The 58,825-nt window shown below is 39.8% G+C and overlaps 8 protein-coding genes, 1 long non-coding RNA gene and 3 pseudogenes across 11 annotated transcripts; 9 read left to right on the forward strand and 3 right to left on the reverse strand.

Moving 5' to 3' along the window:
* Nucleotides 1-6,898: 6,898 nt before the first annotated feature.
* On the reverse strand, nt 6,899-8,004 carry LOC141848589 (AP2/ERF and B3 domain-containing transcription repressor RAV2-like; annotated as a pseudogene).
* A 10,092-nt stretch (nt 8,005-18,096) lies between these two features.
* On the reverse strand, nt 18,097-19,875 carry LOC141848224 (uncharacterized). 3 transcript variants are annotated; one of them, XR_012603504.1, is made up of 5 exons: nt 19,701-19,875; nt 19,554-19,627; nt 19,385-19,450; nt 19,224-19,298; nt 18,097-18,451 (listed from the first exon to the last, which is right to left on the reverse strand). It is a non-coding gene; the product is annotated as an uncharacterized LOC141848224 (long non-coding RNA). The 3 variants fall into 3 exon arrangements; XR_012603505.1 differs by having other exon boundaries at nt 18,097-18,480; XR_012603503.1 differs by lacking the exon at nt 18,097-18,451 and having other exon boundaries at nt 19,073-19,298.
* A 1,814-nt stretch (nt 19,876-21,689) lies between these two features.
* On the forward strand, nt 21,690-24,066 carry LOC141848747 (protein DETOXIFICATION 18-like). The gene is made up of 7 exons (XM_074736803.1): nt 21,690-22,129; nt 22,281-22,825; nt 22,921-23,007; nt 23,081-23,137; nt 23,210-23,448; nt 23,524-23,642; nt 23,718-24,066. The coding sequence occupies exons 1-7, from the start codon at nt 21,818-21,820 to the stop codon at nt 23,844-23,846; spliced, it is 1,488 nt and encodes a 495-aa protein (XP_074592904.1). The 5' UTR covers nt 21,690-21,817; the 3' UTR covers nt 23,847-24,066.
* Nucleotides 24,067-24,297: 231 nt separating this feature from the next.
* LOC141811756 (zinc finger CCCH domain-containing protein 36-like) lies at nt 24,298-32,589 on the forward strand. The gene is made up of 5 exons (XM_074699807.1): nt 24,298-24,488; nt 29,843-30,026; nt 30,510-30,682; nt 30,831-32,203; nt 32,284-32,589. Exons 1-5 carry the CDS (start codon nt 24,308-24,310, stop codon nt 32,311-32,313), a joined length of 1,941 nt encoding a protein of 646 aa, XP_074555908.1. The 5' UTR covers nt 24,298-24,307; the 3' UTR covers nt 32,314-32,589.
* A 399-nt stretch (nt 32,590-32,988) lies between these two features.
* On the forward strand, nt 32,989-33,903 carry LOC141848382 (uncharacterized). Its single transcript, XM_074736403.1, has one exon. It carries the CDS (start codon nt 32,989-32,991, stop codon nt 33,901-33,903), a length of 915 nt encoding a protein of 304 aa, XP_074592504.1.
* A 943-nt stretch (nt 33,904-34,846) lies between these two features.
* On the reverse strand, nt 34,847-36,029 carry LOC141811561 (peroxidase 7). Its single transcript, XM_074699582.1, has 3 exons — nt 35,776-36,029; nt 35,341-35,686; nt 34,847-35,259 (listed from the first exon to the last, which is right to left on the reverse strand). The coding sequence occupies exons 1-3, from the start codon at nt 36,007-36,009 to the stop codon at nt 34,847-34,849; spliced, it is 993 nt and encodes a 330-aa protein (XP_074555683.1). The 5' UTR covers nt 36,010-36,029.
* Nucleotides 36,030-39,703: 3,674 nt separating this feature from the next.
* Nucleotides 39,704-41,003, forward strand: LOC141811820 (remorin 4.1-like). The gene is made up of 2 exons (XM_074699878.1): nt 39,704-40,475; nt 40,642-41,003. The coding sequence occupies exons 1-2, from the start codon at nt 39,885-39,887 to the stop codon at nt 40,831-40,833; spliced, it is 783 nt and encodes a 260-aa protein (XP_074555979.1). The 5' UTR covers nt 39,704-39,884; the 3' UTR covers nt 40,834-41,003.
* A 2,856-nt stretch (nt 41,004-43,859) lies between these two features.
* LOC141811562 (uncharacterized) lies at nt 43,860-45,158 on the forward strand (annotated as a pseudogene).
* Nucleotides 45,159-46,286: 1,128 nt separating this feature from the next.
* LOC141811976 (inositol-phosphate phosphatase-like) lies at nt 46,287-50,175 on the forward strand. The gene is made up of 12 exons (XM_074700058.1): nt 46,287-46,358; nt 46,434-46,495; nt 46,580-46,630; nt 47,667-47,747; nt 47,843-47,946; nt 48,070-48,154; nt 48,716-48,770; nt 48,929-48,972; nt 49,391-49,459; nt 49,536-49,636; nt 49,737-49,793; nt 49,878-50,175. The coding sequence occupies exons 1-12, from the start codon at nt 46,352-46,354 to the stop codon at nt 49,972-49,974; spliced, it is 813 nt and encodes a 270-aa protein (XP_074556159.1). The 5' UTR covers nt 46,287-46,351; the 3' UTR covers nt 49,975-50,175.
* A 179-nt stretch (nt 50,176-50,354) lies between these two features.
* Nucleotides 50,355-50,990, forward strand: LOC141811978 (uncharacterized; annotated as a pseudogene).
* A 2,910-nt stretch (nt 50,991-53,900) lies between these two features.
* On the forward strand, nt 53,901-56,521 carry LOC141811979 (uncharacterized). The gene is made up of 2 exons (XM_074700060.1): nt 53,901-54,326; nt 56,134-56,521. Exons 1-2 carry the CDS (start codon nt 54,132-54,134, stop codon nt 56,320-56,322), a joined length of 384 nt encoding a protein of 127 aa, XP_074556161.1. The 5' UTR covers nt 53,901-54,131; the 3' UTR covers nt 56,323-56,521.
* A 769-nt stretch (nt 56,522-57,290) lies between these two features.
* On the forward strand, nt 57,291-58,552 carry LOC141811977 (nuclear transcription factor Y subunit B-3-like). The gene has a single exon (XM_074700059.1). It carries the CDS (start codon nt 57,689-57,691, stop codon nt 58,346-58,348), a length of 660 nt encoding a protein of 219 aa, XP_074556160.1. The 5' UTR covers nt 57,291-57,688; the 3' UTR covers nt 58,349-58,552.
* Nucleotides 58,553-58,825: the final 273 nt, after the last annotated feature.

The following is a 58,825-nucleotide window of genomic DNA, read 5'->3' on the forward strand; positions in this document are numbered from 1 at the left end:
CTCCCACTTCAATTGAGGGTACAGATCAAAGCAGAAGATGATTCGATAGAGAAAAGAATCACGTGAAACACTTTTTTGCCACTTGAGAAAGCTTTCTTTGACAACCAATTCATTCTGTAATGTTCATTAATTAGGATCGACCTTGGTCAACTTTTACCAATCATTTTGGTTGATGCTGATGATTTATGGTGGCCTGGGATCGAGTTCAGCTGTTCATTAATTGCATCTAAAGATGCCAATAAAAGAATATTGTTTTGTACTATCTTTTTCTCTTTAATTCTCATCCAATCTTGTCTCTAATGTATACATGTCAATATTTGTACCATTTTCTCATATAAGAACATAATTTGCTCAAATGAGATTGCACAAATTTCTTTTCATTATAGACAAAAAATTGTTGTAGATCTTGATCGAGAATTTCTATGATTATGGTGGGTTAAGTATCGAAAATTGACTCCTAAGTACCGAAAATGATCTTGTAAGTACCGAAAATGTCTGATTACCCACCTTGATGGGTTGAGTACCGAAATTGATCCTTTAAGTACCGAAAATGAGTCCTGAAGTACCGAAAATGGTGGGTGAAGTACCGGAAATGAGATGCTAAGTACCAAAATTGGATGGAAAAGTACCGAAAAGGGTTGATTACCCACCTTGATGGGTTGAGTACTGAAATTGGTCCTTTAAGTATCGAAAATGAGCCCTGAAGTACCGAAAATGGTGGGTGAAGTACCGAAAATGGGGTGCTAAGTACCAAAATTGGGTGGAAAAGTACCGAAAAGGGCTGATTACCCACCGTGATGCGTTGAGTACCGAAATTGGTCCTTTAAGTACCGAAAATGGGCCCTGAAGTACCTAAAATGGTGGGTGAAGTACCGAAAATGGGGTGCTAAGTACCAAAATTGGGTGGAAAAGTATCGAAAAGGGTTGATTACCCACCTTGATGCGTTGAGTACCAAAATTGATCCTTTAAGTACCGAAAATGAGCCCTGAAGTACCGAAAATGGTGGGTGAAGTACCAGAAATGGGGTGCTAAGTACCAAAATTGGTCCTTTAAGTACCGAAAAGGGCTGATTACCCACCTTGATGCGTTGAGTACCGAAATTGATCCTTTAAGTACCGAAAATGGGCTCTGAAGTACCGAAAATGGTGGGTGAAGTATCGGAAATGGGGTGCTAAGTATCCCATTTTGGCTGAGTATCGAAAAGGGCTGATTACCCACCTTGATGGGTTGAGTACCGAAATTGATCCTTTAAGTACCGAAAATGGGCCCTGAAGTACCGAAAATGGTGGGTGAAATACCGGAAATGGGGTGTTAAGTACCAAAATTGGGTGAAAAAGTACCGAAAAGAGCTAATTACCCACCTTGATGGGTTGAGTACCGAAATTGGTCCTTTAAATGGGCCCTGAAGTACCGAAAATGGTGGGTGAAGTACCGGAAATGGGGTGCTAAGTACCAAAATTAGATGAAAAAGTATCGAAAAGGATATAACAATATAACAAAACCATTCATTGCAATATAACAAAACCATTCATTGCAAAGAATAATTTATCTGCTATTATCCATGTCTCCTATTTAAGTGTGAGGCCCATCAAGCTATAGCCTCCTATTTAAGTTATCTGCTATTATCCATGTCTTCTATCTGTTTAGTCGAATACAATACCACTAAGGATTTCTATCAGGGACAAGTTGGCCAAGGCAATGTCGTTGTGACACTTTTTGCAGATCTTTTTGACAACAATGACCAGAGGTTTTTAAAGACACCTTTTTGCATATTCAATACAACTCTTAATTATTAAAAATCTATGGAAGAACAATTGCTAGTTGCTACACTTAATCATACATAATTTTCAGATGAAGTTTAGAAACCAATTACAGAAGGCTCTGTATTAAGATTGCATGACAAAGCTGCTATGATAAGTAGCACAGCAATCTTAATTTTGACTCTTACTGTACAAAATGACTCTTTTAACCAAAACAAAAATAAGAAAGATCAAACTTTGCTGTATAAAAGGGGGAAAGTGTCCTTTTCCAATAAAAAATTGCAGCTTCAAAATAAGAAAGTCTCGCAGATGGAGTTGCAAAAATTGCAGCTTCAAAATAAGGAAGTGTCCATTTCCAGCTTCAAAATTGCAGCTTGAAAATAAAAAAGTCTCGCAGATGGGGGAAAGTGTCCATTTCCCACCTCATGCTGATCCTTGGTTGTTCCTCTCGAGTAGATGTCTCCTCCAAGCTACAACTTCCAGATACTCTACTAAAATCATCTCCTTCGTTCCATACTAATTTTAGCGCTTGAACCACTTCGCCCATGAACGGTCGCTGGTCCACATTAGGCTGCATGCACATTAATATGCTTTTATCAAACAATAATATGCTTTTATCACTAAAGGCTAAAAATGTTTGTAAAATATGACCAAAAAAACAAACAAACAAAAAAAAAACTGACATTAGAGCCCCTTCTCCTTTTATGCTGATATCTTTGGTCCATTGCTTATGATCAAGGAAAGGATGACAATTGAATTACCAGTAAACTTTAGCTACTTACAAATTTTAACACCATATTTACTAGAATAAAATGAACTATCTTTCAGAAGATGTCCAACACTAAAACATCCTATCAGACTGTCTAGAACCACATGATCAACACTGAAATTGTTTTTACCTGCTTCCTTTGTGAGTGAGTTTCTCAAGCCTTGAGGAGCATGTGAAAGACGAGACCTAGTTCTATATTTAAATAGCAAAATCCATACAACTCCAATGCATAAAATGGAAGTAATAGCTGAAAGAACCAGAATAGCTACTATGCTGTGATTTTGTTTTCCTTCTCGCTTTCCCACATCAACTGCAAATGGGTGTCAAGTCCTAGAACTACTGTCACCACCAGATGATCCATGGTTATCTATGCTTCCGGGTGCCATAGGTGGTGAAGGAAGACCTGCAAAAATATACAAATTATTTATGAAATTTAATTTATGAAAAACTCCAAAATTATGGTAATAAATTGCATACAAAATGACAACTACGATCGGTGATGCTTGATCGTTAAATAAGCAATCTCAAAGATGGAGGATTACCATGTCAAGTGGGAACATGACATCCCAAACTACTTGAAACTACATTTGCTGGATTGAGCAAAGCAGTTGCATCATTGAGGAACCTTTACAAACTCTATCATGGATTATGTGGTGTCTGAAATTCGTGTTATCATGTCATAATCATATTGAGTCATTTTATGCCAATATAAAATTTTGATAATGATCATAAACTAGTTAAGTTTTCCCAAAAAGCGAATTTATAAAATGCAAATCAATTAAGCTTTTTAAAAGTTAGTTTATATGACATAAAGGTTGTTTAACTTACTGATAAACATGACGATGCTTATCATCAGGTTGTGCCTAATTTTGCAGCCAAAATAAACAGAACAAATTCACTTGATAATGAAATCAAACAGGCCAGATTTTTCTTATTTCACCAGTTTTTATTTCTTTTCTTTAGTATTCAAGTCTTCAAGTTATCAAAAAGTTAATACTCAGCAAGTAGCCTATATTTTATAGATCTAGCAAACCATACAAAACTGACACACTGAAGCAAACCACAAGAACTGCTCCCACGAGAATATGCTTCTACAGGTCCTACGTTGCAGACTAAATACAACGAAGAAAAATTCATGAGTATGATTACGCGACAATGTAAAAAATAAAATAAAAAGGCTTAACCATTACAACACCTACAGACATGATGCACAAAATTTTACAGTTTGCAGACATACTGAGCTCAATTACACAGTTCTAATTACATATAACCTACCAAATTACTCTATCGCGAGGAAGGGGAGCAAAACAGGAGAAAGAGACCGACTGACCTCTGTTAAAGCACTGGGCGAAGACGGCGACTACCGCGAGGAAGAAAAAACAGAGCCTGGCGCGCTCGACGATCCCGCCCATCTTCCTCTCCTCCTCCCTCTCACTCTCCCCTGTATCGAAAGCGGGTGCGATTCGAGTGTGTATCAACAGGCAAAATCGAGGTCAGCAGAAGGGTTCCGCCCCTTTAGCTTCGGTCGCGATGGGTTTAGGGTTTACGGAGAGGAGAGGCGCGATGGGTTTAAGGCCGAACGCAGCAACGCGAGGATTTAGGGCGCGTTGCGAGGTAGGATTTTCTTCTGCTCCGCGTCGCGACGATTGCCGGCGGCGTGGAGCGGATGACGGCGATTTTGGGATCACAAATCGGCGTGGAGCAGATGACGGCGAGGCGAGGGAAGCTGGGATTTATGATTCGGCCGCGGGCGATTTTGGGAGATGGCGGGCTTGTCGCTTGATTTTTGTTTCGCGGTAGAGATTTAGGGTTTTATTCTCGCTGTTTCGGTCAGTTTGCCACGGCGGATGCGACGCGGAGAGGATTTCTCAGCCACGTAGGCAGTCGCGGACAAGTAGCGGACGAAGCGACGCGCAGCAGAGAAAAACCTATATATATATATATATATATATATTCCCATCCGTACTCGTGCGCACCGTCCCGCTCCCGTCGTCGTCGCCGTCTCGTCCGACCACCGCCGGCCGCAGGACCGGGCACGTTCGACGCGCCAGTCGTCGGCACACCATCCGACGTCAGATTCCAGTCGGATAGTGTCCGAAATTCGACGAATTCGATCAGAAACCGTTGAATTCCGTTGGCAGCCATTGTTGGCCGCGATTCGGTCGGTTTTCGGCTAAATCACGGCCGAGGAAGGACCGCCCGCGCCGGAAGGACCGCCCCGCGCGGGCGGTCCTTCCTCGGCCGGTCTTCGGCTGTGATTTGGCCGGAAATCGGCCGAATCGCGGCCAACAGTGGCTGCCAGCGGGATTAAGCGGTTTCTGACCGAATTCGTCGGATTCTGACCACTATCCGGTCGGAATCCGGTGCCGAGATGTGCGCCGGCGAACTGCGCGTCTATTGGGCGTGATGCGGCGGTCGGACGGCGAAGCGGCAGTGACGATGGGTCGGATGGGAGCGCATGAGGAGCGCGGAGTAAAGACCGCAGAGTAGCAGAACTGTATATATATATATATATATATATATATATATATATATATATATATATATATATATATATATATATATATATATATATATTCTTCAATATATCTTTTTTATTAAAAGTTAGGTAGCTACTACGCCCGCGTGATAAAGTATCAGGCGATTTGGCTCAGCAGTTGAGTAGCCACACAGTCACACGACCAAGTCGAGCGATAACGACCGCGCGGTCTGTTGGCTGCGCGGCTATCTAGCAGCCCGTTCGTGACTGCCTAGCCAACATCTAGCTTTGGTCGGCGAATCGTCGGGGAAATTTTTTTAATAAAAAAGTTAATTTTTTATTTAAAAAAAAACGCCTTCAAATATCAAAGTATGATGTGTTTTATGCGAAATTTTAAAAATCTACATGCCCCTTAAAAAAATACGCAATCAAATTTTGGGACGACGTGCAATGTATACATACACGTTTCTACTATTCCTCCTCTCTTTTTTTTTTTTAAATTCCTTTTTTGTGTGTCAGATATAGACCACAGCATGCGTGATTCAGATTCCAAATTCAAGTGCAGAAAGCAGTCTGCTCTGCTCTGCTCTGCTCTGAAGCTGCCAAAATTGTCGGTTTTAATTGCCCTTATTACAAGCCCACTCCACTTCCACTTGCACATTAATTAAACATGGCGGCTTGCTTCATGCGTCTGGTGAGCGATTCAGAAGTTGCCGGGCTCATGCAAATGCTCTGCGCAGGCGCCACGCAGCAATATCCGTCAGGTTGGCGATTCATGTGTACGGTTGACCTCGTAAACTATTTTATTTCCTTTCTGCCACATGTTTCACGTTTGATACCTCTCAAAACTAAACTGCATTTCTTTAAAATAAAGGTCAAAAAAAATAAGGGAGGACTAAAATGGTCTCCGGTCTACTCATGTGACAAGAATGATGTATGAGAAATGCTATGCTGTGCGACGGGTATTTACGCGACTTGTGCATGATAGCCCCGACCCCCAACCACTTTCGTCGTCATCGCCACGTCGTCCGGCCACCAGAGACCGTCGGACCAGGCCCGATCGACGGTTCACTCGCCGACGTACCGATCGACGTCGGATTCCAGTCGGATTGTGATCAGAATCCGGTCGAATTCGATCGGAAACCATCGAACCAGCGCACGAGCCACTATGAGCTAAATCGCGGCCGATTTCCGATCAAATCGCGGTCGGAGACCGGCCGAGGAAGGACCGCCGGCCACAGGCGATCCTTCCTCAGCCGGTCTCCAACCATAATTTGGTTGGAAACCGGCCGCGATTTGGCCCACAGTGGTCGGGTCTGCGATTCGGCGGTTTCCAGCTAAATTCGATCGGATTCCGACCACAATCCGGTGCCGGTCGGCGCGCAGGCGAGTGGCGCGTCGATCGGGCCCGGTCCGGCGGCCGGCGGTGGTCGGACGGCGAAGCGGCAGCGATGGGTCGGGCGCTCACGGCACTGTGCAATCCCACTTTTGAACGGTCCGATCTTCGTGTTCACGCGTGATGGACGGTGATCCCGCTATCGCGCGTATAAAACCGGCGCGCAGCATAACATTTTCTATATATATATATTCTTTTCTTTTGATTTAGGATTTGAATAGTTCAACACATCAATTATTCTTCCAAATGCAAAATACTCTTTAATCTTTGGACTATTATTACTCCCTTCTTATCCAACTATTGAATTATTGCTCAGCAGGGTCAATGTTTAGTTCATGTACAAAACTGAAAAACCTTGTATCTTTATTTCAATATTCTTTTTTTTTTTGTATACATTTAAGATTAATGAGGCGGGCGGCTCAATTGAGGGGTTTCTTGACAATGGATAACAAATCTCAATTTAGTGGTTTCTTTTTTCTTTTTCGAGAGGAAATTGAAGGAATTGTCAATTTGAGAAGTTGAAGGTGATGGATCATCCAAACACTACAAGACCTCTATGAATTGCTTCTTCAACAACTGGCAGCCACCCGCCGGCAGTTCCGTTATGTTGACACCGAACAACCTCACCGCCGGAGGCATGGCTTGACGGGCTCTCTCGGCGGCTCTGCTCCTCCAGTCGATGTAGAGCTGCTTCTCTGGCCCCGTGGATCGCCAGAAGCTGACGGCGTCCCCTGCCTTGAGCTGCTTCTCCTTCACGAACCGGCTCCACCCCTTGGTCAGCACGTAGCTCTGGCTGCTGTTCCAGTACGAGTACTTGAAGCGCCACTTCTTCCCGTCGCCGTCCTCCTCCAGGTGGAGCAACACGCCCTTGCCTGTGCCGGTGCCGCCGCCGGCAGGGAGACTTAGCGGGAAGTGCTTCACCGCGTGCTGCTTGGGAATCACCAGCCGGTTCAGCTTCCCCACGTCGCTCGGCGTCACGGCCTTCTCGAACAGCATCTCCCTGGGCGAAGGCGATGGCTTCCGGTAGCCGCCGGCGGGGATCTTCCTCTTCCCGAGCGCGCCGCCCCGCTTGCACTGCTCCAGCTCGTCACGGTAGGTGTGCTTGCGTAGCATGTCCACGATCTCGGCCTTGGAGTGCGCGTCGAGGAAGGACAGCTCCGCCGCATCCTCCTCGTCGGACTCCGCCAGCTGCCGGAAGTTGGTGGCGGCGTCGCGGCCGCGGAAGCGCTGCGCGGCGGCATCGTACGCGCGCGCAGCCTCTATCTCCTCGGCGAACGTGCCGAGCCACACGCGCTGGTGCCTCTCGTAGATCTGCGCGCCCCACCGGCCGTTAGGCTGCGGGACCACGCCTTTGTACTCGGACGACGGCAGCTTCCTCGACTCCACCTCCATCCCCCCGCCGCCGCCGCCGCTCCTCCTCCTCCTTTCGGAAGAGGGTCGAACACCACGCTGAGGCCACTGCCCATTCTGCGAAGAGCGCTGTGGACGACATCATATCGCAGAGAGTCGGTTGATGCCTCTTCAACGCAGCTCCCATCCATGGCTGACTTTGAGAATCGAAGAAGAGAAAAAGAAAGAGAAAGGTGGGGTTGAATTCTGTACGAGTTGCGTTGCGCTGCGCCAAGAGTTTATATAGAGAGCTCGAGGCACATTTCTATTTTAGAGGGAAGATTCAAGGCAGCTGCTTCCACCTCACTTTGATTCATACACATCTTAATTTTATTATTATTATTTTGGGATCCTATTAAAGTCCTGATGGATCAAACTCACTGACCTGATCCAAATCACTTGAGTCGATTGGGTTCAGGTCAGTGAATGCGATGGGACAAGAGACAAGTTGGATTGAGTGGGGTGTTCATGATTTGGACCACGAGGCCAAATGCATCCCCCTTCAGCTTTGTTCTGATTAGGCTGATTATGACCTTTCTACTTACCTTTCTTTGTAATTAATCTTCTTCTTTTTTTTTTTCTATTCCACTAATAGCTAGCAACAAATTCGATCATCATTATTGTTATGTACAATCTACTAACTTCTCGTTAGCCAGTAATATATATCGAGAAATCCAATCACATGGGTTGAGTTGAGTTGGCTTAGCCCTCGGGTATGGTTTAGTTAGTTACTGCGAAACAAGTTTATTGAAGTGGGCAAAGTTTGAATCTCGATGAAGCTGAGACAATGCATTCCCCCGTAGTGGTCAATTGTAACTTCTCGATTTTACCTTCTCACAGATGGTCATAGGGCCAATAGTATAGGGTCGTTGGATGGCGGATTCCTTTTTCAATTCATCTCTGGAGTTGAATACCCGATTCAAGAATTTTTTTTTATCAAACCCGTAGGAATCAATAAAAAAGGCAAATCTCTTATGATATACCAGATCCGGCTTGGTTATTGATAGAATGAATAGATCTGTCATTTCTTTAAATCGATCTCTCTTTTGATTCAAAATCGTGGTGTAACGTGTATCCCCTTTTGTTCCGATCATGGAATAAATGAAATAAATAAAAAAAATTAGACTTTTATTAAAAAATGAAATAGGATGAATTGAGACGGTATTTATAAATACGTAATTATCTTGACCTCTCAATAGGATTCGAACCCAGATGAAGTTCTGACCATCTGTCAGAGAAAAAAGAACGAATTGATCTTGTAGGATTCCCAAGAAATTCTTCGATTTCTTCCGGAAGCAGATGATTATTCATCTGCTTCTCACGTTCCGTGAATAGCCGGGACATTGAGGAAGATCCAAAAAGGCATTTCGGGAATTGATCTGATTCTATCTCTGTTCGTTCCGTTTGAAGAAAGGAAGGATCCCAAAGAATCGATCTTTCTTTTAGTTGCTGAATCTCTGTTTGATCGATCAATGTGGGATATTCTGAATCCTCATTTCTAATGGAATCGAAATGATCTATGGATTGATCAGAAGATCCTTTCAATTGGCTAGAATCCCTTACTTATATTTGACATCCACCTTTTTGAAGAGTTGAGTTGGCTTAATTTGTCCAAATTAGTCAGACCATGGTGAACTTGGTTTGATCCAGCCATGGTGGACACAAGCTAATCTAGTAAGATTTGAGTGACATAGTTGATGCTCAACTAAAACTACGAATCAGCAATTGTTATCAACATCAATCACAAATTCTGTCTCCCTCTTGTTCTTCCTGCAGGAATTATAAACTGTCATAGTTTGACTACGTACGCACTTCAACTTGCATGAAATGAGCGAGCGTTTACTTTTCAAAGCACGTTGAGGGTTTCTGTTATTATCCATCCACTTGCAGTTGGACTTGGTATATATCGAATGTATTTTTTGTTCAAAGCAATGAGAAATTTAATGACAAGAAATTAAGTAATCAGGAACTTTTCGTATGGAAATACTTCAATCTTTAATGTTCAACATTCAATTTTCAAGAAAAATAGAACCCCAGAAGGTCACTTGATTCTTGAATCTGCATATGATAACCGAGTCAAGGTGATTAGGGTCAGTTAGTCTCTGCTGCATGCTTAAACAAAATTCAACTGTGGGTTTGAAACTCTATAAGAGAACAATGCCTCGAGTGGAATTTGGAGGTTTGAAACTTCAAGTCAGACAGATATTATTAGTTTTCAAAGATCAACAAGAATATTCAATTCAGATGATAATGATCTTTTCTTCTCACTCGCAGATTTGTCAAAGTCTATCAGTTTAGAAATGATAAGATTAAAAAAATTATGTTTTCAGAAAATGCAAAGGTATGGGTAAGAGAATGACAAGAGAATAACCCATGAATTCATCCGGGCCTAGTTAAGGTCGTGATGTGCATCCTATTGTTCCATATAGTACTTCCAAAGGTCTCCATTCCCACTCTCTGATCATTTTTGAAAGCTACAAGTTCATCCTTTTGCTCATTTTAATAAACTGTAGATATACATTTTGCAGATTTACATATTCAGCAACATATGCCTAAAAGCTTGCTGCAGAAATCTGAAACATGCATGTCTGATGCTCTGTTTACTTATTTCCAAAGTGTTTGCACCAACTAGTTGCAAACATGGCTGGCTGGCAAGATATCTTGCAGATTGGCAGTATCTCCAAGAGAGAGAGAAGTCGACCTTTCCCTTTTTCAGCTACCAATTTGTTCGATATTTGCAGTTTTGTTTTGTTTTGTTTGTATGTGTTTCAAATTACTACGACTTCAAGCTCGAGCATGCCCAAGGGGAGAGCACGGCTCTCCCCTTATCTCGAATAAGAAAAGTAAGGAAAGTTTTACTTTTTTCATGTCATGTATGTATTTCAGCCAATACATGGTAGATGATCAAGTCATGGGTTCACGAATTGTTAATGTGCACGCTCCCTGAAAATAACTGTCGAGAAAGACGAAGAAACCTAAAAAGCATTAAAAAAAAGAGAGTTAGAATAACATTGGAGGTAAGTCTCAGCAAGTCACTCGCATGCTCAAGTTAGGATTTTTTGTGAGGAAGGAATTCAATAACTTGAAAAAATTAAGATGGATACATGTATCCTGTGCCCATGAGTATGAACAACCTTTTTATAGTAGTTGATATTCGAAATATTAGCAACTATTTAGGAAACATTTTGAGATATTTATTTTAGTTTAGAAAGATTCTATCAATTCTTATCCTTTAGGGATATTTTTTTTTATTTTTTTTGAAAGAGAGAGTCTTGGGCTCTCCTGATTATGTGGACTGACCATCTTTTGAGATTAAGCAAATGCTAAAGTTAAGGTTCTGTACGTGACGTTGAGGAAGTGCCAATAATGTTGAGACCCAAGCAGAGGTCAGCATGAGATGTCAAGGCATGTTGAGACCAGAGCTTGAGATCAGACTCGAGGCCGAAGAAGTCGACACGAGATGTCGGAGCCATGCCAAGATCAGAGCTTGAGGTCGGACTCGAGGCCGAGCGAGATCAAAGCTTGAAGTCGAAATCGAGGTCGAAGAGAGGTTGGCACGAGATGTCAGAGTTATGCTAAGATAAGAGCTTGAGGTCAAACTCAAGACCGAGCAGAGCTCGACATGAAATGTCAATGGCATGTCGAGACCAGAGCTCGAGGTCGAACAGAGGTCCGCACGAGATGTCGGAGGCATGCTGAGACTAGAACTCAAGGTCAGACTCGAGGTCGAGCAGAGATCGACACAAGATGTCGAAGGTATACCAAGACCAGAGCTCGAGGTCGGACTTGAACCTGAGCAAAGGTCGGCATGAGATGCCAAAACTAGAGTTCGAGATGAGGCTCAAGTCCAAGAAAAAGTTGATATGTGCTGTTGAGTTTGGGGGTTGAAACTTAAAGTCAGGAACCTGTGAGATAATAAGATTCATTTTCATTCTGTAATAAAAATCAAGATTGTTATATTTATCTGACTATCCTCTCTATGTTTCTCTAAACCTATCCTTCTTTATTTTGAGGTCACGTAGCAATCCAGGACTATCGCGTGACGAGCACGGTGATCACTTAGAGATTCCACCAGTATCAATATGTTTGATTTATCGAACAAATTTTAAGTTTTTTCAATTACTGTAACCATTGGTTAATGTCCACTGAACTCTGATATTGTTTGTTTGTGCTTAACAAAAACTTGAGCATTATACTTTCAGAAAGGATGCAAGCTGAAGCTTGCTCGTATCAAAGAGAAGAACCATCGTTTCTTTATCCCAGTTCCTGCAGATTACAATTACTCTTTCAAATTTCTGGAAAACTGGAAACAAGCAACTAGATTGATGTTACAAAGGGTTGGAGAAGTAATAAATCTATTCGTATTTGGGTGAATAAACAAAAATTAGGCCATAATCTTGATTTTGTTCTGTTGTGGTAATTAATATTCATTTTAATTTGTTGATTGAAAATACCTCAAGATAATTGATGTTAATTAAAGTGTCATATATAAACGGAGAATTAAATGAAGATTAGCAATTCATAATCATAATCATGTAGGAGATAATTGGTTTATTAAGGGGGAAAAAAAACTCAATGGACCACTAAAAAAGGCTCCTTCATCAACAACAGTGTCTATGGCTTTAATTAATCGATCCACAAGAAGATCTGATTCAGTGCTGGAGGAGATAACACCTCGCGTGATCCCATTCAATGCTCCCCTCCTGCACCAGTAAGCAATCACTCCACTCAGCCTTCTCTCGCACTTCAGTGCCTTGTTCTTCACTGAAAATTCTCGCAATGTTTGCCCCAGTGGAATGGCAGCATCCAACTGGTAGAGTTATTTTGCTCCTGCACATTAACTGGCCACCATGTTAGCTACTACATGCCCTGCAGTTTAGCCAACAGGAACTTTGTTGGAGAAGAGAAATTTAATTTGTCGACTGTCACTTTCTTGATGGTTGAGTTTGCATTCATTCCATTGGCACAGAGAAGTCATCTACCAATCACGTACGCTACATGTTTCTCCTCGTATAAATATATATACATCAAACAGACTAAATCTGCGTCGAGTTGTAATCTTTGTTTTCCACTTGTTGTGAATTGACCTAAAAGAAAGAACATGAGTGGAGAGCTAGGCCATACCTGGAACAGAAGTTAATAAATTTGGGGCATCAGGGTGAGGCAGTAGCAGAAGGTGGTGGTGAGAACTGAATGCTATTAAATATGGAGGCATATGCTCTGTGCCTGTGACTGTGAGTCTGTGAGGTGATGGTCCCTTCTCCCTTGCAAGTTAATGCAACCCAACCACCACATCTACTAAGTCCCTTTCTGACTCCATCCATAATCAATTCACACATCCTCCTTCCTACCCATTTGTTACTGCAGCTCGATGTCCTTTTTTCTCTTTATTTCTTTTCCTTTTCCAAAAACAAACAACTCACTTTCATCGAACAAAGAAGAAAACCCCAGAAGGCAGGAATAATTGATACAGAAGATAAAAACAATCAGCCACTTTAAAGTCTAAAAGTTACAGAGTTTTATGCATTCCGGGTTATTCCACCGAGAGCAAAAGCTCTGGTCACTTCATTAAAAACAGTCATTAAATTCGGATCTCCACAGCTTTGAATACGTGTGTCCTTTCCCTCGAATTATTGTTTTTGAATTTTGGAGAAACTCGAGTTTACAAAGATAAAAGGAGAAAGTTAAGAACTTGCTTTCACTCAAAAGTTACAGCATGTGGTCAAAGCATTATAGGGGAACAAGTTAGGCGTGCAAGGTTAAATCTGAACATGGCTCAGCGTGTTAGAGTTGTATCATTACTTGTACAGAACAAACTATTTACTTCACAACATAAGCACAGTTTGGATCAAACAAAACCTTTAAAGACATGGATAATACACCTGGTTTTGCTAGTAATCATGCATGTTCCAATGGGCCCATCAATCCTTCCCTGTTTCACTTTACCCAGCATCCGGAGGCAGTGTCAAGAAAATTTAACTGAAGAGAAGAAGATGCTCCTCATAAAAGCTGGAGAAGAATTAAGATTCGTTTAACTTTTATTTTGTTGACAGAGCTGCTCTTTCCATTATATATATAGCCTCTTCTTTCTTTCTTGCTCCATTGCCTCTTCCATAAACTCTCTCTCTCTCTCTCTCTCTCTCTCTCTCTCTCTCTCTCTCTCTCCATGGGAACAGCTTGCTGAAGATCTGGAATCCACCTTAATTGGGGTTGCAAAAGGTAGGAAGCTAAGATCAGAGGTGGAGACATTCCATAGAAGTGTGAGTGCTTGTGATATATTAGAATAAGAGGTATTGGCGTGTCTCAATCTGAAACCATGGTTGCATGCTGGAATAACCATGTTATTTGGATTGAGCCGCGTCAATATCTCTCCTTTACTGCAATCACTCCTTCCCAGGTATTTAGTTTTTTCTTTATCTTCTCAGACAAATTACTGTTTAAAATTTCTTGTTGGCCTGCAACCTTACTTTCAGATTTTTTATGCTTAACTGCACTTTTTCTTCATCAACATGCATATATGTATTCAGGTTCCCGCGCATGGCAGTAAAAGGAAGGACCAAAAGAAACTTGTGTCATGAAATAACACTGTTTTAGCTTACAGTTCTTGTTCTTCCATTCAGTTTGGCCATCTAGACCCAAATGACTTTCTATCAGGCTAATTCTACACTATTTTTTACTAAGTTAGGCTTCGCTTCTAGTTGATTACTGATGGTAATAAACTGCAGATCGAGTTACTGTGCATGTTTAGATTTATGATCTATTTCACTTTTGTTTGGCTTCCCTCGAGGAGCAGTTGATGTGGGCAAGCTGGTAGATGTGATTCCATGATCGAATTGAAGAATATCTTGCAAGAAGGTATGATTTTCATGACTCTTCATGGCAGATAACTTTCTATCTTTCAAATTTAACAATTAGCTAAATTTGATGAGTATCCATTTGATACATCTCTCTTTTTCCTTGTCTTCCCACTAAGAAATAACAGGCAGACAATCAATTTTCTCACTAGGAAGTGTGAAGCTTAATTCCTTTGTCTTTGAGTCAAATCCAACAGTGTATCAATTAAATTAAATTATCACATACATTTTTCAATATGTATGCCATCTAAATAGTGATCCAATATGGAAGACTAAAAGTGCTTCACTTTGGTACATCAGTATTTCTTTGTTCTTGGCTATCTTAAATATATGACTGCTACTTTTTGGCCATACTGTTGGATCTTTCCCATCAATATAGTTCGATGAAACACTTCACCTTTTTTCAATTGCACCATTGAAGGTATTGTTTACTGAATTCTGATGATAAGGATGATAAATAGGTAAACAGTAATGGTGACTCATATGAGTGAAGTTCCTTGTGTCAATCAACGAGATTGTGTGAATTCTTCACAAGATAGACTAGCATAAGTTACAAAGTTCTTAATAATCCACATAAAAATAAAAATAAAAAACTTCAATGATCATCATATGCAGGCACACCATCTCATACCATGTTTAACTCAGAACTTAATAGTTGCAAATAAACAAAAGGGACAATGATCTTTTCATATATGCCTAAGGTTCTATATTATATGATACTATTGCAGTAAAAAGGTGATTATATTCACCTTAGATGCCCCTCATAATCCGTCCCCAGGTCTGTTTATAATCGATCGCTAAGTGGTTAGAGGGCGGGAGGAGTTTTTTTCTCTGAAGACATGTGCCCGCGGGTCGGGAATTTATCCCTTGCTCTATTGTATATATTATATATGATACTAGTACCATGGCCAAGTGTTGTATATTGTGTTCATCATTCAAAATGAATTGCAACCATTTTAGGATATATATATTTTTAATGTTAGGTATTCAACTTATACTAATTAATTCTGAGATGGACAGTTCGATTCCACATTCAACCCACTAAGTAAATTTAGAAAGACTTTTGACACGTTACCTCAGCATCACTAATTGTTCAAACGTTGCATACATGCACTGTGTGAGTTTTGAACTTTGATTGAAAATATCTCATATCTTAATACTTTACTTCAGCAAAAGGTGGAATCTACCACCTTAGCGACCTCATACGATTGACCCTACGACCATTTGTGATGAGATAAATCAGGAAGCTACAGTTGACCACGATGGAGGAGGGCATTACCTCGGCTTCGCCGAGATTCGACCCTTGCCCACTTCAACAACTCTGTTTCGTCGTAATCAACTCAACTATACTCCGGAAGCTCTCATCTCTTAACACTACATCATGCCTCGAGGGGCGATCATTTTAGGATGTTGATCTAAATGCAACGAGCATAACCTTTTAAGATATATATCTATCTACAAGGAACGCTTTAAATTTTAAATATGAATCAATTGAGCAGGCATGCTATTTCCGAAGTAACTATTGGAGAATAACTTGGAATAAAGAGACATGTCTTCCTTTATACATGCATCGGTACAAGCTAGTGCAAGTTTTCATGGCTACAAAGGGCATTCTAACACCAGTACAAAGAATGAATAAAGTATTTGTTATAGAAACTTTATTCCTTTTCCCCTAATTTAAAGAGAAGCTATATATCTATCTATCTTAAAACTTTTGATCGCAAGGAATTTATCTTAAATTTCCTGAATCATTCTTAGACTCCCATAATTAAAGCACATATTTGAGAAGAGAGAAAAAAAGAGAAAAGGTTCTACATTTACTACGGTGTCATTGCTCAAACTGTACAAATTGATCGTCGAGAGCCATTGCTGAAACTGAAGTTTTCTAGCGTGGGACGCCGGCAGCAGTCCTGTTCCAATCACACAAGCTGGAGAAGGCCGATCAGATGCCCTCCACCTTTCGATAGTCCTCGAAGCTAAATCCCGAAAACGGCAGCGTCGGTGGCTGCAGGCTCATTTGGTCAGCGTTCGGGTCCGATGGCAGTGGCAGGAGCGACGCCGTGACAGGGAGCGGAGGAGGGGCTGTCACCGGCACAGGATAAACGGCTACTAGTGTTTGCGGCATCTGAGAGACAACGAGGGGGTAATTAAGATATTCTAGAGGAAGCATAGAAGGCAGCGGCGGCGGTAATGGAAAAGTCTGCCGGCCCTTGTGCCTTTTGTCTTGTTGTTTCTGGTGGAGTTCAGGTTCAGCGGCGGCGGTGGCTTGCTCCTCCGGAGGGTAGACATTGATAGAAGTCCTCGAAGTCAAATCCCTCTGCGGTTTCAAACGGCGCTGCTGCGCCGGCGGCTGTGGTTGCAGGTTTCTCTGGTCAATGTTCGGGTCCGATGACAGGGGCAAGAGCGACGCCAAGAATTGGCCGTTGTGCGACGGGAGAGGAGCAGAAACGACCGTCACCGGCGCAGGATAAACGGCTACGTGTGGTGTGGTTGCGTCATCTGAGAGGCGCCGGCGACGATGGGGTAATTAAGATATTCCAGAGGAAGGATAGAAGGCAGCGGCGGCCGTAATGGAGAAGTCTGGCCCTTGCCCCTTTTGTGTTGCGGCTGGTGGAGGTCAGATTCTCCGCCGGCGGCTTGCACCTCGGGAGGGTAGACGTTGACACCAGCGTACTGGCATCGCTTGATGTAAGCTTTCCAGTAATTCATGCATTCGTTCTCCGATCTCCCGGCCATCTGCGCCATATCAATTACCAGAAAAATAATTAAAAGAGGGAGAAAATAAAACAGAGGGATCAGAGGGATTGTTGAGGAGCTACGCACTTGGGCAGCGATGCGAGCCCATTTGTTACCGAGCGCGGCATGGAGACAGCAGAGGTGGAGCTCCTCGTCGCTGGAGAAGGAAGAACCGTCCTTGTTGAGGCAGGGGCCGAGGGTGTTGAGCCACCGAGAGCGGCAGCACTGGCCAGTGCGCGCCAGCCCAGTGCTCTTGGCACTAATGCGTATGTGATACGTGATGTGGCCGTCTCCAATTGTCAATAGTCAAACGAAGAGCAAGACTCGTATCTTTCTATCACCGCAAGTTAATAAGTCCCGCGGAAAATGATTCCACCGAGGTAAAGCTGGGGTGAGTAGAGTTATAGAAGAGGACAAGGATTCGAATCCTGATGAAGTCAGACAATACCTTCCTGCATCGTGATCAATTGTAGTTTTTTGATTTACCTCCTCATAAATAGTCGTAGGGTCGATTGTGTGGAGCCGCTAAGGTGGCGGATTCCACCTTTTTTTGCAGAAGAAAAGGATGAGATCAGCTGTCATCTCAATTTTAGACTTTATTTCAAAAATGCAACGACAAACTCAGAAAAACGGATCGTAAAGACATGCTCTGATACCACTAAATTGTCACGCCCCGAAAAGGCCGTCCGAAAAATTTCGACAACATCTCCCCAGTAACTATGACAATTCCCCTAATACAGACATGTATACACAGCCACAGACGGCTGGAGAAAAAGGACTACACGTCCATGTATACCACAACACACATCATAAATGTCACATAAGGCCTACACAGCCACACTACTATCACATGCACAACATAGCAAATATGCGACTACAGAAATACGTATGAAACCGAAACATCGAAAATCCGAGTCAACATCCGACAAAACAAACAACCACAAACACATTTCCAACATAGCTACAGTCCATGAAATACAAAATTCATACTCAACCACTACATAACCCACTGAAGTAAGATAGCACCAGCCAGCTGAATCTCCAAGCTCCAAGTACCTATCTGCTACCTGAGGAGAAAACATAACAACCCCAAGGTCTGGGTAGTGTGCATTAGATACTCAGTGGGTACAGGAAGAAGTGCATGTCAAGATACATAGCAGGAATAAAATAAAGAACAACTAGAACAACTGGTATACACTGAGTAGGAAATAACAAGTAACAGGAAACAACATGAATCATGGTAGTAATTATGGTATATCAATAGAACAGAATATGAATAATCCTACCATACAATAGGTATAGAATAATCAACAGGTATCATGAATCAGAGGTGTATCATGGTATATGAATCATGTAAAATCATGCAATGCATGTCATGACATACAATGCAACAGTCATAGATCATACAAGTGCAACAGTCATATATCATACAAGTACAACAATCACACAAAGATACTGTAAACAACAATGCATTATAATATACAACAAACATACTAGCACCCACACAGGCAGTGCAATAATAGCTGCACCCACACAGACAGTGCGTAGCACCCACACAAGCAATAGTATAATAGTCGCACTCACACAGGCAGTGCTATAATGTTCGCACCCACACAGGCAGTACGATAATAATCGCACCCACACAGGCAGTGCATAGCACCCACACAGGCAGTGCTATAATGATCTCACCCTAAATAGATCAAACCATAAACAATCTCTAACTCTGCTAGGATTAAAACCACACATGCAGAACACACCCTAGATCACAAACAATAACCAAGATTCAACCTTAATTGACAACTAATCAAGATCCAAACCAAATGATATTCTAGATCTTACCTTAGAAATCAACTAATGCTGCTCTAGAAATACAAGCTTAGCCTGATCAAGCCACCCTGATCCAAGCTTCCTTCTCTGTCCGAAATCCAAGAATACCGATCAACCCACGAAACTTGTTGCTAAACAAGAAAACCTAACCAGACGCAAGATAGGGAACTCACCTCCAATTCATGCCCTAGGACAAGCTCCGGTTAAATCCTTTTGCTGTCGAAATCCTACCGATCGCTCTGTTAATCGATGTGAGAACCCAATCTAACTTCAGAAATCTGAAGAACTTACAAATCCAAGAAATCCTAACGAAATCGGGAATCCATCTAGAAATCAACTTACCGATCCCAATTGATTCGAGCTCCTCCGTCGCTCCACATCGATCGCCGCCGTCCTCACCGACCAGATCCAACCATCTGCGACTGACGCCATTTAGAAATCTCAAGAGTCCTCACAATAAAATCATACGAAACCAGAAATCGAGCTTACCTCACTTCTTTCCCTTGGATCCGAGCTCCCTTGTTTCCTATCGCACTGATCGCCGCCGCCACTGACCTGCTTCCAGCCCAGCCTCGGCGAGACCAAACCCCCGGCGATCAAGGTCCCTAGTCGCTGGCGATTCCCCTTGGCGTCGGCACAATCGCGAAGGAGCGCCATCGGAAGCGGAGACGAGAAGAAGAAGAGGTAAGAGTCGCGGTCGGCTTGAGGAAGGAATCGCGATCTAAGGGATTTCTTAACAGATTTCGGGTTTAACCCGACCCGCATCAAATAAACCTTTAACCCTATATCCTAAATGGGCTTACTTACAAATAAGCCCTAAAGTTTCGGTATTTTACACTCCATACTCTCATATCCATTACATATCCCAAGTATGAGTCCCTAAATTTTTATCCTTCGTGGGCCCATGGACAGGACTATGAATATTTTAGAGACACGCGACAATACAAGAATAAAAGGACGGTTATAAAATTATTAGATCTGATCCCCTCAGATATCTTTCTTTCTGTACATAATGTTAAAAAGAAACGAAATCAATCAACGGTTGTCAGATTTGATCTCTTCGTACGCTCCCATAATGATGTCACTCTAGTCTATGTATGAGGTGCCCCGACTGCTATATAAACTCTAAAAAAGACTTATTCCAGGTCCTTCCATCTCTTTCATGTTTCTTTTTTTTTTTTGAAAATCATCTCCTCTTCTGCATAATCTAATTTGAGCATTGGAGTAGCCTGCTGAAATTCTCCGACACCGATAACCACTCATTGAAAGTGTATTTCAAATTCTCTTCATCTTCCTTCAGTAGGATCTTTTCGGAGATCACACACGTCAGATTGTTCGTTATTTAATGACTTAATTAATCATTCACAGTATTTATCCAGCACAGACACCTTATCTCAATTCCCTGTGCTCTGAACTCAAATGTGCTCCACTAGCACTGCGTCGTCGTCTTCCTGTTGGCACGTAAACTTATTCCAAAAGTCAAAGACAAGTTAACTTTTTTAATCATATACAAAAGTAGTCAAAATAAGTTTGATTTCATGTGGCCCATAGCAATTAGGTAAAAAGTTCACTTATCGTATTAAATTCAATGAAATTCTTTATGACAAATATTTAAATTCATTTGTCTTATATTTAATGATGTGATGTATTAATTATAGAAGGATGTAAAAGCATGAGTTTAAGACTGTGTATAAATAAGGATTTTGTATGATGTTCAAATGTACAATAAAAAAAAATCTCTCTCTCATTCTCTCTTTGTACTCTCACACAAAAAGGTTTTCTTACATTTTTACTTTTCCAATCCTAGGTCCACCAAATTTTAACACTTCCGCCGTCCACGTACGTCTTTCTCTTCCTAATTTGCGACGCCCATTCTCCGCTTCCTTCAGCCGGCGACACCTCCGTCCACGTTCTCCTTCCCCTCCCCTCCATCGAGAATCTTATTTGTATTCGCTCGAGACGTACGATGATTAAAGTAAAGAATCTCTCGATTCGTTCGTTAATTCTCAAGTGACGAATATAGAACAAATGCAACTCATTTGGAAATTTTATACAAGAACAAAAACAGTATAAAAGGTATTTAAATTAATATCACGTCGTTGAGAAATATTAGACAAGATTTCAGCGATTTAACTCGTTTGGAACAAGAGTTTAGGTTTAATTAATCTGATTTATTTACTTGACTTGAATTAATACAAAAAATCATTTTCCTTTCAAAATATAAAAACATTTTCTGCATGATCTCGACCTGACACTCGCCCAAATTTTATATTGGATATTATTTTGATTTTTTTAAGGTATATTTTTGAGAATAATTAGGGCATCCTTTTAATTTTAATCCTTAGTATTTTACAAGCGGCTTCTCCACGTGCAGCGCGCGTTGCATGATGGTTGACGGAGACGAGTTGCAAGAGTTGGAGGAGAGTCGTGGCAACTCCTCTTCCTTCTTTGTCCACTCGAAGATCAGTGGATTGGATTTACATCGATTTCGTTTTGAAAAAGGAGAAATTGTTAGTCAACTGTGCATTAATTGCACCAACGTGAGTGTGTCGATCTCCTCCTCCAGCAATTTTGTGTATCCGTCTTCTTGGAGTTGATTTGGAAGTATGGCAGCTTCCTCTCCCTTGCTGCAGCCGAAAGAGCACGGCGTGGCCGCTTCCTCCGGCGGCGGCAGATTAGAGATCAAGGCAGAGACGAAGGGAGGAGGAGCGCGGTGGAGGCGGGCGGTGGCGGCGCTGATAGATGAGGAGGAGGCCACCACGCAGCTCTTCTTCGCCTTCCCCATGATCTTGACCAACGTCTCCTACTACGCCATCACCCTCGTCTCCGTCATGTTCGCCGGCCATCTCGGCGACCTCCAGCTCGCCGGCGCCACCCTCGCCAACTCCTGGGGCACCGTCACCGGATTCGCTCTCATGGTGCCTCTTGTCTATTCCGAAATAGTGCCAACTGCTAAGAGATCATGAGAAATCTTGAAACTAAACTATCAAATAGATCGCAAAAAGATTTCTTTTTCTTTCTATTTAATCTTTAGGTAACAGAGATTAACATCATCTCCATATGTTCCAGACTGGTTTGAGCGGGGCTCTTGAGACGCTATGCGGCCAAGCCTATGGCGCAAAGCTCTACAGAATGCTGGGAGTATACCTCCAATCCTCAATCATCATCTCCATCTTCTTCTCCATCTTCGTCTCCGTCTCATGGTACTTCTCAGAGCCCATACTCATCTGGCTTCACCAGGAGCCCCAAGTGGCAACCATGGCCGCCCTCTATCTCCAGTACCTGATCCCAGGCCTCTACGCCTATGCACTCGTGCAGTGCACGCTGAGGTTTCTGCAGACCCAAACAGTGGTGATCCCATTGGTGGTCTGCTCAGTGGTTCCACTGCTTTTCCATGTAGGCTTGACTTATGCGACTGTTCATGTCTTTGGCCTTGGGTTTAAGGGCGCTGCACTCTCTGCCTCTGTTTCAATGTGGATATCCTTCATAATGCTGGCGATCTACGTGAAGTACTCCGACAAGTTTAGGTACACTTGGAAGGGCTTCACTGCAGAGGCATCGCACCATGTTATCCCTTGCATGAAGTTGGCTGTTCCCTCCGCTGTCATGGTTTGGTTAGCAGCTTCCTCTCTTTTTCCACACCTTAAAAGAGGAAAATTAGGTTTGGAATTTTATTCTTAGCAATCTGTGTTTCTTCGTTGTGCTTCAGTTTCGAGTACTGGGCTTTTGAAATGTTGGTTTTGCTTGCGGGGCTCTTGCCGAACTCAGAATCGAATACTTCACTCATTGCCATGTGGTGTGTTTTCTCTGACCTCTTCAGTTTTGTTCTTAAACACACTGTTCATGAATGAAACCTTCCATTTTGCCAGTGTCAACACAGAGGCAATCGCCTATATGGTTACATATGGCTTCAGTGCAACAGTGAGGTGATTCAACTTCTTAGCTGGTTAGAATTACTTCAGTGTGTAAACTGATCAGTAAATCTCATCTCATTGCAGCACGCGGGTGTCGAACGAGATAGGAGCAGGGAACTTGGAGAAGGCTAAGAATGCAATCAGTGTGACACTGAAGCTCGCAGTGTTTCTCGGGGTCACGATCGTTCTTCTTCTGGCCTTTGGCCATGATTTTTGGGCGAAGTCGTTCAGTGAGAGCGACGATATCATAAGGGCATTTGCTTCAATGACTCCTCTGCTCACAGTGTCTATAGTCCTAGACTCTGCTCAAGGAGTATTGTCAGGTACACTATCAAGATGATAAATATCTGAAAACATTCTCAAAGATTTTCAGATTTAGTAGACAAATGAAACTGCAGGAGTATCAAGAGGCTGCGGTTGGCAGCACCTGGCTGCATGGACAAATTTAGTGGCCTTTTATGTGATCGGAATGCAACTGGCAGTTCTGTTCAGCTTCAAACTGGGCTTCCAAGCCAAGGTGAAACACTTGCTCTGCTGCTCCTGCAAAACATTCCTTACAATTCTACTGAAGTTTGTGTGATTGACGTTGCAGGGGCTGTGGACGGGCTTGATCTGTGGCCTCTTCTGTCAGTCTTGCACACTCTTATTGATCACCCTTCGCACAAACTGGACAAGAATGCAGATTTCTGATAGCCATGGAAGAAGCGATGCACTTGTTTAGAATGAAGCCTCAGTCTCAAGTTCAGGGATGGAAGGTTTCGAATTTGTCAAAAGTGCAAGGATTTAGTTACAATTGTTGTAAGGGAATACAAAAGGCCGTAGATGAAATTATTGTAATTAGGAGGTGCTAGAGTGTAACTTTTGCAATATCTTGAATATCTGTTTTGGAAATAGACTCGAATGGAAGCGATTAAAAAATAAATAAATACTTTATATAAAAGGATACAGTGAAAAGATCGTGTGGAGTCCCTCTTATTTCATTTTTTCCAATTTCAGGTTGGAGTTTGCTCTTTTATTGTGATATGAAGGACGTGACTGAAAGTTTTGTAGTGAGAAGGGGCTAGAATGTAATTTTTTTTACCATAAAAGGCCATTTTTGTCTGAGGACACGGCGGACATCGTTTAAAGGCGCCGTGGTTTTTCATCGCAGTTTGCCTTGGCACCCTTCGCCGCCGCCGAAAGATGCCGGAACCCTGGCCGAAGTCGGACCGCGCTGCTCCCTCACTTCCATTGCAGGTTGCCGATTCCCTGGCCGACGATTGCGTGCCCCCGGGAGAGGATCGAAGGGAGATCGGCGAAGAGGGCGAGAGAGTGGCGGACGAGGAACGAGACGAGGGGCGGCGATGCGGTGAAGAGGTCAATGGTGTGCACTACTTTTTATCCATCCGTTTCTCTTCTATGCTTTAGAATCCTTTGGACCCATTTCATATTCTTGGTTCCTGGTTTCCTTCCTTTCCCGCATTGGATTTTGATGTTTCTGCAGGAGATGGTACTTTGTAGTCGTTCTAATGCATCCACTTGGCATATTGAAGTTGAGAAGCAACGATTTCTCTCATTTTTTATGTACAGGACGATTTAGAATTCTTGGAGGGCTTATGCCCTTTTGCCACGCCTATTGATGATGTACTCATAGTTTTATGTCTTAACTATTTTTGCTTAGATGTTGTCATCCTATGGCATGGATGTCTCTAGTGTAGGGCCTTATTGCGTTCTTTAGCAATTTCACCTGTCCTGATGAAGATCTACACTACTCCACCCTGATTGGGTTTGCGTAGTAACGTAGATGGCTTGCGGATGGATGAAAAAGTTAACTTTTTTGTGGGGTGGCAATGGTGTATGATTTTTACATCCCGCCTACGTTGCTTTTCCATCGCTTGCTCCTCATAAAATTTAATATGACATATTTATATATTAAATCCCCCCTTCATGAACCCACACTACATAAGAAGAGACATGTAGCATGAATGGTTACCCCATAACGTGCTCGCCTTGGCCTTCCCTGATTCTTATGTAGGGTGGAGATGAGGGGTTAATCCACGTGCATCCCTAGTAAGCACATAAGTGGCTCATATTTTTTAAAGGTAAATTAATTATATTTGTAACAACTAGGTCTAATGAGGAAGGGAAGTTGGGAAGTGACCGTGGGGGTTGCGAGTTCAAACAAGGTGTGACTCTTGGTAAGCTTCTAAGGCATTTGGGTAGGAAAATCTACAAACATATATCAAAGCTGAGAAAATGTGACTAGCAATGGGGGATTAAATATGTATTCCCATAATAATTTTGTTTTTGCTAGAATTGACTGATTTCTCTGTAAGGACTCTTTAGTTAAGCTATAAGTGGGCTTGGCGTGGAGTAATTCTAGGATGTGTAACCATTTGGAAACCTTCTCACTTTGGTTTTGAATTCCACAATGAGATAAAACCATGAAGTTGATAATGTATGATACAAACTATGGGGGCAATGTCTGAATGTTACTAAGTACATCGCGTGTTACATACTAGTATCAGAGAGGGACCCTTCTAATAGGATGTATGGTTTGAGGATGAACCAACAGAAGATGGTGGGGTTGTAATGCTCTAGTTTGTTGAGGGTAGGGAGTGATCGACAAGCAGAGAGCAACGAGGTATGACTCTTGATAGGCTTCAAGGTGCAAGGAAAAAGAATGTGTAGGAACACACATTGAAACAGGGAAAAATGTAACTAGACCATGAGTGAATCTTACCTTAAATGGATTTCTCAATGGTGAAATGCCTTTTTGTAATATTTGTTGATATCTCTTTAAAAACTCCCGTAGTTAAGCGTGCAACACGTGAAGCAATTCCAAAATGAGTAATCATTAGGAAAAACTACAAGAATAATATGTGACATCGGCCAAAGCAGGCAACACTTCAATGTTGCTAAGAAATGGTGTGTTACAATATTGGCAGTAATATATAACATGATGTGCTAAAAAATGTAAATTTATATTTACCATACAATATTTTAAACTATGGTTTTAAATGAACTATATAATATATTAAATTAATCAACTTAAACAATAAAAATAAAATTTACATCTATTGCTAAGCTGTAAATTATACATCCTTAATAATCAATAATTCCAAATAAACATTTTGCATATGAATCTTAGCAATAAATAATGCAAAACACAACGTAAAAAATGCATATTAACCAACTTATATAATTCATATATTAATGATATATTATATGTTGCTCTAAGCAACACAACTAATGTTTCTTATTTGTTAATTCCATACAACTATTTGATTATTTAGATATTAATTTGGACATAACTTTGATGTGACTTGGACTTTAAAACCCTAGGGAGGGTTTTAGCCTATATAAACATTGTACGACTTTCAGTGGATTCGATTTAGACCCTTACTCCAAAATGCATATGGTCCCTTAAGTGGTTTATGTGGAAGTTTTTTTCTAAATAACGAGCCTTGATAGAAAGAAATAATTAACTATAACTTGATACTCATTATTAGAAGTTAGAACTAAGAGGATGCATATGAACTTAATGAAGATTTGTCGTAACTTTCGACTAAATAAATTTTGATAGCATTGTGCATAACTATTAATTCCATAGTTATTAGAATTGTACATATAGGTTTGGATTGTAGAATCAGAGCATAGAATCATAGGATCCTGTAATTTTATTAAATATTTTATAATTTTAACATTTACAATTATCATACATAATAACTTTCATTTTAATATTAACTTTGTATAATGCATCATTCCATTCTCATGAATCATAAATAAAATTAAATACGCTAAGTTCTTGCTTATTGTTCTTTCTTCATTAGGTAAGTAGTAACTTCATATCTACGAAGATAAATGATAATTATAAAATTGATGATAGTGATAATATTTAAAAGAGATTCTTCTATTTAGGACTTAATAAGAATCTTATATGATTAAGAACTTGCTCAAACAAATGTTGGCGCGAAAAAATATTTGTTATATTAAATGTTAATTTTTAGGATGTTTAATTGGACCTAAATATGTCCTATAATAGTCGAGCTTGTTGGGACCTAAATCTTACATAAAGTAGACCATAGTTATTAAGGATGCTCGTCTGGCTGCGCTTACACGCAAGACACAGCCAGGTGAGCCTCTTGCGCCTAGTCACCTTAAGCGAGCGCCTTGTGAGAGATCGGTCTTGAGTTCAACTATACAAATCTAAAACATTTAGTGATGATGATAATGATATGATCGAGGAAGATAATGAAGATTTTGATGATTTAGATATTTAATTTTTTTTTAAATTTAAATTATGCATATAATGTATTTTTTTGCTAATGAATTTTATATTTACATTATTATTTAATATTTTATAATTATAATTTTGTTAGTGAAATATTTTGGTAGAAATTCCTTATATATATTTGAATTGTAAAAATTTATACCTAGAGTGCCTTACTTCGGTAAGGTATGCGTCTCATCTTGCATCATACTCCTTAGGCCCCATAGCACCTATGCATGTTTGGACGCCTCACACCTTAAATAATTATGAAGTAGACATAGAATCGGATTGTAGATTTTTAACTTCTTGTATGAATTCAAATCCTATTTGAGCTCTAGAATGTTTAGGTCAGTTTACAGTAAAACTGAAATATCCCAAGGTTTGGGCTTCTATCTTAACTATATGATAATAGCTAATCTGAATTTGACAATAACCAATGTTTGAGAAGAATAAAGCTTGTTGATGGATACATAGAATGAGAATGAGAGAACTTAATAGTGGCTTAGACATCATGATACATCTAAGTTGTCTACCATTTTAGCACAATGAATTTTCTATATTGAACGAATTGATGAGGAAATTTCTTATTGCCCATTTCTTTTCAATTCTTAATGGGTGAAGTAAAAAATATTTTGTACATTTTGGAAGATACAAATCTATATTTTTTATGAATCAACGTCAACTTACTCCAACTATTCTATTATGCTATTGAAAATATGATATTATGTTACAACATTTTAGATACCAAAACTGGATAAAGTAAAATTATTTTTAATGTATTTTGTAATTTCTATGCAAATATTTACTATTCACAATTTAATATGATTTAGGATTCGAAGGTTCACCAAAATAATTCATAAGATGAACCTAAAAGACAACCTTATGAGTTGTTGGTCATTTGGTTTTAAGTGCTACTTTTTATTACCTCACTCTGATCTAATTCACCTTTTTTTGTTTAATTATATAAGTATTTTTAGATATATTTGCTAATAAAGACTCTATATGCATCCCATGCCAATATAATATACTATTGGCCCTATGTATTGGTATGATCATTGACTATCTATATATACTTTAAAAACCATGGTTGCCTCCCATATGCATCATATTGTTTTTATTATCGAGTCAGACTTCTCTATCTTTAATTATATTCAGCTAAGCACGTAGGTGACTTGTCTTAAGAAACCAATAGCTCTACCGCTACTATTGATCCTCATGGCTCCATTATAGTAACTATAGTTGTCAAGATTGGCTAACATTGATACAAATCGCCTATAATTTACCTAGAAATGAGTTCCATGGAAAATATATCAAAATGATTGAAATTTGGCTAAATCAAGAGTGAAAGGTATGAGATCTATTCAAATTTAGTTGACATAAGTTGAGTTGGAAACTCAGCGATTTAACAAACTTCTTGCTTGTCTCGACTCGGTTCCTAGCAAATGTACACAAGAGGATGAGAGACTTTTCTTTGCCCTCTTGAATTCCAATTTAAATTTCTTAGCATTGTCACCACTCCAGATTTTCACAAGATCGATAGCTCGACCTTGCTACTGCTTATAAACAACCACAAGTTAGATTAAGTGCCTCATTTTTTGGGTTCAAATCTCGGCGAAGCCGAGACAATACCCTCTTCCGTCGTGGCCAACTGTAGTTTCTCGATTTACCTCCTCACAGATGGTCGTGGGGCCGACCGTGTGGAGCCGCTAGGGTGGCTGATTTCACCTTTTTGCAGAAAAAAAGTGCCTCATTTTTTTTTCTCAAAACGGAATTAAGAGAAACTAGTGCTAATTGACAGAAATACTATAAAAAAGATTGGTGTGATTCAAGTCTCAATTAACTTTCCTAATATAATGAATTTTATTAAATTAATATTATAATCTTATTCAATTTTATAGTGATTGATAGAATTTTAACATTTACTGTTATAGAATTTGATTTTATTATTTGTTATAATATATTTGTGTTATTTATTGCTTTCATATTAGTAGATAAGACATATATTTATTGATGATCTAGTATATATGTATTTTATGATCTATTAATAGTTCTAAAATATAATTTTATTATATAATAATAATAATAATATGATTGTACTAATTTGATAATGATAATTACATGTCATTATTAATATTGTGATAATAATGGTAAGAAAGTTATATGTTGTTAATTATATGATATTTGATGAAACATAATGTACAATCTTATTATGAGTGAACACAATTTGTTATTTTATATATGAACCTTTCTTTTATTTTTTGCCCTTAATGTTTCATAATCACTAGCCCCACTAATTGGTTACAAGTGATATTAATGGATTTTTTACCATCCAAACTTTATACCAATACCAATTTTGACAACCATCTTAGTTACATTGGAAATTTCTATTTTTGAATTAGTGTCCTTTTTTTCAGCCATTTCCTTAAAGATGTTTGACTATCTTTGTGGTTGTCCTTTTAATGTAGATACAAGCGAAAAACAGGAAGGCTGTTGCAAGAATCCAAAGTCAATTTCTTCCAATTCTGAGAGATCTTTTGTCAATTCATCAAATTCTTATGTCCAGTATTTTAGGGATGGCGATCTTGGCAATGGTTCTCCATCTAAGTTACATTACAAAAAGACATCTGAAAACAAAAATGAAGAGCTCTGGTAAGGTTCTGGGCAACACGTAGTTGTTAACTCGAAAATAGTTTCTAAAACCAACTTTGCCACATATTTACTAAGATTAGATGATGATGATAATTTGGAGCTGATTGCAGTGACTGGTCCCTTTATTAGTTAATAGAAGAGCATTTTTAGCAAATACTATGATGGTTGTATGGAAAGGAAAAATTAGATTGTCCTACCAAAAAAGATACAATTCCATATTCTGATACATCACAGCTAAACGTTATGCTATTTATAATAGTGAACTCCTTCCACATAAATTGGAACTCATATTTCACAACGTGATTATTGAAGGACTTTATGCACTATATTTGGAAGTTATGCTAGATTACTAATTACAATATTCAACACCACACAGATAACTGAAACTCATACCGACAGTAATCTTCTGTTTATCTATTTATGTTGCTTTCTCCCTTTTATATCAATGCTTAGACAGTTAATGGTAGTCTGTGTCTTTCTCAGTCAACCTAACAAAAGGCCATGGAGTTCTCCTTTTATTCAGCATGAGCGCAAAAATAAAAATCCTGCAATTGTTTGCGATTTTTTTGCTCAAGGTTGGTGCATCAAGGGAAGTTCTTGTAGATTTCTTCACAAAAAAGAGGGAGTTGGCAACTCTAGTCTGGAGGCACAGGAAGGTAAGAGTACTGCTGACAATTCCATTGATTGTCAATGCATGAGTAAATGATGGATCTAGAATTTTATCCCGCAGACCACTTGAAGGAAAACTTATTGATTTACCATGTTTTAAATGCTTGACAAATGAAATTTTACTTGATTCAATAGGCACATCGGACATGGCAATTTCAGAATATTCAACAAAACCAGATTTGCATTTACAAAGGGCCCTTGTCCGGACATACGGCAAGGACATGCGTGGATTGTCTCCGTTCAAGGACGATGATATTCTTCATGCATCAAAGAACTTTTCTGATGAGCATTTCCAATTGGGCAGTGGTAGGACATCTGCTCTCCTATGTGATGAATTAAGGCAGAAATCAATGTTCCAAAGAAAAAACACAATAACAGAAGGACTAATACCTATGGTTGATTTTACTGCTGATAGATACTCAACTAGTGGAGAGATTTCATCAAGACATTTTTCAAATGAAAGAATGATGTACAAGGAAATGCCAATAGGAGATCATAGAAATGATGCATCTTCTTTGACAGAAAACCCATTAATTTCAGAATCTGTTTTGTTCTCTGGTGGATCATCTACACCAATCAATGCCCACAGAGATAGCAACGACGCCTATTCTTTTGGAGAAAAGCCAGATGACCTTTCTGGACAATATCAAGGGAGCTGCTTCACAATTCATCCAAATTTTGGCAACTCTACATATTCAATTCGGGGATCTCCTGCAACTGAGACACTTCATTCATTTGCTCAAACAGGCACAAGATTTATTCATGGACCTCCAGTAAGTGATGAACGCGGAGATGTTTGTACAATGTTAAACCACAGCAGCAATTTTACTACTTATGGACATCCTAATGTTGCTGGGGATTCATCATCTTGGCTGCAACAAAATCTTGAAGACAACACTTGGGAAAACTCTATACCTTTTCAACCCTCATTTGCCTGTGCTTCTTTTATTGAATCCTGTTCCGATAGCCAATTTGATCCCCTTGGCAGCAACATTGGTCATCCAAAAGAAGTCACAACTCCTGTACTAGCTGGAGATTTTAAACCAGAATATGATACCAACAAATCTGCAAATTCTTTTACTTCTGCTAGTGAAGGCATACTATGTATAAAAGGAGCAGCGCACAAATATTTAAGTGACACAACTACTGTGGCTCCTGGTCTCACTACAAATGACGAGAATGGGAACATCCCACGTATGACTGATCCTGCTCCTATTAATGATGCAAAAGTTGGCAATAACATGAGAGATGTAAACAAGGTAGATGATAATATTATGGAATCAAAGTCAATGAAGATCGTTTATGCAGCTTTGGTGGACTTCGTAAAGGAATTGCTAAAGCCATGGTGGAAGGAGGGTCGCTTGAGTAGGGATACTCATAAATTGATAGTTAAGAAGACGACTGAGAAAGTCTTAGGGGCATTGCAACCCCATCAAGTCCCTAATAGCCCGGTGTCACTACAACAATATTTATCCTCGTCCAGGCCAAAGCTTTTGAAACTAATGGAGGTCTACTCTCTACCTTGGCAATCATAGCCTTAAGTGTTATCCTTTTTATATAAAAAAAATTCAATGTTTTTTTTTTGCAGGCCTATGTGGATAAATATACTAAATCCTGAGATGACTGCTCTTCTCGTGGATCTGATCTCTTCTTTTGGTGGGTATTCTAAACGTACATTCATGCTTGGCTGTTTATGGTAAGCATGCAAACCTTTTTCCCTGCATTTCGATTCAGTTTTTCCTGGATTATGTATACTTTTAAATTGTCAAAGTCATAGCGAGAAATGTAACATTAATTTTGGAGTTGAGGAATGGCCAAAGGCCATGGATAATCAAGGATGTTTTGTGTTAAATGGATGCTCATACTGAAGAAAGTTGGTTTGTGTTATTGAAGGTTTGTGGGCATTGCGAAAGTATTTAGATCTTCTACACTTCTACTCGATGTTTTATGGATTCAAGTAAGTGATTTCAAATGTTAAATTAGAAGGTAAAAAGTGATTTGACCCGAAAAGAAATAGAAAAAGGTCAAAAAATGATATGGTGTATTTAATTAAGAGGTTTTGTATATTCTTGTTGATTGTCAACTCTACCTAGAATTGACCTTCGAGCGGCTGATTACACCGACGTTCGGGAGCAGGAAGATCGTTTCAAGAACATGGACAGCACTATGTCAACGTGCTTGCAATATCCAACCAAAGTCAACCCTCTCGTTTTCAATTTCTTGAACTCGTACCCGGCTCCGCTCACGGCCAAGAGGAAGAGCAGGCGACTTCTCCTTGAAGCTCATGTTCCCGATGTCCATGGGGGGCGAGAGGAAGATCTCGGTGGACCCCCTCTCGTTGAAGCTTGTCGCCAACGACGGAGGAGCTCCTCCGGCCGTCGACTCGCCCCTGTTCTTGCTTCCGCCGCTCGCGCAGCCCAATTTCTTCAGCGGCAGCCTCCAAGGAGGCTCCTTTAAATCGACCAACTTGGCGCAGCACCACCACCACCGCGCGGCCGTCACCGGCCTCGGTCGGCAGCATTCCTTCGCTCTCTCCCGCTTCGCCGCCGAGCAGAGAGCGGCGCTTTGCCGGAGCAAGTCGTGCGGCGAGGGGCGGTCCTCCGTGCCTTCTGATGGCTTCATCGACATTTTGTCGAGCAGGGAGAGCCACTCTGTGGGCTCAGGGGAGCCACGAGCGGAGCAGCGGGTGAAATGTGGGTGCTTGTTCTTGCCCGGTTTGTCCCACAAGAAGAAGCAAGTGAGCCTCCGGAAGCGAAGTCAAATGGAAGAAGGAGAAGACGAAGAGGAGGAAGAAGAAGTAGAAGTCATGGACGCGAGCCACGTGTCGAGGACGGTCTCCCTGGAGAAATTCGAGAACGCGTCGTGGAATTCGTCGTCGCCGGTTTCAGCTGGAAGTCCCAGAGGCCCCTTATTCCACTTTCCGACGGAGTTGGTGCTGAGCGGCCGCAGCGAAACGAATTCGCCGGTGAGGGCGGCGTTCGTGTTCGACGGCGGCGCCGGGAACGCGAAGGGCGTCCTGAAGCGGAGCTTGTCAAGGTTGGGGTCGACCAAGTCGCAAGGGACGCCGCCGTCGAACCTCCACGTGAGGTTCACGGCGACGGCAGCGCCCTTTTCAGAGCCGGCGTCGCCGTCGTCTGCTCCCATAACGCCGCGGTTACAGAAGGCAAGAGAGGAATTTGATGCGTATTTAGAGGCACAATGCGCATAGGATACACATCTTTGAAGATACGTATTTACATTTTCTCCATTTTATATCCAAATCTGTGACAAATTTTGCAAAAAAAAAAAATGTATATATTTTGTGGGTTCTCAATGATTATTTTCTTCAGTAAAATGCATAAAAGAACTTCATAAAGAGTTTCCATATTTATGACATATATCATCTTCTCCTTGGTTAAGCCATAAGCCCGCAATAAAATGCATAAAAGAACAGTGATGAATATGAACAAGCTCAAGAAGTGATGTTATCACATTAGTAGAGATTGATCCTTTGATTTTAGAAACTATTTTGATTTTGGGTAGTTTTATCCATAGTTTGTGAGTATAATCAATGGAGTAATTGCACCTCCTAAGACAGAATATTTTCTGAAATTAAAACTCCCTAGTGGTTATAAATACTCCAATATTAAACTTTTCTTCTGCAAAAAATGTGGAAACCGCTTAGCGGCTCCAGAAACAGTCGACCCTACGACTATCTGTCATCCTAAATTATTTTGACTGCAGTATAGCTTGTGAAGCAGGAGGGTAACTGTTTGTTTCACCCACATTCGAATATATTCTGAAATTGCAAACTCCCTAGTGGTTATAAATACTCCAATATTAAATTTGTTCATGCTACGGGAAGTGCTGATCAAATAGTTAGTTGAATATAGTTACTTAAAATATAGTAATTAGAGAAAATATAAATTAATGAACTTAAATCTTTATAATATTAAATTCTTGTATAATTGGTAAAATAGGTTTGTATACAGAGTCTAATTTTGTATAGGATATTGCAACCTGCGCTTTATCGACAACGTAATCGAATAAACGAAGTACAACACTATTGCAATGTCGAAGTCACTTCATACACAAACTGAATCGATGAAGAAGCCAAATTACATTCACAATGTCTCAAAACTCCATGAACACGTCGATCGAACGACGATCGATCAGTACTTCTTCTTGTTTACAAGGTTGCAGTTGATCCTGACCTCCCCCTCGTCGCCCTCCAGCATCAGCGTCTCCGCCAGCTTCTTCATCGACTTGGCGAACTGGTGCTTGAACACGCCTTCCTGCGACGCCAGCCCCTCCACGAGGGACTCCGTGCGCGAGTCGGAGGCCAGCAGCTGGTCCGTGGCCAGCAGCCCCATGTGGCGCTTCAGGTTCCGGTAGTACTCGTTGTCGAACTTGGTCGGCGTCGTGGGGTCGAAATCCACCTCCGTCGACGCCCGCCGGCACTTCCTCTTCAGGTAGTTCACGTAGCGCGAGTCGATCGACGGGTCCGACTTCCCAGCAACGCCGCCGTAGTTGTACAGCCGGTGCTGGATCGCGCCGCACGTCGCTTTCCCGATGGTGTGCGCGCTTGATCCAATTCACAGATGATCCGTACGTCACGATCGATTTCAAAAAATGTAATCGCCGGCGTGATAAAAATTGGTCGGACCTGAGAGGACGACGAGGTCGAGGATGTCGAGGTCCAGCGAGTCGAAGAAGTCGATCAGCTCGGTGATGCTTTCGCGGCCGGTACTGGGGACGGCTTCCGCCTCCTTGGATATGGAGATCCGCCCGTCCTTCCTGCCGTACACGTTGTCCCAGTACGGCCCGCCGGCCTTCCGAGTGGCTTCCCGGGCGGCGGCCACGAGGATGTCGGCGCAGGACACCGTCTCGGGGCACGTCTTCTCCAGCTCCGCCTTGATGTCGTCGATCACGTGGAAACCTCTCAGAGACGCCGCCGCCGGAGATCTCCTTTCGCCGCCGGTGTTGTTCAACAAGATCGACGCATCGCATCCCTGCACGCAATGCCCGTCGTCGACATTAACAACAGTTAACAAGAGGCCTGAGCAAATATGATCACGTATGGTCTGATCTCTCTGTGTACCCTGACGGCGCAATCGAAGAAGAGAAGGTGGATGAGGCTGGGGCTGAGGGAGGAGTCAAGAGAATGCCAGTAGTCAATCTTACGGCCGACGGTCTCCTCAAACCTGGGGCAGCTCCGTGAGTAGTAGTTTTGGGTCAGATCATTATCGTCCGCTGGAGGACCGGCGAGGGCGGCCGTGAGCAAGTAAGGGAGGAGGAGGAGGAAGAAGAGGATGTGAAGAGGAGATGACGTCATTTTCCGGTAGCAAGGATAGATTCGTGTTCTTGACTTTCGTGAGGATTAATTAGTTCGTGAGATATATATATATATAGATCGCGCGGAGAAGAGGAAAGAAGAGAATCCGTTCGTGCATGCACGAACTGGAAGTCAAATTTAGTTGAAGAGGGGAGGGAGTACGTGATGTGCAGTAATATTGCTCTGGGAAGAAGTTTTTTTTTGTCTGTTTGTTTGTTTATTATAAATCCACTGGAAGATGACAACGTTACAATAGAATTCCTCACTTGGATGGTTCCATATGATCGATTTTATCACTATCTATAAAAATATAAATTAAAAAGTTGTAATTGACTATTACGAGGATGACATTATCTTAATTTCATCGAATTTCTTTTGTAAAAAAATAGAATCTACCACCTTAGAACTTCATCGAATTTCAATCCTTATCCATGTAATAAATCTGTCCCTTAATAACCAATTCAATTATGTCATTGATATACATATATGTATTGTTAAATGATTGACTTTTAGAGTCTAAATGAGGTTCTCGTTTCATTTGATTAATTGGATTAAGTATCTCGATATCAAATAAGTTTATATTGGTCCAGTTAATTTATTGTTAATTAAATAGGAAAATAAAACCCTTACTCTATCTAAAACACTCTTTTGGGTCAACTACAATTGCATTATCTTCATAGCACCTGTTACAATCAAGTTCCAACCAATTGATTTCGAGTATCATAACCATACGGTTCCAAGGAACGGTTATTATTGAATATATATTATTATAATGAATAAGAATTAAATCTCAACGAAATTAGAAAAAATATATCATCAACTATAATATTTTATTTTATATATGATTGTGAGATGAATCGTATAATATATACTGTTGAAAAATCTACTACAATTGTGTAGAAGAAGAATCACATGCCCACCGTTTTTACGCGCAAATGCAAATGGAATCAAACATATTCTAATTTTACACAACAGAGGTGGTCCCCACGAGTAATTAAGCAATATAAGTAAGTAATATGCTTTTGCTTTATCAAAAGATAATTTTTGGTGATGGTGTCTATACGATATATTCCGTGAAGACGGCGACTGATGGTGACGGCAACGTCGGCAAGGGGGACAGCTAGCGAGGCGTTCCATCATCTTACTTAGCTTTCACAAAGTCGATGCGATGCGTTTGCGTTTGCGTTTGCCTTTTGTCCGAATGAACAGCGCCGTGAACAAACTCGATACCTCCAGTGCATGACCATCTCCATCTGTAGCTATAGCTAGCTACTCAGTGCAGCGACTGATCAATTCAACTCTATTTTACAAAATTTAAATTAAGAATTAATAAAAACTTGAAATTAGTAATATCTATCTATCGTCCCAGCGAGATGTAACTCACTTTATCTACTGTGCCCAATAAAAATAAAATGGAGGTCCATTATTTTTAATATTTGAGTTATAAATTTTACACTTTACATTTTAATATTGTCATCAAAATGCCTAATACAAATTAAATTAATGACACACATGTCTCTTCTTATTTTGTAAACTTAATGCCTATTCAACTTCCCAATTAGACGGTGACCATTTCGCATATAAAAATTTTACATGAAATTCTATTTTATGCCATTTATTTCTTAATTGGTATATTTATTTACTTATTCACTTATTATTATTTTCTAATTTCTTCTTTCACCGAAAGCAGTAGCTTATTGAACTATAAAACTTAATCAAGAATCCTTTCTTTTTCAATATATCTAAAAAATTCTAACCGTCGGTGATCTTGTAATTTTTTCCTCTCATCAGTGCTCTGCGCCATGTTTCTGCCACGATGATATTCTCAAAGGACGTTCTTCTCCTTCCTTGTCTCTAATATTTCTTTCTTTTTTTCTTCTTCTTCTTCCTTCTAAGAACATAAATTAGAGATTTTTTATCCATACAATGCAAAGTAGAAATGTAGAATGCTATTAATTTTTTTTTTTTTTTTTAAAAAATTTTATTATGATGATAATTGATAAATATTTTATATTTACTCGTCAGGAAGCAGGATCGGGAACTATGATTTTAATTAATCATGGTTTCTTATTTACTAATTTAGCATGATCCATAGTAAAATTTGATACTTTAATGTTTGAGAATTGGATGGTTCTTTAATGTTTGAGAATATGCTTGACACATCCAGCTTGCATGATTTGTTCTTATTCCAAATGGGGAACGCAATCAAAGGATATTGGGTATCTGGATTGGCCGCCATATGCGCTTCCCGATTTACCCTGGTGGTCGGTGGGAAACTTCCGTGGGACCGGACCGGCCACCCCCAGGGATTGAGTCCATGAGACTGACTGAGATTTATTATTTTTTTTAATGTTTGAGAATAGTCCTCGGGGCCATGGTACCGCAGTAGGACATCCAGGTCGTCACCCAGGCACTCGCGGTTCGATCCCCAACTACGATGTATTTGCAAAAATTTTCCTCCAAATGGGGATCGCAATCAAAGGATGTTGGGCATCTGGGTTGGCCGCTGCGTGTGCTTCCCGATTTATCCTGGTGGTCGATGGAAAACTTCCGTGGGACCAGGTCGGTCACTCCAGGGATAGTCAATACGACTGATTGAGATTATCAATTTTTTTTAATGTTTGAGAATAACCTAACCTCTTATATAGATTTTTTTTTATAATTTGTGTGCATACCTACTGTTGCATACTATTTGATAGATTATGCACTTAAATTAATATATCTAGATAAAAATTAATATTTATTTATTATTATATTTGTGCAGGTAATAGTCAAATTTTGCAATATCATTAAATTGAAATAACACAGCATATAGATCAGGTTTTATTATTCGTTTAATTTTAAGTAATTTTATTTTGATAAAATAATAGAGACTTATATTTACTTTTTATTATTATTTGAATATAAATATGTTACTAATATTAAAAAAACAACTTAAAAATAATAAAATTTAAAATTTAAATACAAAATTAATTAAATTTTTACTAAAAAAAATGATAAATCCCAATCAGTCTGGACTTAATAATATCTTAATAAAAATTAAATAATTTAATAATTATATCAATGAAAAAATTATTATCAAAACTTGAATATAAATATTTAATTAATAATTTTTTATTTTAAAAAGTAAAAAAATTAAATTTTATATAAAAATTTATTTTTTTTAATTAATATTTTAATGTTTTTTTAAAATTTTTTAAAATTTATTATTGTCGATTTTAAATTTCAACGGAAAAGGATGAGAAATTTTTTTTAAAAAATATTAAAAACTTTTTAAAAAAAATTTTATCTAGGACTTCAGGGAATTTTGAGACGGCCCTGATGCCATGTGTCCGTCCTGCGGCGCGGCCCCCACTCAACCAGTTGAGACAAAGCGAGGAGACCGACCGACACAGCGCTGGTCAATCCCGACGCGTGGGGCGATGACTCGGTCGTCAGGCCGCGCGTAGTGGAGCATCGCGCTGGGTGTCCCGCCCCATGGCCCACGACGTTGAACGCCCATTCACCACTCTGCTCCTGTCTGCGCCCGACACGGCGTCGCCGCCTAGCTGAATCAGACAGGCAGTGGACGTCTCCTTCCACGCGCATTGAGCGATGCTTGGCGCGACTCCACGCGTCCCCAGTCAACTAATTATGGATTAGTGCGAAGAATATTTTGTTTAATAGATCTCACCTCATTGGTTGGTCCTGCGCACCCATCAATCCCCCACATTACGTTATGGCACGCATCACCTCATTAACTATTCCATAGCGATGCCCGGACAAAAAGCGAAGTTTCCCCTCACCTCACCGCACTGAAATGGTCACACCGCCGGCCACCACCACCACCACCTTCTTATACCAGGCTCCTCCCCCCGCGGCCTCCTCATCTGGACATGTGGAATGATCGAAGCGTGACAAGAGCAGAGCATGGAGAAGGCGAAGACATCCCCGAGCTGCGCGACATCCACCCACTGACCCCCCGCTCCCTCGCCAGCCGCGGCCGCCGGAGGGACCCCTGGGACGGCGCCGGAAGCCTCTCGGTGAGGACGAACGCCAGCTTGATCGACTCGACGACTATGACCAGGGAGCTCAGCGCCATGGTCGTCTCCGGCTCCAACGCGCAGCAGGTCAACGGAAGCGGTCATTATGGCAACGAGAGCAACGACAGAGGCGAAGATGTAGTAGGAGAGGAGGCGGCGGAGGTGTCGACGGAGACGAACCCGCTTGCCATCGTGCCCACCGACCCCATCGCGTCGCCGGGGCTTACGTCACCGCCCGGTGCGGGGGACGACGAGGGAGCGGGGGAGGTAGGGCTGCCGCCGGTGCACGTGGTGAGGAGGGAAGAGGTGGAGTCGAAGGTGGCGGCGTGGCAGACGGCGGAGGTGGCCAAGGTCAACAACAGGTACAAGCGCGAGGAGGTGATCATCAACGGGTGGGAGAGCGAGCAGGTGGAGAAAGCCACTGCTTGGCTGAAGAGAGTCGAGGTAATTTATAGTAATCCTAATCAAATCATAGATTCGCCATGGATTTTTAATCACTTGAGAGTTATAGAGATATAACAAATCGAAGGCATCATCAATCAAATCGTATCTGAATCAAAATGAATTACTCAATTTCCGTACTCATGTTCTCGGCGACAATTATGAACAGAGGAAGCTGGAAAAGCAGAGGGCGAAGGCGATGGAGAAGATGCAAAACGACATTGCGAAAGCACAGCAGAAGGCGGCGGAGAAGAAGGCGTCGGCGGAGGCGAAGAGGGGGACGAAGGTGGCGAGGGTGTTGGAACTGGCCAACTTCATGAGAGCCGTGGGCAGAGCTCCCTCCAAGCGCTCCTTCTTCTAGTTCCGATTATTCCAACAGCTGAAGTCTCCTCTTGTTTGGTAAAGGATTGAAACTTCACATGTACACACGTAGGTCAACTGGTGTAGTTATGAGCTTGTTTGCAGTGTTGTAATATAAATCCCATCGATATCTGTTTTGTCTGTGTGATTTGAATAAATTTGTTGCCTTCATCTTTGAGAAACTTGGATCAAACTTCTCGATTCGCTGTGATATCTTGCAACGAATTGTAACCGAAGAGAAACTGCCTTGCTAGCTAGTACTTTAGAACAACAAAGATTTTTTATTGCGACTATTACTGATGATGATCTCATCGGCAAACAATAATGCAATCTGAATTGGCTGCTTTAGAGGCCAACAATACATGGTCTCTCACACCTCTTCCACACCTGGAAAACAAGCTATCGGTTGTGGTTGGGTATACAAAATCAAACGTAAATCGAATGATTCCCGTGAACGCTATAAAGCACGGCTGCTAGCAAAAGGTTACATACAATTTGAAGGTGTCGATATCATGACACTTTTTCACCTACTGCTAAAATGGTTACAGTACAGTGTTATTAGATTTGGCAACTGTTCAAAATTGATGTCAGTCTTTCTCAGCTTGATGTCCATGATGCATTTCTTTGTAGCGATTTTTCATAAGTTTTTGGAGCATAATTGAATGGATTATGATAGGACAGATTTATTGAAATAGGTAAGAATCGAATCTTAACGAAACCAAAGCAATGTCCTCCTCCGTCGTGATCAATTGCAGCTTCTCGATTTAACTCTTCGCAAATGATCGTGAGATCGATCGGGTGAGACTACTAGAATGGTGTATTTCATTTTTTGTTGAAATAGTGACCTTTTAGAAGAACGACAAAGGAAGAACCTTATGTATCGCCTCAATAAGTCCTTAGGACATCTCCAATAGGAGTATTTGATGGGGATATTTAAAGAAATATCCCCATGTATCACATATCCCCTATTGGAGGGGATATTTGAGAGGTGATTAGAAATCACCGGGCAAAAAGTTTTGCTTAGTGATTTCAATTATTTTATTATAAAAAAATATATATAATAATTAAAATTAAATAAAAGAAAGATATTAGGCTAGGGAGGTTAGGGTAATATTTGTTATTGATTTATTATTATTATTATATTTTAAAAAAATTAATTAATTAATGGTTTAATTATTTACGTTGCCAACGTTCAATAAATTGAACGTTGCCAAATTGAGCGTTGCCAACGTTCAATTTTTGAAATGTTGGGCAACGTTCATTTTTCTTACTATATATATACTATATTTTTTTATCAATCTTTCATCACAAAAAATTCACTGCATACCAAAAATTTAAAGAGCGATGGATAAAAATTCTAGTCATTATTTTAAGGATTTGTTGGATTCTCCAAATGTCAACGAAAATTCAAGTGAAAAAAATTCTCGAGTTCGTCCTAATCTCCTCAATCCTCAATTTTCATTTCCCTCACAACACCCATATAATTTCCAACTTTTTCTATATCCACCACCATATTATCAAAATTTCTAAAGTTATTCAAAATTTTCAAGTAGCGACCATCGAGCTCCGTTTTATACATACCCCCGGAATATTGGCACAGTAGCCAATATTCTATGCAACCTCCATCTCATGGAATTAATCCGCTTCAATCACCGGGGATTCAATCAAATGAATCAAGAAGGGCTAGTGTTGATGCAAGTGACAGTGATAAAGGGATAAAAACGCCTCATGCAGTCTCTCATTTACAATTTCTTTCATTCTCAACAGAAATAGGGCTTGATAATATTATTCTCAATCAAACAACTGAGACGGGCAACGAATCGGATCGATGGAGACCATAGCAAGCGAACAATGTGGACAATAGCAAATGATAAACTCCTTGCAGCAGCCTACACAATTATGAGCGAAGATCCAGTAGTTGGTAATGGTCAGAAGAATGATTCTTTTTGAAAACGGGTGGTGACATACTACAATACCAATCGAGAGAAGAGAGCTAAAAAGAGAACTACGGATAAAGAAAAATCATATTGGGTTGCAGTGAAAAAGATCGTGAATAGATATAATGGAATCTACAATAAATGGTACAATGATCGACCAAGCGGATGGAGTGACAAAGATTTGATGTTGCGAGCACATGAAGAATACAAGAGTACTTTTAAATCTACTTTCCAATATGAACATATGTGGAGGATTGTGAAAGATAGTCCAGTGTACGCTCCTCAATCTTCAGGGCAACGGGCTACAAAGAAAGCAAGGACATCAGAATCATCAGGTGCACATACTGACTCTTCTAATCATAATACAACTATTGATGCAAATGATAGAGAAGTTCGATCTTGTCCGATGGGACAGAAGCTAGCAAAGAGGAAAGACAAAGAAAGAATGAGTCTAATTGATGAATTGAGTCAGGCTGTTTAACAATCAGTAGCACATTTGGAAGAATATAATAACAGTAAGAAAGTAGACCAACTCATCCAAGCACATCAACTCCTCGTAATGGACACACGAGGTATGACAGATGAACAACTTCATAACCATCTAACAATATGTGAGCAGTTGAAGAAAAGATTGAATATGTAGTAGTTTTGTTTATTTTAGTAACTTAATGTGATTTGTTATATCTATGTTTTATTAAGTTAATGTGATTTGTAATTAATATTTTCATGTCATGTGTTTTAGTAGTTATGTAATCCACTTTTCAATTATTAATATTATATATAAATTAGTTGTTATTAACTAGTCGTTAAAAATTAACTGTTGTAAACTAGTCATTACAAACTAACCATTACAAATTGGTCATTGCAAACTAGTCGTTACAAACTAATCACTACAAATTAGTCGTTATAAACTAGCCATTGCGAACTAGTCGTTACAAACTAACCATTATCAATTAACTGTTACAAATTAGCCATTACAAAATTGGTATAAAAGTAAGAGATGAAGCATTCACAATTATCCACACCATATCTATTCTCCTCTTTCTCCCACTAAAATCTTCCTCCCACTAAACTCTTCATTTGTTCCAATATGTCTCAAGATCCTAACCTTCCCAACATAGAAAGCATTCCCGAAGACACAACGAATCATTCTACATCAGATCCTGGGAAAGCGTTATTCATGATGGTGGTGCACAATCAACTTAGAGTGGTTGAATTTGTGCAAAATTATTATGGGAGTACACAAAGAAGAAGGTCGATTAACAGAGAACGTGTTGGACACACCCAACTTGTCAATGATTATTTCTCTACTGAGCCGGTGTACATTGATGACATGTTCCGACGACGATTTCGAATGAGAAAAGAGTTATTTTTGCGCATAGTCACTGATTTAGAAAATCATCCTAGTGGATATTTTAAATGGAGGGAAGATGCAACGAGGAGAAAAGGTTTATCACCGCTTCAAAAATGCACAACGGCTATTCGTCAATTGGCTTATGGAGGTTCCACCGACCAATTGGACAAGTACCTGTGGATGGGTGAAACAACTGCCCTCGAATGCTTGTCAAACTTTTATCAATGTGTGATGCAAATATATGGAGGTGAGTATTTAAGAAAATCCTATGCAACTGACATCGCTCGTTTGCTTGAAATGCATGAACACAGACACGATTTTACAGGGATGTTAGGAAGTCTTGATTGCAATATGCATTGGGTCTGACAAAATTGTCCAGTTGCATGGAGAGCACAGTACACACGAGGCGATCATAGTTACCCAACAATTGTGTTGGAGGCGATCGCATCTGTCGATTTGTGGATATGATATGCCTTTTTTTGGAGTTGTTGGGTCTCGTAATGGTATTGATGTGCTTAATGAATCGCCTATTTTTAATGACGTCTTGAAAGGAAATTCACCGGCGGTTAATTTTATTGTGAATGGTACACAATATACAAAAGGGTACTACATAATAGATGGTATATATCCAGAATGAGCCACTTTCGTCAAGAGTTTTTCTTGCCCCCAAGATTCGAAAAGAATGAAATTTAAGGAAAGACAAGAAGTTGCAAGAAAAGATGTTGAGCGGATATTTGGGGTGCTCCAAGCTCGTTGGGCAATTATAAGAAGTCTAGGGTGACATTGGTTCATGGATAAATGCAAAGAAATCATGTATACGTGCATTATTTTACATAACATGATTGTGGAAGATGAAGGTCATGCAATATCGAGTTGGGATCGCAAAGAACAAGATACTATCATGGCGAATCATCAACCACCAAATTTGCTGCATACATTCGAAGAAATTCTGAGTTACGTGATATTCAGGTGCATCATCAGCTTCGTCATGATTTGGTTGAACACATCTGGGAAACATGTTGCCGTGATGAGTGAAGAACTAATTTATCATCTATAAAATATTTAGTTCCTTCAATTTCGAATTTATGAAACATTTGTATTTGTGTATTGTACTATTTCTTTATACATTCTATATTATATTATTTCTAATTAAATAAAATAATATTATTAAATTAATTTTATTTAATATTAAATTAAACAATTAGAAACTATAAATAATTTTATTTAAATATAAATTAATAAAATAAAGATGGGACTTATAAATATTTAGTTATGATATTTGAAAGTAAGATAGTGATAATAAGTGGGATCCATAAATATTTGATTTGTAGTATATTTGATTGTGAAAGTTGGAATATTTAAGGAAAGAGATATTTGATTGAAGATGTGGACGTGAGGAGCACAAATATTTGGATGCCCTTATATAGATTAAAACTACAACTATTCAAGATGCTGGTTTTATTCAATCCAATGCATATTATTCTTGTTTACATGTATGAAAGGTAAATTATTTACTGTCTTATTACAAAAGTAGAATAGTGTGATTGTAGGAGTATAATCATTGAATTACAAGAGCAGAATTATTCATTAATAATATGTTGTACCTTTATAATTATTATCAATTTTCTACTTTTATTTTACAGTGTGGGAGGTAAATATATGCTCACAAATATAATAGTCAATTTAGATTGAGCTCGTTGTGTTAGTCTATCCCGTCAAACAATTTAAATGAGTTGGGTTGAAATTTTATTAACTCATTTTAAGATGAGTTCAAATGGATTGATTCGTCTAAGTCCGTGACCCGTATAAGTTGGTCCGTGACGGATTTGGATTGACCCGTAAATTGAAAAAGTTTATTTATTTATTTAAAATTTTAAAAATTAAAATAGAAAATTCAATGGATCAGTCGATTTGTTTCATCTATATCACAATTTAAGTTTAAAAATTTTAACTTAATAAATTTAAATTATAATCTAAATTTAAAAATTTTAAGATTTTTTTATTTTTTAGTAGTCCTATGAATTAATTCGTTTAATTTAGAAAATTAAAAATTTACTAATTTGTTAAGTTAATGGGCCGGTCGGTCAGATTGATCTGCCTCCCGTAGATTGGTCCACTTGACAGCTGACTCCCATGACACTGAGTGGGACAGTGGGTGCCCTACGCAGGCGTATGTGTGCGCTCCTCGAACGACGGCGGCAGGCGGAGCGAAAGGATTTAAAACAGCCATGGCTGGTGCGCACATCCTCCTTTCTTCTCCGATCTAACCCTACCGCTTCACCTCTCGATGCCATCACATCTTCATCGCAGAAAGTCTCCTGCTCGATGAGTTCCTCGCCGCCGCCGTAGACGCCGCTAAAATCGCTGGAGAGGTGCTCGATCCGACGACTTCACCAACATATAGCCGAATTTTTGTGACTTTGTGCGTATTCCTCTCTAATCTGAATCCTCATCAGGTCATCCGTAAGGCGTTCTACCAGACGAAACGCCCGGAGCTCAAAGGGCAGGTGCCGCTTCCCTTCTCCCTCATTATGAGACGGAACCCTATCGAATTTGTTATGGCATTGGGTGCTGCAATTGGTAGAAAATTAGCTAATGAAATTTATCGATTTAACTCTCAATCCTCACCCCTGATACAAGCAGTCTTACATCAGTTGTGACCCCTATGCAACTCCTAAATGATTGTGTCGCCCTTGGCGATGGGAACTTGATCGAAAGTCCTCCAGCATCAGTGTATTCTTTATGCTATGTTAATAAAGATATGGTCTTCCTTTGCACCTTTCCAGGCTCAGATCTTAGCTTGGCTAATACATCAAGCTAACATCAAATGTGAATTGTGTTGATTGAGAGGGCCTTACCATATCAAACATTTAGACCAGGCTGTGAACATCTTAAAACTTAGGCACCTATTTGTAGAATGCGTGCTAACCAAAGACGCCTGAGTGGATGATTGCAACAATTTTCAAAACTCCTTTAGAAGATTGTCGTAATTTGCTCTTTAATGGAGCTTACTAATTCCAGCATCAGAAATTTTGCGTCTTTGCTCTTTAATGGAGTTTATTAATTCCAGCATTGGAAATCTAGTGGCTTGCTTCCCGTCACGACTATGCAGGTTTGATACTCCATTATCTGGTAAGAGTGTAATCTGAGAACCTTCAACAGTAGGAGACCCCAATCCATCTTCAAGTGATAAATACATGGGTCCCCGAGCACCAGAAAATTGCAGACAATAATACTATCGTTTATGTTATGGGCTTGGCTCGAGTTTCACAAGCTCCTAGTAACTAGTTTAGATCAACTGATTTCTTCTGCCCCCTGCTCTTGTCAGAGTATGTTTGTAGACTCCTGACCTTGCATGTTTAAAAAAACAAAAACAAAAAAGAACGATCCTTCTCTCTAATGGAGAGTGGAAACTTATATAGATGATTTAACTTTCTCGGTTTAGACCTGAAATGAAAGATAGGAATAAGCTGTTGGTCTTATTGGTTCTTGCATGAAACAAAATGCATAAAATACAATTAACGAACTAGACAATATTTGCAGGTGGATTTGGTAACTGAAACTGATAAGGCTTGTGAAGAACTTGTCTTCAACCACCTCAAACACAGTTTCCCTAATCACAAGGTACACACTCTTTGTCCTAATTTCATTTGGCAATCTTTTTTTTTCCCTATTGAATTCAACCCTTTATTTCACATGCTATCTTTGCCTTTGTACAGTTCATTGGTGAAGAAACAGCTGCTGCTTTTGGTACCGATGAACTGACTGCGGAGCCCACATGGATCATTGATCCAATCGATGGCACCATTAATTTTGTCCATGGGTAAAAAATGAAGCATCTCTTCTTCTGAAAAATCCATCTATAACTATGTTGTGATTGAGATAGCATCTATCTCCCTTTGTCCCTTTGTTTTAAGTATTGTGCAGTAATTATCAGTATCTGCAGGTTCCCATTTGTTTGCATATCTATTGGCCTTACCATTGAGAAGATACCTGTTGTTGGTGTTGTTTACAACCCAATAATGGGCGAGGTCAGTATGTCTTTGAGCATAAATTGATCCCCCTGAATTGGCAGAAAGAAAGAATTTTTTTTTCTTCATTATTTGCCTGTGGCTTGTATGTTCGTGCTGTTTAAACTTAAAAAATATCATCACTAGATCATGATGCTTGCCAAAGAGATTAATTGCCATCATGATACTTGCCAAAGAGATTATTTGTGTTAATGTTCTAAACACTGTACAGTATATGTTCATGTTTCACTCTCAAAAAAGTTATTCTGTTTATGCTTCTCTTTGAAAGAGAAGTGGCCATATATTCAATTTTTTTTGTTTGCTTGAAATAACCCTGTCAGGCTATATCAATTTACAAAATTTAGATGATCTCTCGAGGTTAATATGTCAACCTTCGCCAAATGTGGCACAATTTTATTTTTTCAATACAATTACTTTTACTATTCCCGAGCCTGCCAGCCTGTTGATATCATACACGTAAGTTAGATTCATCACAAATTTGCATATTGATGGCCCCTCCACGGCAAACATATGCAGTTGCTACTATATAATATTCAGACTTCTTTTATCTAATAAATGCAGCTGTTTACTGGGGTCCATGGGCAAGGTGCTTTCTTAAATGGAAATCCTATAAAAGGTAATGCATTCTCTTGGCATGAAAACCGATTTTTTGTTTTTTAGCATTTCATCATGAAACTTCTTCTTTGCTTTCATTAACGAATGCCATAGCATCAAAATCAATATGCCACGTTCACAAATTCTAGTTACTCAGCTAAAGGATCATAAATTTTACAGCTTCATCTCAAACTCAACTTATTTCTGCCCTTCTGGTGACAGAGGTATGCCATGCTTGTATAATCTCATTCTTATGGTTTCCATGACTATTACGTAAGACATTATTTTCATCATTCATGTTAAATTGTCTATTATTCTCTTCCACAGTTCTATCTTTGAGACAATTTTCATGTGCACTGACACTAGCTCCACGTGTCCAATTCTAATTTGTAAAGGATGTTTGGTTGCTAAATATCTTTCTCAAACCTTTCTTTCTTGTTAAAATGTTGATAGTTGGACTCACGACTAGTATCTGAAACTATGGATATAGATATAATGGAGATTCCCTCTCAAGTAGCTAAACCTCCTATATATAACATTATTGCACTCCATATTTTAAGTAGAACTGAGTTGAGGCTAGACATAGATGTTCAATTTATTCACATTTTTACTCTCATTACATCGACAATACTGGTTGAACAGGATACTACAGAGCGTGATAAACCTGCTGTAGATGCAATAACAAACAGAATCAGTAACTTGCTTTATAAGGTAAACTTTAATTACTATTCGTACATTATTACACCTCATACTGAGAGTTTGCTGACTCTTCTTCTTAATGTATCAGGTGAGATCTGTTAGGATGAGCGGTTCACTTGCATTAGACCTTTGTGGCATTGCGTGTGGGAGGTTTGATCTATGCTACCATATAGGATTTGGTGGTCCATGGTAGCAATTTCAGTTCGTTAATACAATATAATATTACGGTGCCAATTAAAAAAAAACACCGTACCTGATGTCTAATCAGTTCAATTAATGTTATCCTCAGGGATGTGGCAGCTGCTGCTGTAATTATTGGTGAAGCTGGAGGACTAGTCTTTGACCCGTAAGCAATTCAAGCACTCGTATGGGTTTTTTATCTGCCAACTTGGTCAGCTTTCTTGAGTGTCTCCTTTTATGGATGGTTCAGGTCCGGTGGGGACTTGGACATCATGTCTCACAGAGTGGCAGCATCAAATGCCCATCTGAAGGATGCGTTGGTTGATGCACTGAAGGGATCCGTGTAGAATCAACTTTCAGAAGAGGGTAGAACTCAAAACTAAATCATGCTACAACTGTTGTTACTGCCTTACTGAAGCTGTTCTTTAGTACTCGATCATATCTGTTGGTTTGGATGTTGCCGTGTCTTTGCTGTCGAGGCACTGAAATATTGTAGCCCAAATTCGGTAAAATTTGCTAGCCGAGATCCTGAGTTGATGTATTCTTAATTTACGATTATTTGTGCCATGTATTTGTGACTGAGGGCTGCGCACGTGATCGGCCTTGAGGTCAAATTCTGAAATTCCATTTCTGCCCTCAATCGGTTGCCCAATTCATAAGATGAAATTTAAGGGGCGATTTGGGAACACGATCCCCGATGTGCTTCTATTTATCGCCGACCCCTCGATCTCGCATGCGTTCGCTAGTTGCGGCTTCTGATAGATGGCCATCCAGTCGACGGTGGTGGGAGCGGTGGTGGCGTACCGGCTCCACCTGGCCGTCGCCACCGCCCTGGCCGCCGCGGCCTTCTCCATCGCAAGCGTCGGCCCCAGCTTCGCTACCCTCGCTGGCTTCTTCTGGCCCCTCCTCGTCTCCACCGCCGCTTTACTCGGCGCCGTCGCGATCCTACTCCGGATCTCGCCGCTCCCGGGGGAGGCCTCCGGGGAGGGCCTTGTCGACTTCGTCACCGGCTGCGCGGAGGTCTCTCAGCTTGCTGCGAGTGAGAGCTGCCACCACGAGGCCGACCCGGAGCCGTGCGATGAGGAGAGAGGAGGAGGAGGCGGAGGTGGAGCGCCCAAGTAGCAGCAGCGAGGGAGTCGGAGACGATGAGGCAAGCTTTCAGATGCTCCGCAGGAACGGTTAGTGTGAGTAGCTCCGCATACGTTTAGCGATGAGATTGGACGACGTGCGCCTTTGTCAGGAGGCAGGATCAGAGTCGAGCGTGTGTCATGTAGAGTAACTTACCAGCGTCGTAGTCAAGGAATGGATGGTCTTGGAATAACCTGTAAACGCTTCAGTTTTTTATTCCATTTCCTTTCTCAAAGTTCGACACTTGATTTTTGGAATATTTAGTCAATTTTTTTATTAAAAAAATTACAATATTTTCCATTAATAAATTGAAAAGGATGTCTCTGTGATAGTTAGGGTGCTCTCCTGATTTTTTTTTCATCTCGAAAAATGCCTATGTATTGCTGGGGGCAATTATTTAGAAGTATATTTCTTGTCCTTCCTATATGATAGAAAAGGATTACGTCTGGGCTGACCGTTGTATGTACTTTTTGATAGTAAATCTGATGGTCTAAAAAATTTCTTCTACATGGAATCTGTCATCTTAATGATCTTATACGATTGGTAATTGAGGTTTATCAATTTGAAGAGATAAATCGAGTAACTGTATTTTTGATTATGATGCAGAAGAGTATTGTAGGATTAAATCGGTCGAACTCTTGCCCTATTCTACAACTCTACTGCATTATAACCAATTTTATATGATAGAAAAGGTAGTGATCTAAACCAATATTAGGATAGTAAATCTCAAGTTTGTAAAGCACTATCCTGAATCAATATTATTTGGGATCGTAAATCCTAAGTTTGTAAAGCCCTATTGTCGTCGTTGAGTACGACTTAATTTATGCTTTGTTTCGATGGAGTGAGGTTCATTAACGGCAGAGAAAACAAATTATTTATATTATCTTTATTTGAAAAAGAAAAGGTTGATTAATTTAATATGCTATTCTATTTGAGAAGGAAAAAAAGATAAATAAAAATTAAATTTATAAAATTATAAAAATATTTTTATTTTTTATCTTATACATTGATTTGATTTTTTTATAATATTAATATTTATTTTATAAATATAAATTAAATATTTTTAATAAAAAATAATTTTCTTATATTATCATTTAAATTAGTTATATTTTGAATAAAAAAATTAATTTATTTATAAATAATTATTTTCCTATTCAATAATATTTATTGAATTTAAATACGAAGTTACACTTTGAATTAATTTACATATAAAATATTCTGAATTTCTTGAAAATTTAGATCCCTCACTTTATTTAACAACTAAAAAAGTGAATTAAAAAATACACTATCTTAAAAGTAATATTCATTCTACCATAATAAAAACAAAATATATTCAATCATCAAGTAAAAAATTTTACATTAAATAATAATAATCTAATAGATATTTAAAATCATCCAAACGCATAGCATCCAAATACCTAATACATACCATCCAAATATAATCATTCAATTATATATCACATAACAAATAATAAACTAATTATGCGATGGATTCTCTTCATCCATCATTTGAAATAATAAAATTTTACGATATTCATAAGGACATCCAAGTAAAGCTCTCATGTCGAATAAGATACAAATAGTCACGGGGGAGCCAGGTATTATTCTACTTGGGCTCTAGCCCGGGGACCCAAAAGGGTTAAAGAGGAATTATAGTTTAAGTTTACTATAGACAAAATAAAAAATTTATGTGAAAGAGGAAGATAGCCCGGGGGACTTTCGATCAGCTTGAGATTAGCCTGGAGACTACAAAATTCCTAGCTCTGTCATTGGATGTAGAAATTTCATATTGCTCAACACCTAATTGATTAAACAAACTCTACACTTCATTATGAGAAATAAGAAGTAATCATTTTAGAGGTTGAACTTATAATAACTTAAATTACTTGTTCAATTGCATTGTTTATATTATCATCGTCAACTTTACCTTTCGTTGCCCTCTCATTTTTAAATGATACTCCAATAAAAGAGTTAATTTGATATTTAATTGGTTCAAAATTAGGAGTTGAAATTTGAGCATCCTCATTAATCATCTTGAATTGACTTAAAGTTAATCTTGTGGGAATTCAAGACCTATCATTCACCTCACTATGCACCTTTTGCCTATGTACTTGAATTTCTCTCTCCATATTCGTGGAGCCGACTCTAACACGTTGTTTGGACGTGGTGAGAGAAGGTGGAAGGAGAAGGAAAGAAAAGATAGAGGAAGTAAAATATTTATTTTTTCCTTATTTGGAAGGGATAGAATATTCATTAATGTAATATGTGTTATTTTATTTGGGAAGGAAGAAAGGGGAATGAAGGTTAAATATATAAAATTATAAAAATACCTTACTTCTTAAAAAAGACAATGCATGTAAAGGCTGATGAAAAACTATAAAATTCTATCAATATTGTACGTAGAAGCTGGGATATAGAAAGTTATAAAATAGACAACGCATGCTCTTTGGATAAATCCATATCGTTGGAGAAGAAGATCAGGGTTATTTATTTTTGTCCTTTTAAGTCTTGTCCTCGAAAAGATTTGCGATGATGGTCAACATCGACGTCGTGGAGTGCAAGTGATTGAACACTGAACGATAACAACATGCATTGTATGAGGAGCGACAACACACAAAGATAAAATATCTAAATAGATAAATTAATTTAAGAATTAATATTTTAAAATAGAGATAAAATTAAAATAAAATATTTTAAGTTGTTTCCCTTTCCTTACATTCCATATCGAAATATATAAAATTATAACGATTCATAAATATACAAAAGTAAAACTTATCTTTTTTTTCCCCTTTCTTACTTTCCATATCAAAATATATAAAATTATAACAATTCATAAATATACCAGAGTGAAATTTACCATTTTCTCCCTATCCCTACTTAAGTCACTCCATCCTAAGCATGCAAGAGTGTATATATGCTAGGTTGGCGGTTCCAGCCCCCACGGGTGGGGTCAGCTGGTCAGGGCGCGGATGCTTGCAGATGAAGGTGTGCGGTTAGGCTCATGGTTGCATTTGCCATAGTGTCGGACCTAGAGGGCCGGGGTAGGGGGGTTGATTGGCGGCCCTAGAGTGGTTCCAACCTTTGCAGAGAAGAGTGTATAAAATTATTTACCCTACCCTCTCCCCCTCACCTCCTCCCAAGCACCTTCCCTTCGCCCCTAGTGTGACCTTGGAATATGTTCTTTCTACAGCGTTCTCCGCTCGTCCCCTTCTTCTTCCCTCTCTTCTCGTTTTTGAGATGCGCTTCTATTGCCAACTTTTGATCTCGGTTGGCGATCCGATCAACGGAATACCGGAACACAAAAAAGTCGTTTTTCTTTCTAACCTTGTTTTTAGTGATTTCACGACTAAATTGATTTCTCTAGAGTTTGCTTAAGATGCAATACTTGAGGAATTCGATAGCGAAGCATTTGCGTCTGAGCTGCTCATCACCCAGGCTACCGGAGTTCCTAGCAACAGGAAGATCACTCGAGGCACCGGGGAGGCTTTTTTGCGCGTCGTCCACCTCGGTGGATCTCACAAATCGCTTGCTTGAGGTGGTCAAGAAGTTTGACAGGATCGACGCAAACAAGGTAAATCGCTGCCATACCTAGATATGCGATTTGGAATCACCATCGTGATGCAATCAAGGATGATTAGATCCCTTTGTTTGATATGCTTTACGATGCTAGTTTTGACTTATCAATGTATTTTGGTTTCAACATGTTAAGCACAAATCACCTCATGACCATGATTTGCAATTGTCAATCCTGGAAATGCTGACCAACTAATCCAATTGGTTGTCATTCTTAATTTTGTTTCTGCCATTGTTTTGCGTTGTCAATTAAGTTGACTGTGAAGGTTAACATATACTACAAATCCTACTGCTTGTTTGCTTTGTTTCAGTGGAAGAACCATGATTTTAATATCTTTTCAACTCGTTTCTAGTTGGTCTTCAGTAATGGAAAACTCACCGTCGATTGTTTTCTCATAGAGTACTGCAACTAGCATGTGATTTATATTTCTATTCTACGTATTTTTTTCTTTTGCTTCAAATGGATAAAATGTGATTATTTCTCTCCCTGGGTATTAAAACAGAATCAACTGGCTTGATATTGTGGATTTTCACCAAACATATGTGATTTCTGAGTTCTTGCATCTGTTTCATCAGTTGTATATGCACATCTCAAGTTCCTAACTCTACAAGTGTGCTTGGTTTCGGAATCTTATTTTGATCGTCGATGTCTTTGGTTATTTTAATTTTGTTAACATTGCCTGGCCTTTTGACACTAAATTGGTAATCACGTTACCACAAAACATAATAATGTATTGTCCACAAAAATGAGGACAATATTACATTCCATCTAGCTTTGGAATGTTTTTTTAAAGACAATTTTCCTCTCGTGTATTATATCGATACAGAAGATGTTATAACATAATATAGCATCTATGATTAAACTTGCCAATGTTTCTTTCTAGCCGGATAAAAAGTGTTAGACCCTGACTGCCAGTGGAAAATGATATTAAAAAAACCTTATTAGTTTGATTTTAATTGTGTCTAGTGATATAGTCATACACGGGGTTCAAAATCTAAATAGTTGAAACTTGCTAGTTGTATATCATCTTAGTCTATTTTCTCTTAACAGTAGCCTCAATTTTTTTTTCCTATTTACTCTCTCCTCGTAACTCTGCAGATTCATTGCTACTGCTTCATATCTATTGAAACCCTTTTATGTGTTGTTCTTTATTGTCGAACACTTTGAAACTCATACTTTGAAGTTTTGACGCATTGACACATGAAGTATGGTTGGGCATACTTAAATCTTATAATATTTACTTTTTAACCCAATGGTTCCAAAATCACTCAAGACTCTGGAAGTCTCTTTGCTTTTCTCTTATGGACGGTAGCATTGACTTGTAGTTCACACTTCACTACCTTTAGCATGATTAAAGTAAAATCAAACTATTGAAGTGTGCATGATATTATTGGTTTGTAATTGATATTTCGCTACCTATATCATGGATAAAGCAAAATGACATTATTGAAGAGGTATGACTTGTATACTTTCACTATGATAAAGGTAGTGAAATATGAATTAGGTGTTTACCAAATGATGTCCTATTAAGAGGTAGTGAAATCATGACCAAATGGAATCCTATTACTTAGTTTTTAGTAAATCACGTCAGTCATTTTTTCTTGTTTTAGTGTTCAATTTCAGAAATTCCTTCCTAATTTACTCTGGTGAATTTTGACAAGTTGAACTGCAAATCAACTTCTAGCATATGAGTTTTCTCAAATCAGAATCATTTTGCATCTAACATGTGAAGATACGATGTGGGGGAAAAAGGCTAAATAATACATCAATGCATATGGTTAATTAACATAGGAAATCTTTGCAGGTGACAGAAAAGGCCGACTTCAGAAAGGACCTTAATCTAGACAGCTTGGACAGGGTTGAGCTGGTTATGGCCATCGAGCAGGAGTTTTCCATTGAAATTCCAGATGAAAAGGCAGATAAACTTGCTTGCTGTGCCGATGTGGTCAAATACATATCTGAAACTACGCAAGTGGAGAAATACAATTCCTGAGAGACGACCACTCTGACACTACAGTCCTGGAAAACATTTTCGAGCACACATGGCTGCATCTTTGGCCATCACTTCTGTTTTATTGTTTCTGCGATTCTGAGTGTCTGAAATAAAATGGAACTTTGTTTCCTTTGGAACACTGCACCTGAAGTCTTGTCACTTTTTAAAAATGGCTCAAGGCTTTGAATTTTGCTTGCAACGCAGTCATGTTGTTCTATTTGTTCCTTTTGGTACCTTTGATCTACTTGTTGTGGATATTGGGCCTTAAAGAATCAATATAATTTGGTGAAAAATGAGGTGTCATCAATCAATGAGAGTCAAAATTGATTTTAAAATTGAAATTTACGTTTTGTGTAGATATATCTAGATTATTAATTTATTTAAAATCGATTAAGGATGAATGTAAAATTAATTGTTTAAAATAAATCCATGATAGCATTAATTGTTAATTAATGTTATAGAAGAAGTGCATGGGAATAATTTCACATTGATAAAATTTGATGAGTTTTTTTTTTTATAATGTTGTTGTGTTAATGAAGTTAATATAAAAATCTTATGTGCTCTCTTCTCATGTTGTTGTGTTAATGAAGTTAATACAAAAATCTCATGTGTTCTCTTTTCACGAGCATTTTTCATGAGCATTAGGGAGATGAAAGGGATAAAAACTATGGGTGTGAATTATAATTTTTGAAACTGAGGAATAAAAATGAAATATTGGTAAAATCTGGGGGCGAACTCAAAATTTCCCCGGCTAAATGTTAATGTTTTTCGATAAGCTCAACCAACACTTGTGGCCCCCCTCTAAGCCAACGGCCGAGATAAAGGATGACGCGATCCTTCGGACGGTCGATGCGATTCAGCACGGACCAATCTTATCGACAAACAAACGGCCATCCTTGGGACACGTGTCCATTCCGATGCGATAACAGGATCAAAGATCCGACGAACGCGGTATCCCCTTACGCTTCTTTTTCTCCCTTCACCGGCGGGCGTTTCCATCGATCGCCTGTAGAGCTCGACGAGGGTATCTAGGGTTCATCCGGCGGCGCTCCACTGGCTCTCGTTGTCGGCTTGCTGTTCTTTACCCTCTAACCGCGCTCTTATTCCTCCGCCTCGATTGAGCGGATTCTGACGGAGATGGCGGCGTTTGCGTCAATTCCATTCTGTTGATCGTGATTTACCAGCGAGAAAAAGTCAAAGTTTCATCCCTATTTCGGTCCCTGATTCTTGGTATAACGTGGAATCAGGACTCGCGTCTTTGAATCAAGGATCCATCTCGGTCGAGTAGTCCGCCGGAATTTGGGATTTCAAGGAGATATCTCGCGTGGTTTTGTGGGTTAAAGTTGCGATTTTTGGTGGGTTTTCGATGGCTGATTCGGATAACGAATCCGGAGGGCACAACCACGGCCACTCGGGGGCAGGAGCGATAGGGGAGCTGTCGTCGCCGAAGGAGCAGGATCGCTTCCTGCCCATCGCCAACGTTAGCCGCATCATGAAGAAGGCGCTCCCGGCGAACGCCAAGATCTCCAAGGACGCCAAGGAGACGGTGCAGGAGTGCGTGTCGGAGTTCATCAGCTTCATCACGGGGGAGGCCTCCGACAAGTGCCAGCGCGAGAAGCGCAAGACCATCAACGGCGACGACCTCCTCTGGGCCATGACCACCCTCGGCTTCGAGGAGTACGTCGAGCCCCTCAAGGTCTACCTGCAGCGTTTCCGCGAAACGGAGGGTGAGAAGGGAGGCGGCGGTCCCTCCTCGTCCTCGTCATCGCAGCACCAGCAAATGGACTCCGTCGCCGCCTCTATGGGCATCGGGACCAATATGGCCGGCTACCCTGCGGGCGCGTCGGCCATGTACGGTGGCGGAATGACGATGATGATGGGGCAGCAGATGTACGCCCCACAGTCCTCATCCTCGCCGTACCATCTTCCTCAGATGACCATGTCGGAAAAGAACAGCACGGGGAGCAGTGGCGGCTTCGACGGCGCCGGTTTGAACTCGTCCTCCTCCAAGCCGGGATATAAATAGCAGGTTCTAACTACGTAGGAGCAACAGATTGTTCACTTGTGAAACCAATCGGATGGATTTGGCAGTGCAGTTCTTGTTTTCCAGGAAGTTGAAAATTTGCACACCTTTTTTTTTTCCTGCAAGAAACTGCTTTTCTTCCCCTTCTCAGCTTGTTCGGAATTAAAATTTCAGACTATTATTAAATATTTTTGGTTTCTCCATGAAGTTCTGCTTTTCAGGAAAAAATTTCCTAATTTAGTTATTGCGTCAATGCGTGCGTTGAGGTTGTAAGTAATAAATAGATTTTTTTTATTATATCATTAAATCAAGTCTTCCCAAACTTATAGAAAAATCTGTTCCGTCAAGTCAAATTTCCTTTAAAGCTGCACATTTTTATTAAGAATTAAATAAAAAAAAGAATTTATGTTAATTTGAGCAATTAACTCATAATTATATTAGCGAATAAAGATCGAATCCAAAATATAAGTTAACCGCCAA

This window comes from Curcuma longa, chromosome 17 (assembly GCF_044706935.1).
Source record: "Curcuma longa cultivar G26 ecotype Majalengka, Jawa Barat chromosome 17, ITB_CL_G26_1.1, whole genome shotgun sequence".
NCBI classification, from domain to species: Eukaryota; Viridiplantae; Streptophyta; class Magnoliopsida; order Zingiberales; family Zingiberaceae; genus Curcuma; species Curcuma longa.

Coding starts and splice junctions, on each gene's coding strand:
- LOC141848747 (XM_074736803.1), top strand. CDS start 21,818: ATGGCAGCTTCCTCTCCCTTGCTGCAGCCGAAAGAGCACGGCGTGGCC. Junction 23,008..23,080: donor ACTTCACTCATTGCCATGTG/GTGTGTTTTCTC, acceptor CCATTTTGCCAG/TGTCAACACAGAGGCAATCG. Junction 23,449..23,523: donor TGCTCAAGGAGTATTGTCAG/GTACACTATCAA, acceptor ATGAAACTGCAG/GAGTATCAAGAGGCTGCGGT.
- LOC141811756 (XM_074699807.1), top strand. CDS start 24,308: ATGCCGGAACCCTGGCCGAAGTCGGACCGCGCTGCTCCCTCACTTCCA. Junction 24,489..29,842: donor ATGCGGTGAAGAGGTCAATG/GTGTGCACTACT, acceptor CTTTTAATGTAG/ATACAAGCGAAAAACAGGAA. Junction 32,204..32,283: donor AGCTTTTGAAACTAATGGAG/GTCTACTCTCTA, acceptor TTTTTTTTGCAG/GCCTATGTGGATAAATATAC.
- LOC141848382 (XM_074736403.1), top strand. CDS start 32,989: ATGTCCATGGGGGGCGAGAGGAAGATCTCGGTGGACCCCCTCTCGTTG.
- LOC141811561 (XM_074699582.1), bottom strand. CDS start 36,009: ATGACGTCATCTCCTCTTCACATCCTCTTCTTCCTCCTCCTCCTCCCT. Junction 35,687..35,775: donor TCTTCGATTGCGCCGTCAGG/GTACACAGAGAG, acceptor CATTGCGTGCAG/GGATGCGATGCGTCGATCTT. Junction 35,260..35,340: donor CGACCTCGTCGTCCTCTCAG/GTCCGACCAATT, acceptor GAATTGGATCAA/GCGCGCACACCATCGGGAAA.
- LOC141811820 (XM_074699878.1), top strand. CDS start 39,885: ATGTGGAATGATCGAAGCGTGACAAGAGCAGAGCATGGAGAAGGCGAA. Junction 40,476..40,641: donor CTTGGCTGAAGAGAGTCGAG/GTAATTTATAGT, acceptor AATTATGAACAG/AGGAAGCTGGAAAAGCAGAG.
- LOC141811976 (XM_074700058.1), top strand. Junction 48,155..48,715: donor ACAACCCAATAATGGGCGAG/GTCAGTATGTCT, acceptor TAATAAATGCAG/CTGTTTACTGGGGTCCATGG. Junction 48,771..48,928: donor AAATGGAAATCCTATAAAAG/GTAATGCATTCT, acceptor TAAATTTTACAG/CTTCATCTCAAACTCAACTT.
- LOC141811979 (XM_074700060.1), top strand. CDS start 54,132: ATGCAATACTTGAGGAATTCGATAGCGAAGCATTTGCGTCTGAGCTGC. Junction 54,327..56,133: donor ACAGGATCGACGCAAACAAG/GTAAATCGCTGC, acceptor AAATCTTTGCAG/GTGACAGAAAAGGCCGACTT.
- LOC141811977 (XM_074700059.1), top strand. CDS start 57,689: ATGGCTGATTCGGATAACGAATCCGGAGGGCACAACCACGGCCACTCG.